A 66,827-nucleotide genomic window follows, 5' to 3' on the forward strand; every position below is an offset into this window, starting at 1 on the left:
TGGCTTGAGCCAGCTGCTCTGAAAAGTCACTACTGTACGGGCTGCCTCTGTATCTACTGTATACTAGGCGTGGGTTGGGTTAGGTTGGTACAGCATAAGGAAACCGACTGATTGCGGGTGTATTCAGCTGCCCTGCCGCGATCCAGCCTGCCACCTGTTCCACTGAGGACGTCCTTGCGCATCCCCGCGCATCCGTCGCATCTGTTGCAGCTTGCGCAGGGCAAGCTGTGGGCTTCGGCGTTCTCCGTTGAGAGTAAAATAAATTTCAGGCCATGACGGTCCCACCGCCGCTCCCGCCCCGGCGGTCCACAGGCTTTGCACCAAGAGCATCGTCTTCTGGAAGCCCTCCGCCGCCGCCCCCGCGGCCATCGCAGCCGGCGCAACAACAACACCAGCAAGAGCAGCAGCTGGAGCAATTAAAGTATCAGCAGCTGGAACAGCGATATCAGCTGCTAGAGCAGAAATATCAGCAACTGGAGCAGAAATATCAGCAGCTGCAGGCGCAACAGCAGCAGCAGCGACAACCGCAACAGCAACCACACGGCACGCCACCGACCCCTCCTCAGCAGGTCCAGCAGGAGTCTTTTCAGCAAGAGCAAACAGTTCTTGGGACGCAGAATGCGGGTGCCGCGAGCATCACGGCGGTGAAGAACCAACCACCTTTGACGAGTTCCACCGCCTGGACGGAGCCGCTTTTCTATACCGATGGTCGCGGAACACCGACGTTTGATGCGATGATGAAGGAGTTTTTCAGCAGATTGGACACGCAAGGCACGGGGTACATCACGCCCGAGCAGTATTCGAGCTTCCTGGACGCAAACGAGTTCTTGACCGAATGGAATGCCTGTAAGAATCTCTTCTGAAAGGCGAAAGGAGAAAAGCGACGCAGAGACTAAATTTTCGATTTTTCTGCAGGGAAGAAGTGCCTCAAGGCCGATTGGCTCTACACAGCCGAGGACATGGCTGACTACGAGCTGAAATCCGTCTTCGAAGGCTTCAACTTTGACCACAAAGTCGTCGTCCGCAACGCGGCCAACAAGCAGCTACCCGGGGGCGGAATGCCCTTGCTCAGCCTCGCTGGGTTCACCGACCACATGGCGCTTGAGTACGCCAGCTCGGCAGACGAGCATCTCCGAGGCCTCAACAGCGCGCTGCTCCACTACGGCGTCTGGCCGGAGAGGGGACCCATCCCTAGACACGTTCTCCCGCCGTCTTGTCCGCCCCAGCTGCAGAGCCGCATTGATGAAGCTACGCTCAGGTGCACCGCGAATGCAAAGTCGAAGCTAAACGCGTTGAAGGTGCAGGCTTCGCTGACGGCGATGGGGGAGCAGAACGCTGTGGAGCTCGCGGACAGCCGTCGCTGGGTCACTACTACGACGTACTACTAGCTTAGGCCGTACTACTAGGGCATGAAGCGTATCTCCTTGACCGTTGACAGTCTACATAGTCTACACTACCTACTGTACATGTATATACATACTGCATTACGATAGCTGAATCTTCTTTACCCATCCGTCCCGCGCCTCCTCGAACTGCCTTGTAGGCCTTACGGCTTACATGGATGAGAGTAACCCACGACGTCTCGGAGAGAGTACCCTCCGACGTCTCGGATGCAGACGAGTTTGTGTTCATTTACTGAAGACGCCTAGAGCGAATGGTATACAAAAAGAAAAGAAGGAACCGCAATTGCGAATGCAGTCCAGTCCCGGTCCAGGGGATGACGGAAAACGAAGCAAGGAGAAACAGAACAGAAGACACGCACAGCCATCGATAGCCCGAATCGGGACGAACAGGGTTGGGGAACACTACCTCAGCAGCTGCACAGTGGCTGCCACGGACGGCGCTCCATTCTGCCCGATTGCAAAAAGGTAATAGTAGCCGGACATGATGAAGGGGTGGTCCGTAACCCAAACCGCCATAACGTCTCCGGCGGGCGCCCTAGTCTTGACCTGTAGCGGGACTCGGAGTTGATCGTTGTTGGTCGAGTGGGTGACGGACGCGATCCTGATGAGCTCGTAGGTGCATTTTCCGGAACAGTCTGTCGCTTGCACCGTGAGGTCGGTGCCGAGTTTGTAGAGTTTGCCGTAAGGTGCGTCCACGCCCGACACGCCGCGGATGACGGGGCGGATCTGGCCCTGGGAGAGGTAGGGAGGGGTGAAGACCTCTCCGTTGAAGTGAACGTTGGGACTACAAGGTGCTTGACCGGGTACGGTACAGGCCTGTTGTAGGAGAAAGTTTGAGTGTTGAGAGACACATGAGATGGCACCCGTGAAGGCTGACTTACGTTAGGGAAAGCACCACCACCACCGACCCAGATGGTTCCATATTTCGTCAACAACGCGACGCTGTGGTAGTTCCTCGCCACCTTCATAGGCGCCAGAACCTGATAACTGTTGGTGGCCGGATTGTAAAGCTCGGGAGCAAGGACGCCATTTGTGTCCTCGAACAGATGCAGGTTGGTCTGTCCCCCGACGATAAAGATTTGTCCGCCAGGCAATGCGATACTATGAGCGAACGCTCTCGGGTTGACCATGTTGGCAAGTGGCCTCACGAACGGAAGTCCGCCGGTAGGCAACTTGTCAATCCTGATTTGATATGCCTCCCGCTTTGTAGGAAGTCCGACGCTGCTGGCAAGGTCGCCGTACGCGATAGCGCCTCCGCTCTTGAAAATTCGACTGGGGGAGTAGTGGACAGCGTTTCCGTTCATGCTGTACGTGTCCGTCCCGCGGGCTCCGATCGGCACCATCGTGTTTCTGTTGGTGTTGATGAGATGCATCTTTGTCACTGGACCCGCATGGAAGACCATGTCTTCACCGACGTTGTTTTTGTAACTGAAGAGCCAAGCGTGCTGGGAGGGAGAGGATTTGAGCTTGAGATAGCAATAGGATGACGCATCAAGATTCACTCACGTTGTCCGACCGGTAGATTCCTTGAGGATCCGGGTTCGGCGAACCATTCTCCATTCCGCCAATTATATCGCCTTTCACGGCGGGGAGAACAGTCCATTGGAAGTTGGCGTCCTTTAAGATAAAGAAAGACATGAGTTGGCCCGATATCGCGGGGAACCGACGGCGTGCGGCGAAGAAAGGTCGGAAACGCACCATAAGTTCACCATCCCTGTTACCTAACCAGTAGTCACCGTACAACCTTGGAAACGAACCCCCGACGGTAAACACTTTATCCCCGGTCGTGACCACATTAGCCTGGTAGCCTCTCGCAATCTTCATCATGGGAGTGTTCCTGAACGTCTTGGTCCGCGGGTCGAACACGATAGTGGCGAAAGGTCCCGAACCTCCGTTGACGAGAATTTCTCCATTGGGGAGGTTACTCGTCCCAGGGCAGAACATCTCTGTCGTGAAGGCAACTTGAAGAGCGATGGGTCTCCTCCCAAGGAAGTCATCCACGCTGAAGACGGAGTAGTATGTACGGTTTCCGTTTGGGTCCTTGAAATTGTGGATCCACCCGCCGGGGGCGTTGCCGCTCCACATGAGGAGTTCGCCTGTAGGACTAACGGCGCCTGAGATTGGAGAGAGGGGAAGGGGGATCACATCGGACCAGACTCCGTCAGCCTACGAAAACAGGAAGTGAGTAAAGAGCGGGATGCCTTCAGACAGACATTATGCGAGACTTACGGGAGCGGCGGACACGAGACCGGCGAAGGTCCATAGAGAGAGGAGTACGGACTTGATCTTCATGACGATGCGACGATGTTGATTGTTCGGCGAAGGGACAGTCCTGGATGTCGAGGACCTTGAAGCCTTCCCCTGCTTTATATACCCGTCACCGGTTGATGCGATGACCGGCCGCAATCCTGGGGCCCGGCGTGTCGGCGATTCGGCGCCACGCTACCTTCCGGCCTGCGCGCATGCCAACGAGATCTCTATGCTGAAAAAGTGTACGAAAGCTAGGCACCAGCGCAGGCAAGTCGCTGCGTTCCGGCACCACCGTTGGGAAGAGATACAAACGCGATTGGCGATCAAGAAAGGAGAAGCCATAAAACGAAAGCGAAAACGAAAACGAGGAAGATAGTCTCCTTTTTCGTCTCAAGCCTCCGTCATTTGTCTCTCGGGTTTGGGTCGGCACGGTGTACTAGGCCAGCGCACGTCCTCCGAAGGCGCATGATTACAAACGCTGGAGGTACTGTACGCTGCTCGTAGACGGAGGCCTCGAATCGGGAGCGATTGGACCGCATGGTCGAGAAAACTTGAATCCAGGCTTTTCAATTATACTAAGGCGGTGGTTTGGTGGAACGGACTTCCACGACGGCGCTTGGTGTAGATCGATGGGCAAGCGGCGAAACACTATTCCTACAGTACGTAACATCCTCCTTCCCAGTCCATCTCTCACGCTACGCACATCAGCGAGACGCGTTTGGAGCTCGTTTGCGACCATGCCGGCTATCGGGCCTTCTCTTGATAGATAGTAGTTTTAGTGATCACGGATTCACGGAAAACGTTTACGCAACGTTGAAATCACAAGTGAGGCTTGATCGTCGAAAATCTGAGCAAACTTTCCGAGAAGCAGCTGCAGATCATGCTGGTTATTCCATCTCCGAGTCCATGGTTGTTCCGAACTTGCGGATGTTTTTCGTGCCCGCCACTTAGGACCACTACTACTAGAAACTTTTAAGTAGGAGTGGCACAAATGAGAAATGCGTCAACAAAGCTGAAAGCCACGATGATGGTTGCAAGTTTGCGGTCGACGATCTGCGAAAGCCCCGGACGATATTGCACATGCTATTCGAACATGCGCATCACGTGACGGCCAAGCGAAACTGTATGTATAGAAATGGTAGATATGTTTATTGATCTAGCGGCGGCCGGGTGGCAGGAAGGGGAGCTGGGAATGAGCGAAGTACGATAGGAAAGCCGCACGGACGTAAAGGGGCTGAGGCTAAATCAGAAGTGAAACTCTCACAGGCTTCGCTATTCCTCCAAACAGTGTCAAGGCCCTAATTTCGTACAGCACGAACTATATCTCCCCAATCCGGACGATGCTCAAGATCATCATCAAAGGACGTGTGCTTGAAGTGAAGCTGAGCATCTCCGTAAACACTTGAGATAAATGCGGAGTCGGTCACAACGTCGCCAATGTGCTCACTCGTTGGAAGACTCTCAGGGTGGTACTCGGTGGCAGGGTTGTATGGCTGGAGAGGCTCAGGAATCGCCCAAATGTGATAGAGCACCGTTCCCTGCTGGATGACTTCAAATGAGAAGCGAAGTTGGCGGACGCGGTCTCGGGAGTCTGCAAGCGCAAAGGAAAACGCATAAGTCCTTCATCCTGCATCCTCTGTGATGAGAACAGAAGCCCACCACCCGATGGGCTTTTCCAAGGCGTACCATTTGCGGTGGATTTGCCTTGATCTCCGCGCTGGGGACAAGCCAGACTTGGAACGGGCCTTTCGGGTTGGACACAACTTGTCCGTTCGCCGTGAAAGTGGCCATACCGGAGGTGCCGGTCATTTCCTGCATTTGTAGATATGTCAGCTTCAGTCAAGATAGGCACCTCGTTTCCGGGTGACTTACCGAGTAGTGCCTCACGCGCTGATTCAACTGTCGATGTTCAAGGGTGGAAGTCAGCAAAAGTCTCAACAAATGTACAATGCCGTCTGACAGACCTTCTTGGCAACCTTGGTGCTCAAGTCTTTGGGTGGCCCCAGATGGTTGCTCAGCGGATTCATGAAGTAGTTCCAGCTTCCTTTCTGACCGTCCAAGGTGTAAATAAAGAACAGGTTTGCTGAGGGGGATCCATCTCTCAGGAGTTTCAAGCTGCCGCCGGGGGCGATCAAGACATCATCTGCTTTCAGGCTCTTGGGAGGTTCAGAGACGGTGGTGAGCCGTAGAATGCCCCGGCCGTCCACTTTCCAGAATCCCGTGTAATTGTGGATTGACGGGTAACTCTCAAAGCAGACGCGGCTGTGAGCGCCACGGCTTGTGACAAGAAGTTGTTACGTGGTGTCAGTTCGTTAATGGTCAAAGGGTCCAACATCTGATATCAATCACTTGGAGTCCCTTACTTGCGAATGAACTTCTTCCTTCCCGGGATCATCTCAATGTTCCGATGTCCAAATGGTGGCCGCGGCGGAAGCGTCACAAGCAGCGCTCCCATATCAATGTCTGAGTTCCAGGCCTGTGAGGAGTTGGCCGACGCTGAGAGCTTCTCCCACAGCAGTTCTTCTTTTCGCACAGCGCTGAAAGTTTCGTAATCGGCCGGCAATGGTGGGAACGCGGGCTTGGGATTCAGCGAAAGGCTTGAGGCGCTTCGGTTGTTGGCATTGCTACGGGGCGCTGCCGAGGCTGCGTTCCCCGATAATACGAGCCATAGAACGGGGATGATGCGCATACCAGCTTGTAGAGACTGCTCAAACTGAGACTTTACGAGAATGGAACAAATCTGACCTCCTGCTCTTCCTTTTTGCCCTCCCCCCTTTTATGGCGGACAGCGTTTGCCCCTCGAAAAGTGAGCCGTTGTCGGCCCCGGCATGGAGGCATTCTGGACTACAGGGAGTGTGTCTTACGACAGCATGAGGGCTTGAGACATGGGCGCCGGCTCGCGTAATTTGGCACAGTCCGCATGTACATATGTAGGAGGTTCAACCATTTTTCAGAAGCGCATGAAATATCCATAGTGGCACAAGGTCAAGGAACCTACTACCACGAAAAAATCGAGCCAAAGTGGTACATAGATCATAATAAAGTTGCTAACAACGGGTCACAAGCCCTTCCACATGCCTCGGAGCCTATTTTGAAAGTAATCCTTGGAGCGCTCATTATTGTCTCAATACGAAGAAGCCATTTAGGGCAGTCACAATCTTTGCTGATGGATACTACAAGACTCATTATCGTCTCAATAGAAGAAGTGGTTTAGGGCAGTCACAATCTTCGCTGGATGGATACCGTAATATATTCCAAGATCAAGCAATGATCTCCACGTGGGCTGGTAGACGTATGTTATTATGCGGGCCGAGTCGGGACAGACACAGCAGTGGAGCCTATGGGTGTTTTCTGATACCGACAAGGTCCACTCACGATCTTTTCTGGATGGATACCGTAAGATATTCCAAGATCAAGCGATGATCTCCACGTGGGCTGGCAGATGTATGTTATTATGCAGGCTGAGTCGGGACAGACACAGCAGTGGAGCCTATGGGCGTTTTCTGATATCCACAAGGTCCTTGAGGTACCTCGACGGGGCCGTATGAAGACGGTGAAAGTGAAAGCGCATCAATTGGGGGCGGACTCACGCGTAACCTGTCAAATTGTGCTGCGTTTTGACATTGCACTGACGGGCACGTGAGGATAAGGGCCTCGCACAGGAACAATCAACTCTGTGGAGATACTTCGGCGGTGGGCGTCGGCATGCCCATGTGCGGTTTGGAGATGTCCGCTTCACATGAATTTTAGGTTTAGAGATATCCGGCCACCCACATGACATGTAGCTCTAGCTCTGCGTACACGTACGACATGAAGCCGCATGATTTTCTGACATGTGGGTCTGGGAACAAGACTCTTTCTTCTGCCTGAGGCATGCAGGCGGCTCACTTTCTTCGATGAATCAAAGACCTTGCTAACCCAACTCAGCAGGACAAGCCAGCGGCAGGTTGCCCTGTAATACATCGTTCACCAAGCGCCGGCGTTATCCGATCTCCAACTCGATGGGATCGCAAGCCGCTGGATCCGACCCATGGCGTTACAGAGAAAACGCCCGACGAGGTGTGCACAATTTGTTGTGGAGAAAGCTAAAACGCTTCTCCAGGATGCCACCGCATTCCACCAATAGACGCATCGAAGAGAAGCGAGATGGATGGGTCAAAGCAGGGCAAATCCATGGACATCATGGGCTTCTCGCCCACATCTTTGCTTCTTGGGGATGTCAGGGGTATCATATGCCATGTGAGCTATTCTCATAGAGATCGGTTGGAGCTTCGGGTCCGGTAGAGCAGGTGGCCTCGTCGTTGAATCAGATCCAGCATATAAATGGCTCGAGGGGTGGCTGGCAAGTCGGCTCAATCCCATCAGCTGGCGGAAGTCGACAAGTGCGTCAAGAAGACATCGATACATCCCGAAACAAAGGCTGGAATTTTCAGTCCCATTCGCTCCGCCTGGCTCTTTTCTCGCTGGGATGCCTGTCATCGCATTCGCTCGCGCAGTGGCTGCGGCCCTCGGAAGGTAACATTTGATTGCCTGTCCATGGACGTCATATTTTCATTGTCGGCATTCTCACCACTTCCTCAACATCACTTCCTCCACATCACATCTCCAGCCGATGGTGGCAGAAGGGTATGCTAGCCGGACTCATCTACCTGTCTGCCACCCGTGACAGCATGGAGAAGAACAACCTTCACGACTCCTACACGGCCGTTGACTATCCACAAGCCAACTGCAGCAGTGCGGCGCGATTCGCCCGCTCACTGGATGGAACCTGTAATGATCTACAGAAACCAGCAATGGGATCTGTGGGTTATAGATTCGGGCGCAACGTTCGGCTCGAGAATGTCCCGCAAGGCAATGTGGGATTATTCGAACCCAACCCGAGGCAGATTGGACAGAAACTTTTGCTACGAGATACATTCAAGCCGGCTACTTCAATTAACCTGTTCGTCCTGGCATGGATCCAGTTTCAAGTCCATGACTGGATGGTACGGTCGTAGGGCATCAATTTGGCGTCCAGCATTGGAATCCATTGCTTATCATCTTTTCCACTAGGATCACGAACGAGCATGGGGTTCTCCGGTGAATGTACCCCTCCCTGAAGGTGACCCGCTCGAAGGCACCGGACAGAGGATTTATCTTCCTCGATCCGTAGCCGATCCTGACATGAAGACTCCGGGTCGACCGAAAGCTTTCAAGAACCAGGTGACTCACTGGTGGGATATGAGCCAGATCTATGGGACTACCGCGGAGATCAACCGCCGAATACGGGGAACCGACGGAAAACTGAAGGTTGACGCCGACGGTCTACTGCCATTGGATTCTGATGGGATGGAAGTAACCGGCTTCAAGGACAACTGGTGAGGAACATTAATCGCTTCGCAGTGTGCCCCCGATGATTGACTGACGTCTCATTGGATGTTTGCAGGTGGAGTGGGCTTGCTTTGTTGCACACGATCTGGACGCGGGAGCACAACAGTATTTGCGACATGTTCAAAGCCAAACATCCCGAGTGGACGGACCAGAAACTCTTCGATATGGCACGTTTGGTCACTACCGCGATCAATGCCAAGATACACACTGTGGAATGGACGCCCGGAATCCTTCAAAACGAGATCCTGAGGACTGCGATGCAAACCAACTGGGACGGCATCCTACCGGATCTGTTGGATAATTGGCCTGGCGGGCCTATTCTGACCGGTATCGTTGGCGGGAAGAAGGACCTGAAAGGAGTGGTATGCTAATCATCAGTACACCTGTGAGTGGCGCGCAAGCATGAGGCTCTAGCACTAATTGAACCTTTCTTCCCGTGCAGCCTTTCTCACTGACGGAAGAGTTCACCGCCGTGTACCGTCTACATTCTTTGCTACCGGATACCATTGAGATTTGGGATGCGCAATCCAAGAAGTTGTCTGGTCGTGTGTACGAGTTGCCGTCCATCACTTTCAAAGGAAGCCGCCGAATGATCGCCGAAAATAAGCTGGCCGATGTTGTTTACACGTTTGGGACAGCCAATCCCGGTGCTCTTACGCTCAATAACTACCCGGTGAGTGAACAAACGCAGATGAAAGTAGTAACTTTCGGATGTTGACAAAGCCATGGATTGTAAATTTCCTTCCCTCAGGCGTGGTTGATGAATCTTACCAAGCCAAATGAACCCCATGTCGTCGATATGGCGACCACCGAAATCTACCGCGATCGCGAGCGTGGAATACCCCGGTACTTGCAATGTAAGAAAATAGCTTGAAAGCCAATAGCTCTTTCCGGACGGGAACTAACGTCTCGAATTATCTCGATTTTTTGATGGTCCCAGTCCGTCGCGAGATCGGGCTCAAACCAGACTTCAAGACCTTCGCGGACATTAACCCGGACAAGAAGGTCCAAGCCCTCCTGCAGTCCGTTTACCGAGTTCCCGAAGACGTGGACCTTCTTGTCGGCACACTGGCAGAGGAACCGAGACCAGACGGTTACGGGTTCGGTGACACCGCATTTCACATCTTTATCCTCATGGCTTCCCGCCGATTGTTCACGGATCGTTTCTTGACTGACGACTACAAGCCCGAGATATACACCGCAGAGGGGATCAAGTACATCGAGACACAGGGCAACTTCAAGGGGCTGATCTCACGGCACTTCCCAGAGCTGGCCTCTGCTGTGAACTCCGTTGACAACCCTTTCAAGCCGTGGAAGCTTTAGCGTAGCACATTCTTGGACGGAGACTTCCGCAGAGTAGTATAGCAGATTTCTTGACCTTTTGACCGATTCGCGGGTCGCATAGGCATTGTGAAACTGATTACCTAGCACTTTGTCCATCAAATTGTCTTTCCCTTTCTGAGATGTCTTCCCACGTGCATAGTGGGAATATAATGGATCGTCTCAATAATGCATCAAAAGCACAAATCCTGATGGGAGTCGTCTCTTTTCTTTTGAGTCCCTCCCCGGTTGACGCGTCGAGGCCGTTGTGCTTCCAACATCGTACCGGGTCTCCCGAAATCCACAATCCAGAACCCGGCGGACCTATCTTCAGCTCTTCCGTGGTGTATCTCCTGAGTTTCTCCTGCCTCGCCGTTCTAACGCCTCCTTCTTCGTTTTGTGGAATATGAACGCCGGAATATTGAAGCCGTTGGCTCCGGCCGACAAACCGACTTGGCCCCCCGTTTGGCGCCACAGCGGTAGCCCGAGTTCAATCGAGCGTTGATATCTCGAGAGACGTTTGCGGTGGCAGCGCTTGAAACGAGATGGATTGGATGCGTTTGACTCCTATTATTCATTTCTGTTTCAGAAATTGTTGTAGTTCCCGTTCTTTTTGTGTTTTCATCGTTCGTGGGCCTGCTATAGACCCTTTGTGTGAAAGCAATTGAATTAACGGATGGCGTTGTATCTACCTACATATCTCCAGTTATGTTATCAAATAACACCTCGGCTAGTGAACAAGAGTAGTATCTACAGCAGATGCAATTTGAGCTTTGTTGTGATGATGAACAGCAAACACGCCCTACGCTACGAGCTACACTACAAGATAACACAATTCACCTTTACCCGCGGCGGTGAGGGGGGTATTGGATGTCTAACACTCTCAAACCTCTCAACCACAACCCCAACAACAGCCAACAGCCCCAAACACACCACCGCGACCAGCAACCCGCCCATGAAATCCACGATCCGCTGATCTCGCCATATCAACAGGTACATCTCCCCCACGGTGCGGCCGAGGATCCAGTACTGCACTGCAAAGTAAAGGAGGTAGACGCCCACAATGCTTGTGGTCAAGACGTCGAAGGCGCGGCGTATTCGCGGCCGAAGCCACAGCACCGCCACACGTGCCTCAACCTTGAGCCAGATAAGCGCGTTCCTGCATTGTCGGTAGTTGCGTTTCGAGTCGTGGTGCAGGAAGAGGGCTGAGGCGATCGCGGCACCTGTTGCGAGCAGTTTGCCGTAGTGGGTGCGTATGAAATCGTAGAGGGGTTCAAGGGGACTCGGGCATTGGGCGCGGCGGTGGCTGATGCGGCGGCGGAGGTTTTCGATGATGGCGCCTGACGTAGCATCTCTGACCTCCTTTGAAGTGGCTTCCCGGTTGTACTTCACATTGAGTATCAGAGACCGCGGATCGTCCGAGCGTGGTAGGATTCTGCGCGCGGTTTCCAGGGCTGGTGCGAGTGCACTTTCGACGAGCGTGTCCATTTCTTTCCTCAACGCTGACTTGGACATCATGCACAAGTCTTCGTCGCTGGCTAGGAGGGTGCGCAGGGAACGAATGATGACCGTGGTAGCAGGGCGTCCTAGGGTCGCTACGTGACTCCGTGCCCAGTCCACATATCTGACAAGACGCACAAAAAGTGTCAGCCATCGGAAGGAGAGTGCGTCCTCAACAGTTCTCGCGCGCAAAGTGCTTTTACCTTTCGATGTAAAGACTCTTCTTATCAGCGAGCTGTTTCCCCAACAGCACAACACCAGCGCTCTGCTCCGGTTCCTGCCCCACTCTCGCCGCCGAAATCCGCATCGCTTCCGATATCTTCTTCACCTTGCTATCCAAGTTATCGATAAAAGCGTCGTACGTGATGGTTCGCGGATCCGGTGGAAGGAGCTGCGAGACCTGGCGGTCGAATATTTCCAGCAGGTGTTTGCGCTCGTGGTCCAGTTTCAACTCGACGGCCGAGTCCCAGGATGTGCGCTCCGGGATCTGGATGGGGGCGTTCTCGAACCACCGTTTTATCAGATCGGCCAACACGGAGCCCGCGATAGGGGCTGAGTTGAGTCGTTTGGAGTCGTGGTTGCTCGCCACACTGGAGACCAGTGACAGAATATCGTTTCTGTATTCCTGGTGACAATGAATGAGTCGGGCATGCAGGGATTCATGGCTAAACCTGCCAACTCACCTTGTTCCAGTCGTTCCAGCTAACTGCTCCATTCATACCCGCCATCTTGGCATCGTCATCTAGTGGGCGCGATATCGGCATCATCTTCAACGACCCAAATTGCTGCTTTACAAATTTATAATCCACGTTCGCGTCCTTCAAAAGCGAGTCTTTCCTAATGATTTGATCCAAGAATTCTGCTGGCGTCCATCCTTGCAATTGCAGGGAGTATTTATTGAAGTTCTGGATCGTCCAATGCAGATTTGGAGGCGACAAATCATCTGGTATTGGGTCCGTTATGGTTTCTGTCGCCGCTGCTGCGTCCATCATGAATAGGCGCGAGAAGGCTACGAAGAGCTCTTGTAAGTGATACGGTTAAAGTGGCCCCAAAAGCTCTTCGTCGCCAAACCTGCAAGGCGTTTCAAAGTGCGTACATCCTCTGCATGCACAGGATACCACGTATTGTAGAGCCTACATAATGTATGATGTGAGCGTTGGGTAGGTTCGACTACCGGACGTTGACAACCTACACATTAGAGCTTATCATGCATGCAGCTATAAACAGCTCGACTTCATATGCAGAGGACTGATCAATCGAAAAAAGAAAGCAAGTTAGCGCACTCGTCCGCAGCGTGAACTTGCGGAAAAGCTGTGACCCACCTGCACGCTTTCCACGCCATGGAGCCCTTCGACATCGACCAGATAAGTATCCTTGCCATTCAACCGAATCGGCTCTGGCCATATCCACAACCCTTGCGTTGCACTGGTGACACCTTTGCTGACCACAAAGGGTTTGTTATCGTTCCCGAAAGACGGTCGGTCGTTTGAGTATGATGAGAGGGCGGTTTGGTGTGCACGGACAAAGTTATTCATCAAGAGGCTTTTCCCTGTTCTGGTCGGCCCCACGACAGAGATGATGGCAAAGTCGCTTGGGAGAGAGCGTAGGAAGGTCTCTCCTTTTGGGGTGAGACTGAGGTGGGGATCGTGTGACCCCTTTTGGGTGACATTTCGTCCGAACAAGAGGATTGGGTCTGTGGCGAGGGCGAAGGACGAGAAGCCGACGAGCAGGAGAGCCAGTAGCGGCTGAAGCCGAAGTGAGAAGTGGCGCATGATTGGGTGGGTATGCAGCAAAGAGGGGAAAGCAGTGGAGATGCCTCGTTTCTCGTCGCTTGGCTTTCCTTTCGCAGGGGGGAACGCGACGACGTAAGGCGCTCAGAGAGAAACTCCGCCCGGTCGCCCATCCCAGAGGGGGCACTACCGCAAAGGACCTCGAGATACCAGCGCCCACATTATTGCCCTGGATCCTCTTCCTCATTTTCAGCATAACCTCGGGCTCTTTAAGATCTTCGACAGAAGAGACCACAGACTCAGGAATGTAGTCGGGGACTCCCCAGATACATTAGGATGAGTAAACGGCGTTGGGAAGGACAAGGGCGTTCGTGCGGTGTGTCTCTAACTATTTGCCTACGCAATATGAGGGTGCAATTATGACGGGAAGAGCAGTGTCTTGGCAGCCGGGGCACATGCATGTACTCCATACTCCGAAAACCAGAAAGGACCGGATTCTCGAAGATGGGATACTCACCATTGGACCCCTCCAACCACCCCATTAGAAGATCAATCTCTCCCTCTCGCTGCTTGGCAAACATATCTTCATGCGGAGCGGCCTCTACCTGCGGAAGGAGTCTTCATGTCAGGATCGGCTACGGATTGAGGAAGATAGATCCTCTGTGCCGGAAGAGGTGGAAGGAGAGGTCTTGGGAATGATGGGACGGGCTACGGGTTCGGCTAACATTTTGTTGCTTGCGGGATGGTTGTGGGATGTGCTTTGCTTTCAAGTGCAGTTGTCGTTGAAAGATGTTCCGGAGGACGCTGGGATGGATGGTGGCATTTGTAGAGCCGTAGTCCCTATGCCGGACATTCCAAACCAAATTTATCGCTCTCGGTGTGATTGGAAATGAATTGATGGGCCTTGATACTGCACATCAAAGATCGATTGCCTCGCCGCTTCTCTACCGATACCGTTGCCAACGGAATGCCGCGGTTTGCTACACGAACGAAAGGCATGTCTGGCTCGCCCGACGCCCTACCTCAGGCTCCGTGGATGGCATTTGTCATCCAGCAGCACTTCCGCTGTACAGCAGGTGCGGCGAGCTTGGAGACTTTGGAATATACCGCCAAATGCTGTTCTCCTATGCCGACTACCGGACACATCGTTCACGCCCGGGCCCTTTAGGATATCGCGGAGGTAACTCTACTGGTAGGTGCCTCGCGGTTACGCGTCGTCCGAAGCATCTGTCCTTTCGTCACGGCGCAAGTGTACTGTACAGTACCAACCATCACAGCACAGCGGCTATCAATCGGTCATGAACGGCACTCAATGCCGGAGATTCGCCTCATTTCCATGTATTCCATGTATTGATGAGTTACGAGCCTCGAGTGTATCTTAAGAAAGCACATAGTCGCCGCTGGTAGACCTCAGACCGCCGCTAAGCATCAATGTTTAAGTAGTCGGACAATGGCTGCCCAGGTCAAACTACAGTAGTATAACTCGTGCTCGCGTGGAATTCTCATGACAGCCTGCCGCTTAACTACTTCCTACTGTACATTGGAGCGGCAGATGCCAGATCATGGCGAGGTCAAGACGTGAGTATTACTAACTGTTCCCTTCGCGATAAACAGCAAGTGCTTACGAGAGACACACGCGACGCGTTGCTCTGTTGCTGCCCCCTGCCAAGGCGCCTGCGAAAGAAAGGGTGTGCCAAGGCAAACATCCCACCCGCTCCCCGTGGGGACTCGGATCCCTCCCCTCCGTTCACACCGCTCCGCATAAAAGAAACGTATGCGTCCGGTGCACCCTCCATTTCAACCCCAACCTCCCCAAGTGCACTTCCTGTCCCTATAATCCTTGGACGTCACCCGCCCGCTCTTCCCGTCGCTGCTGCACCTGGTGCATCTCCATACCAAACTCACCTTCCAGTGTACAGGCGGGAAAAAAAATCCGGATTCGCCAAGCCTCCTGGCCAACGCCCATTTTCTTGTTGTCCGACCAGTGGCCGGATCCATGTCTATGGGAATGTCTCCTTATCTTGATCTGGAGGGTTGCTTCTCGCGCCGCAACACATCCTTTTCTTTCCTTGCCATCCTTGCGAGAGAAAGGTTCGAGATCAGTGACGCCAACCAGAATTCGGTTGGAGAAGGGTGTGTTGAGGCGCGAGAAGTCAGAGCGGAGCTTGAACTCTGCATCCCGATCTGCGAGCCCAGCCATGTAGTGGGTCTGACACCGCTTTCTCCCTTGGGTGACAGAACATTGCCAAGGCTAATGGCGACGTCTCCCACCTAGAAAAGAATATTCTGCGGCGGCAAATAATCTTGCTGACCGCTCGAACCTCCGGTCACGTCATCGATGCTCATCCGCGTCCTTCAAAGTTTGTGGGATGTCAGTTGGGCGAACGAAGAGCGCTAGAGGACGCCCGACTTTTTTTTGCGGGGGGTGTCTGTATCAGAGCGTATGGAATACACAGATATGCTCCTCATCCCCCCATTCTTTTCGCTTGCATTGGGCGACAGAAGATCGCCAAGGCTGCAGGCAAGCGGTGCCCGCTCGTCTCATTGTGTCTTCGGCTGTTGGAAGCAGAAGTCGCACGGGCGCCGTCCACTCCCATCGATGTCTGTTTTTTCTCATTTTTTCGATGTGGGGAACGACACGCAGAGGATACGCAAGGCATGCGCCTACAGCGTACTTTGCGGAAGTCGAATGGCTGCTTCGCGCACGCATATAAAACCTGATGGGCTCGGCTCTTCCTTTACTTTCAAACTCGTCCCCGCCTCATCTTCCAATAAACCGATCATCATCAGCTAGAGCCTTCAAGTGAGCCTGTCCTCGCCATCTCAAGTTCTCCGTTTGATTCTTCTCGTCTCAGAGCATCAAGCGATGACAGCCAAAGACAAGCACAACACCTTCGAGGCCTCCACCGGCATCATGTCCAACCCAAGCACCGACATCCCCGCCCCCTTCCTCTCCAACGACCTCCGCATCACCTACCGCACCCTCTCGGTACAAATCGATCACCCTAACCCCACAACCTCATCAGAAACCGCCGTCAAACTCCGCGACATTGATGTTCACACCTGGCCCGTTGCCGACGTCTTCTCCCGTTTCGCCACGCACCCTACAGGCGGTCTCGCGGCCGAGATTGTTGAACGTCGCAGTTTGACGGGCAAGAACAAGATCTCCCCCCCGCCGACGCGGTATGCGCGGCAAGCTGCTGGATATGTGTTTGGTGGATTCAATTTCTTAATGTGGATTGCGTTCGTGGTGATTTTGTTGTCGTGGCGGCCGTTGGGGAATGAGAGTGCTGCTGGGCCGCAGGTCTTCAACCTGGGCGTTGCTGTGTTGCTGGTATGTGCACAACATCTGAATCATCATCGGATGCAAGGGAAGCTAAATGTAGCTTTCTCCCGTGATTGCAGTTTGCAGTGATCGTCGTCTCTTCCATCTTCTACGCCTGGGTCGACTACAACGCCTCCCGCATCATGCGCTCCATTCGTTCCCTCATCGCGCAAGAAGCGTACGTGATCCGGTCCTCCCTCACGCAGCTCGTCTCCTCCGAATCTATTGTCGTCGGCGACCTCGTTACGCTGAGCGCCGGTCAACGTGTGCCAGCCGATATACGCATCGTGGAAGCGTCGTCGGATTTGAGCTTTGATCGGATGCTGTTGACGGGCGAGGGGGAGAGCGTGGAGGGGTGTGTAGACATGACGGATGCGAATGTGCTTGAGACGAGGAATTTGGCGTTCGCGAGCACTTTTGTGGTGCAGGGGAGTGCTAAGGGGGTGGTTTTCGCGATTGGTGAGTCGACCATGGGCCTTATTTCCTCGCAATGATACATTCTGACGTATTGAAATGTGCAGGCGACAAGACAGTAATGGGCCGCATCGTGCACCTCTCCGGGCAGCACAAACCCGGCATGACGACCATGCAGCGTGAGATCTGGTACTTCACGCGTATCATTTCTACACTGGCATTTTCCCTGTTTGCCTTGTCGATGATCTTTTGGGCCGCGTATACGCGCCAGGTCCATCCCGGGTTTGCCGGGCCTGCAGATGCGATTATCAACTCGATTGGCTGTTTGACTGCTTTTGTGCCGCAAGGTGTGTGCTCTTTTGTTGATGTTAGGAGGGGTGTTTTCGAGAATGCTTCACTGACCATCCATTATATTCTGCAGGTCTGCCAGTCTGTGTCGCCCTGTCGCTGACTATCATCGCCAAACGCATGGCCGCACACCACGTCCTCGTCAAAAACCTATCTACAATCGAGACCCTCGGGTGCATGTCCATCCTCTGCTCCGACAAAACCGGAACGCTAACACAGGGCCGAATGACCGTCGAAGCTTGTGCCGTTGCCGATGTCGTTGTAGATGCTGATGATGCACAGAAGTCGAAACACGCTGCTATGTCTTCGCTGTATGCTGTTGCTACCTTAGGAAACGGCGCCACGTTTGACCAGACCACCATGGAGTTGCCCATTGATGAGCGCACGGTCAAGGGCGACGCCACCGACGCAGCCATTCTCCGCTTTGCCACTGCCCATCCAGATGCCGGCAGTCTCGTCGCCTCACACCAAGAGCTCTTCGAAATCCCGTTCAACTCCAAGAACAAGTGGATGATGACCGTCCAGCGCCACCTGGACGACCCGACCACGAACCCGACGACGATGTACGTCAAAGGTGCCCCCGATGTGCTGTACCCGCTGTGCAGCACCATGCTCACCCCCGACGGTAAAGTCGTCCCTTTCGAAGGGGCCAACTATGATGCGGTGCTCGCCACGCAAGCCAAATGGAGCGCGCTCGGACAGCGTGTGCTTGCCCTCTGCCTGCGTCCCGTCACCAGCCCGGAGAAAATTGACTACACCGTTACCGCCAACGCGCAGAACAAACTCAAAGCGCAAATGATGAACGGTCTCACACTCGTAGGCCTGGTAGCAATCCGCGACCCGCCCCGCCCGGACGTCCCCGCCGCTATCACAGCCATGCGCCGCGCCCACGTCCGCGTCTTGATGGTCACTGGCGATTTCCAGGTCACCGCCACAGCTATCGGGAAGCAGATAGGGCTCATCACCAACGAGCATATCGACACACTCGCCGAGCTCCGTGCTAACGCTGAAGCGCGTGAACGATTTGCGCAGGCCGAGATGAGCGAGATCAAGCCTGCAGATAGCGACCCCGTGCGCTCGTTGGTGCTGACGGGGCAGGAAGTCGAGGGGTTGAATTCGGAGGAGTGGAATATGGCGTTTGGGTTTTACACCGAAATTGTCTTTGCACGCACCACGCCGGATCAGAAGCTGCAGATTGTCGAGGAGGCCAAGAAACGCGGCGATAATGTCGTCGGCGTCACTGGCGACGGCGTCAACGATGCCGCGGCGCTCAAAGCGGCCGACGTCGGCGTCGCGATGGGATCGGGATCGGACGTGGCGAAGGAGGCCGCGGCGATGGTGCTCCTCAACAACGAATTCTCGTCGATCCTCGTCGGCATCGAGAACGGCCGCTTGGTTTTTGACAACATCAAGAAGGTGATTCTGTACCTCATGCCCGCAGGTACCTACACGGAGTTCATCGCGGTGCTTTCCAACGTCTTCTTCGGGATGCAGTTACCGCTCTCGTCGTTCCTGCAGCTACTCTTCTGCATCGGCAACGACGTCGCCATGTCCGCATCGCTCATGTTTGAGAAACCCGAAGCGGATCTGATGAACCGCAAGCCTCGTAACGCACGCACCGATCGGCTCGCTAATCGGAACTTCTTTGTTCAGATTTATCTGTTCATCGGGCCTATGATGTGGCTGTCAGCAATGGGTATGTGGTTCCTGTGGATGTCGACGCGCGATATCTACTTCAATGACTTGGTGCTCGCCTTCGAACGCTGGGGGAAACTCAACGACGACGGGTCGATCGCACCGGACGCATTGCCTGCGCACCACGATGGCATTGATATCAGAGACGGCAGCGGGTTCCACGCCGCATTGGTCTACGATGTGAATGTCGGCAACTGCATCTACTACGTGACCATGCTATTCCTGCAATTCGGCGGGCTGATGGCCGCGCGCAACCGGCGGATGTCCACCTTCCACGCCAACCCCTTCTCGGGCCCGCGGCGTAACGGGGCGATTGGCGTCAGCATGCTCGTGTCGCTGTCCATCGCGCTGGTGGTGCTGTACGTTCCCGCCTTCAATAACGTGTTTGCGACGACCCCAATTCCAGTTATGTACTGGTTCATACCAATGGCGCTGGGAGTGGGCGTGCTGAGCATGGATGAGGCGAGAAAGGCAGTGGTGAGGGCGTACCCGCGCAGTGTTGTTGCCAGATTGGCTTGGTAGGCCGCGCCATCCCTCTCTTTAGAATTTACATAGCCCACATAGACATATGTGCCTTCAATGGCAGCTGCCCGTTCCACTTGTATGATGCACTCGTTTACATGAAATAATGAGAAAACTCCGTTGAGTGGATATTGTAACATTGAAAACACTATTCAACCTACGTGCGCTTCTCTACGGCCTACTCTTCTATGTTGATCTTCAGTGCGCATCCTAGGCTTTGATCGCAACGACAATGTTGGCCTCCTTCTCTCCCGCTCCGAGCTGGTCATATAGATGTTTTCGTCGGGCGTTTACCCACCAGATACGGCTTGTGTCGCAATTGTTGTGGCATATTCCTCCGCGGATTCGACGTTGAGATTAAAGCGTGAGATGATTCCGACTCCATCTTGCTTCAGAAGTGTATTAAAACGACTGAATCCGTGTACCGCTGTCGCCCGCGTTGTCCGTTTCCCCTCCTCTTCAGATTCGTTTCGTCGCTTAGTCTGTAAAACAAGAGCCATAAAAGCGTGAGGATGTGCGTGAGCATGTGCGAGTGGGAGTGTTCTGCAAGTGGGGGAGTCCTGGAGTCCCGGCACGACCTGCCAGCTACCTACCTCTCCTCTCCTCCACCATCACTCCTCTCCTCCCCTTTCCATCCAACCATCCCGTTACCGTGCAACCATCCTGTTTCCGTTCCATCTCCGGTTTGTCGCAAAGCCTCATCAGTGATCACCCACCATATCTCATCTCCGGTTTGAACACGAATACTGCACATGTACGTCTATCGGTATCTGCATAAGCGGAAGAGGAGAGTTGAGTGCCCTATGTTGCAGGACTCGGGCCATGATTCGTTTTATGGATGATGAGTATTTGTGGGAAATGAATGCTGGGGTAGTAGTGCCTACCTACGTACCAGCCCTACCAAATGGCAAACCACGGCGCTGAGAGCGTGAAGCTGTAAGGCCGAGCGTGAAGGCTGTAAGGCCAACCCTAACGGCGAAACCCGACCCTAACCCTGGCCCTAATCCTTCTTGCGGTATTGAACACCACCAGGTATTAATAGCACCAACGATCGTGGAATTTCTACACCCGCAAGCTGGAAGCCGTTGCAGAAGGATCACCCGATTGGACTACCTTTGTGTGTAAACAGAAAGACCACATAAAGCGTTATTTCAAAGACGATCTGAGCAAGCAAGAGCAATATTTGACACTCGTAAAGTCCCTGCGTTTCCTCCTGCCTACCGATACGTCCGCGGCACTGTACGTCAACGGGTTCCGATTCGTGCCGTTGGAGGTCTCGCACCTGGGCAAGTGGTCTACGCCCCAGTCCCCGTGGCTCGGGAGCTCATGGAGGCGCCTACTGTTATCCTGGATATGCAAGCGATTACCTATCTTCTCACGCTCGACCGGTGCGCTGACCCTCTCCTCGACGACGAGGAGGACGAGAACTCCGTAGATTTGCAGAACCTAGCCGACACGCAGCGTTGTCGTCAGGAAGTTCTGACAAACGCGCACTACGAGGAGGGGAGCTGCTTTGACGAGTGGCCATCGTGGGTCCAGAGATGGGGCAAGGATTGGAGGAAGGATCGCGGGCCATTTTTGTCTGTTTACCGGCGGAAGCGTAAGGTGTTTGAGGTGCAGGCACCATGGCCATGGGGGGGTCTTGGGCCGAAAGTTTTTCACAACTGCATACCCGGCAAGGGACGGGAGTATGAGGGAGCCTATTCAGCGTATTACGTAGACGGCTCCCTCCAGTTCTTCGTTTTGATCGCAATTCAACTTGTTGAAAGAGTGGGAAGAGCGAGCCATGAGCGTAAGTGGCGGGCACGTGACTAATTATAACTATGGCCGAGTCCGCCCCGGACGACCCCTTCCTACTCTTCCTTCCCTTCCTCTTTCCCTTTTCCCTTTTCTTCTTCCTTACCTTCCCTCATACCCTCTGAGCACGATTCTTTGAAACCCACCCACCCTCTCCTATGTATTTGTTTGTATAACCTTCGGAGAACGTGCAGCGTTCCCCTCTTCTTCGCAAATATTCCCCTCGTCTTCGCAAATACACCTTCTACTCTCCAAACATCACAACCTTCTACTCTCCAAACATCACGGGGTGGGATCAGCGGGCGAGCGTTCCCAAACGCTAACTGTTCGCAATCTAATTGGGATGGGCTTACCATATGCAAAATAGCCTGATTACCCTACTATAAATTCCTTCTGTCGATCGCTATTGTTTGTCCGATGCGGGTTCCTTGCGTTCACCATGTCCGAATGCGTAGACTTTGTCGTCAACGCGCTCACTGGACCAGCTCTCCAGTGGTGGAAAAGCCTTCCTGAAAACGAACGCTTCTCCATAATTTCATGGCACGATATTCAAGACGTCTATGGACTGCCCCCGCCACTCGGACTACGCTCCGCAATGTTGAGGTGCTTCATTCCCCGGACTCATCTGCCGCAAGTTCTTCACAGACTGCGCGCTCTGAAGCCCAAGTCAATTAACCATCAAGGTTTAACCGAATTCGTCGCCCAGTTCAACCTTTTGGCTGGACAACTCCCCGGGCTCCCGGAATACGTGCTCTGCGCCGACTTCCTTCAAGCCCTTCCTAAGAATGTTGGTACCCTGATCACTGCTCAGGCTCAGTACAATGATAGACTTAGTCCTTCTCAAGAAGCCGCGATTCGCATAGCCGCGCAGCTCAACAAGAAGACCCCGAGTACGCCTCAGTCGGGCGCATCCGCTGCCCACGTTACTTCCACTCTACCTCAGAAGAAGAAGAACAAATCCAAGACTGGCGGCTCTAGAAGCTCCTCCTCTACCCAATCCTCATCTTCTGACGCAACCAAGAAGCCTCCCCAGTGCAAATACTGCAATAGGGACGGCCACAAGTCGGATAACTGCTTTACTTACAAAGCTGTCAAGGATATCATGGACAAGAACGCGAAAACCAAGCAGGACGCACCCGCTGCAGCCTCCATGGCTTATGCCATGCACGTTCAAGTCCAACCAGCCAACCACGACGTCCACCTCTTCAAGGCGAACGTGGATTCCGGTTGTACGGATCATATGACCCCTTATATCAAGGATCTAGATCCATCTTCTCTTCAAGACTACCACCGCCTTATTGGACTCGCGGATTCGACTACCATTACCTCGCAAAAGAAGGGTACCGGACTTATCCAACCTACGTCCGGCGGCGAAGTTCTCGCTCTTCGCGATGTTCTATTGGTTCCCAGTCTTGCCCAGCCGCTTATATCTGTTGCTAAATGCACTGATAACGGCGTTACCGTCTCCTTTCACCCCACCGACGTCGTTACGTTCAACACCGACCGACATTTACTCGCAATGGGGATGCGCGAAGGCGACGCGTACTATTTAGAAGGACGGGTTACTACCTACAAGCCCAATGCCCAGGCACTGGTCGCTTCCATAACCCCCCAACTTCTGCATCAACGTCTTGGACACCCTGGAAACCACATTCTCCCGGTTATGCCTAAGATAGTAGAGGATTAGCCTTCAGTGGGGGCTACGCCGGACTCCGGCGCACGCTGCGATCCATGCGCTCTCGGCAAAGCTACCCGCCTTACCTTCCCTAAATGGACATCCCCGCCACATAAACCCGGCGAGCTGATTCACAGCGATTTACAAGGTCCATTTCGGATCCACGGCATCAACGGAGAGCGCTACAGTCTCGCGTTCCTCGACGACGGCTCCGATTTTGCCCGTACCTACTCCATCAAGGACAAGGAGGCATCCACTATTACTGTTATGATCTCGAGGACGGGGGCGGAAGCGAAGTAGAGAAGACAGGGCGAGTGTGATAGGCGACCAGAGATTGTATTGGCGAAACAAGAAACAAGGACTAGAACAGGAGATGAGAAGAACTGGTGTTGATCTGCTGGGGAGGAAGGGAATGGACGAAGAGAGGCCGGCTATTTATAGATAGGCAACCCAGCAGATCAGAGAACAACAACAACAAGAGGGGACTGGGGGGGGCGCCAGCTATGCTCCTAGAGCGTGCGTGGCGAGCGTAGAGAGCATTGCTACAGCTGCTGGCTATGGTAAAGTAGTGGGGGGTGTGGAGAAGCCGAGGGGGATTGGCGAAATGAGAGGAGAGAGGAGGAGTGGCAATATTGCAAGAGGATTGGCGAAATGAGAGGAGAGAGGGGGAGTGGCATTGACATTGTCATTGACACTGACATTGACACTGACATTGACATTGACATTGGCGTTTGACATTTGGCGGTTGACATTGGCGGCTGTCAGTAGGTAAGCTTATGGTATGGGCGCGTCGTCCATAACATCACCCCTCTCTTTAGCGGCGGCAGCGGCGGCGTCGAGTTTGGTGTGGCCGCAGAGGAGGTGCTACCGGGACAGAGGAAGGCTTGTTGGGGTACGCGTTGTGGAAGTCCTGGAGGAGTGCGTCGGTATGGGTGAGGTGTTCCACGGGCTCCCAGGTGTTCTCGGAGTCAGGCCAGCCCTGCCATTTGACCAAGTACTGAAGGCGACGATAATGGATGCGAGAGTCAAGGATGGCTTCGACAACCCACTCTTCTTGACCCTCAACGGTCTCTGGGGGCGCGGGTTTGGGTTCGTGTCGTTCGGGGATGGTGAAGCGGGGTTCGAGGAGCGAGACACGAAGACATCGTGGATTTTGTACGTAGGCGGGAGCTTGAGCCGGTAGGCTACGGAATTGATTTTTTCAACGATGGGGAATGGCCCAATCTTGCGATGGTCGAGTTTCTGAGAGGGCCGGGTTGTCTGGAGGTTTTTGCGGAGAAGCCAGACGTGGTCGCCAGGCTTGAAGTCCGGTCCAGGAATTCGTTTGGCGTCGGCGTAGCGCTTCATTTGATCTTGGGCTTCCTTGAGCTCGAGGGCCAGCTGTTCATGGACTTCCCTGATTTGTTTAGCGCGGGCTTCAGCGGCGGGGTTGACGGATTCGGAGGTAGCAGAGGCCGCAAAACTGAAGCGGGGGTGGAGACCTTTGTTGGCGTAGAAGGGGGTGGTCTGGGAGGCGGACTGGTGGGTGTTGTTGTAGGCGAACTCGGCGGACGACAGAAGCTGTTTCCAGTTGTCCTGTTGGTGGTTGCAAAAGCATCGGAGATACTGCTCCAGGATCTGGTTGGTGCGTTCCGTCTGGCCATCGCTCTGGGGGTGGAAGGCCGAGGAGAGATTGGCTTTTGCCCCAAGGAGTTCGAGAAGTCGACGCCAGAACCGGGACTTAAACTGGGGTCCTCGGTCAGAGATGACGTCGTCTGGGAGGCTGTGGAGACGGATGATGTTGTGGAAGACTAGGTCGGCGGTGGATTCGGCGGATTCTGACTCACTGCAGGCGATGAAGTGGGCCATCTTGGTGAGGCGACAGTTGACATTCAGGATGGAGTCGTACCCGTCCACGGGAGGCAGACCGGTGATAAAGCCCAGGGACCAGGATCCCCAAGGGCGTGTAAGGATAAGGTTGGGCTGGAGAAGATTGTACGGTGTGTGTCGACTGGATTTCGCTTGGCAACAGATATCGCAGGACTTGACGTAGGCTTTTGGCGAAGCGCCACTGACTGGGCCACCAGTAGTTGCAGGAGACGAGTTCAAGGGTCTTGGCCATGCCAAAGTGACCAGCAAAGGGGCGTGTTGTGCATGTCGTGGCAGATTTGGGCCCTGAGGTCGTTCATAGGGACGTAGCCTAGATTCTGGTGCAGGAGGATGCCATCTTCTTTGGTGAAGTGCTTGAGTCGCCTTGATTCTCTTTGGTCGTTCCGCTGGGTTGGCCTGGAGCTGGGATTGGATGGTCTTGGCAAATGGATCGTTTACTAAGGTAGCGCGGATGCGATCGAGGAGGGGGGAACCCATCGGAGTCAGGTACGCGGCGGAGAGGTGAAGGCAATTTGGGGTCAGAGTTGGTGTTTCTTGGGAGTCGAAGGCGAAGGCTCTTTTGGTTCAAATTCCGACCAACGAGAGAGGGCGTCGGCCTGGTGGTGCAGGGTTCCGGGTTGGTAGGTGATGACGAAGTTGAAGTCGGCGAAGAACAAGGCCCAGCGGGACTGGCGACAATTCAGCTTACGGGTGGTCGCCTGGGAGCGGAATGCTTCTTCCCTCTCCTTTAGTTGATGTTCGGAGCGGCGGGAGAGGGCATTGGCTTGGCGCTGCTGGGAGCCGGGACGATAGGTGATGACAAAGTTAAAATCCGAGAAGAATATGAACCAGGGGGCTTGGCGAGGCTTCAGGATGCGTGTGGTCATGAAGTATTGAAGGTTTTTGTGGTTGGAGTAAACGGTGATCGGGTGACGGGCGCCAATGAGATGGTGTCGCCACTGGGCAAAGGAGTCTTGAATGGCCAGAAGTTCCTTGTCGTAGATTGCGTAGTTGATTTTTTCGGCCGTGAATATGCGGGAGTGGAAGGCAACAGGGTGGAGCTGATTGTCCTTGTCGGGTTGGAGGAGAACTGCCCCAAGAGCAAAGTCGGAGGCATCCGTTTCAACGACAGAAGGTTTTGCTGGGTCGGGGTGGGCAAGAATGGGAGCAGAGGTGAACGCGGCTTTGAGTTGGTTGAAGGTTGCATTGGTGGCGGGCGTCCATTGGAACAGGATGTCATTGCGGGGCAGAGATGTCAGGGGGGTGACGATACGGGAGTAGTGGTAGGTAACGCGTCGGTAGAAGTTGGCAAATCCTAGGAAGCGCTGGATGCCTTGGACATTGGTCGGAGGTTCCCACTCAGTAATAGCAGAGATCTTCTTGGGGTCCATAGCGATGTTTTCTTCGAGGTCGATCGGGCAGGCGTAAGGTGGGTCTTCCGGGAGAGTATCTGCATGCTTCTTCTCAAAGACATCAGCGAAGTCCTGGTATCCTTCGGGCAGGAGTTCCTTCAGGGTAGGCTTGGGGGCATCAGGCTTCTGGGTACTAGGCCTGGGCGAGGCATGGTCAGGGGCTGGAATCTCGATGTTGTCTTGGGGGACCCCGATCAACGGGTTCCGTGCCTTGGGCTCAGGGCCAGGTGTCGTGGCAGGTAAGGGATCCCAGCGTGCGCAGCTGGCGGAGTCGCAATGGCAACAGAATCCCAGAGCGGGTCTTCCATTGCAGGTCCATATCATGTAACTCCAACCACGGCCGGCCCAGGATAATGGGAGCGTGCGGTGAGCGAGTGATGTGGAATGTGACTTCCTCGAAGTGGTCGTTAACCCACATTCCTAAGGGTTGGGTGTGATGAGTTATTTCACCAGCGCTGCTGGGACGGCCATCGACGAGTTCGAGCGTGAGCGGGATTTCCCGGGTGACCCGAGGGGTGCAATGTTCGCGAGCGTAGGCTTCCTCCATGAAACAGGATATCGCACAGAGGTCTGGGAGGGCGGAACGCTGGAGTGGGGCTTGGCGAGAGGAGATCTGGAGGGTGACTGGGTGTTCGAAGGGTGCTGAAGGTGCCAGGACTGGTAGTGCGAGCGGGTTGGTACTGGGTGACTCAAAGGTCTTGGTAGCTAGAAGTAGGGTGTTGCTGGTGGCTTGGAAACCGAGACAGGAGGCGGGCATTCCCTTTTGGGAACCCCGCGGAGACTGGGACAGGAGGCGAGCATTCCTTTGGGAACCTCGCGGACACTGGGACGGGAGGCGAGCGTTCTTTTGGGAACCTCGCGGAAAGAGACCATGGGAGGGTGGCCCCCGCCGTTGCAATTGCTGCGTGGTGAGGTGGCCCAAGAAAACAGGGTACTGCGGATCGTAGGGAGGCGGTGGCTGGCTTCGCCGTTGCAGATGGTGCAGGGTAAGAAGGCCAGGGAAGTTGGGGTCGGGAAATGTCGGACGTGCGGAAGACGGAACGGAGGTGGAGGCTGTATTCAGCTGCCACATGACAAGACGGGTGGCGTTGACAACGGTCCTTGAAGTGGTTGTTTGCCCACATGCCCTCGGGTAATGGGTGTGATGGGTTATTGAGATTCTTCAGGGTGTCGTCTTCGTGCCTGCGACTGGGATACGGGACTCGGATTGGGATGACCGGAAACAGGGGTGTCGAGCAGGAACGAGAGGGTTGGCTTCTTCCGTTGCAGTAGATGCTGAGGTGAGCAAGCCCAAGGAAAACACACGGGCAGAGCGGGTGGAGTGTTGAGGGTTCCAGGGTGTCGGAGGTGGGGTGTCGGGGTCCGGGGTTTAGTTACAGGGTGACCGGGTTACAGCAGGTGCCAAGCCGAGCTGGAGTTGGGTGCTAGGACGACTAGGGCTGGTTCAGGATGCTGAGGTTGCCTGGACTTGCGCCGATCTTTGGCTCCAGAGCTTCAGGCGCAGGGTAGGTGACTTGGGGACGGGTGTACGCATCGGCTTGAGCCTGGGCGGCAATGTTCTGAGCAGCTTGTGCGTTGGCTTGGGCTTGGGCTACGTTGGGGTTGACTTTGGCACATATCATTCCATTGCTTTGGCGGTGAAAGGTACAGATTCGGATTGGGACATGGCGAACAGGTTTGGCAGATGCAAGGCTTGACGGGTTCTGAACTTCGCAGTGTTGGAGCAGATCAAACTGTTATGATCTCGACGACTGAGGCGGAAGCGAAGTAGAGAAGACAAGGCGAGAGTGATAGGCGGCAAGAGATTGTATTGGCGAAACAAGAAACAAGGACTAGAACAGGAGATGAGAAGAACTGGTGTTGATCTGCTGGGGGATCAGGAAGTGGGGAGCTCAGGGGAGGCGGCTATTTATGTTTTTCTGGGAAGGCTGGGGAAGCGTGGGGAAGCAGAAGGGTACGGAATGAGAGGGAAGCCAAGAGAAGCGCCAAGGGTGGGGAAGCATAGAAACAGAAGACTGGGGATGGGGTGGCTACGCTGAGGCTGTGGGCGGGTACGTGGGGAAGTATGGAGAAGGGTTTGTAAGCGCCGAGTGTTGGGAGGTGTGGCTACGTGCGGCTGCGTGGAGAAATGAAGGCAGTGGCAGGTGTGGGGTAGCGCGGCTGCGTGCGGCTGCGAGGTTTGGCAGATGTCAGGTTTTGACAGGGAATTGACATTGACTGACTGTTTGGGATGCTGTCATGAGGTAAGCGCATGGTATGGACGCGTCGTCCATAACAGGTAGCAATCAGGGCCTGGTCATTCCAGGAGACATCGCATTGTAGCTGGCGGAACTCAGCGACGTACTCGGTTGCTGCACGGGTTTGGCGAAGGTTCTGGAGCTTGTTTTCAGAGGTGCGGACCCTGTCGCTGTCTCCGAAGACCGATTGCATCTGACTGATAAAACTATTGAAGTCCTGAAGGCTGTGATCTTGGCGTTCGACTAGGGGCGCCATCCAGGCTTGCGCAGTGCCGGTGAGGTAGGTGCCAATAGTTTGGATCTTGATGATGTCGCTGGGGTAGCGGTCGGGCTGGAGAGCAAACATCAACCGGATGTTGTTCCACCACCCACGGAATTTGCTGCGGGTACCATCAAACTTCTGGGGCGAGCTGATTCTTGGCTCCAGAGCAGGGTTGGCGACTTGGGGACGGGTGTACGTATCGGCTTGAACCTGGGCGGCGATGCTCTGGGCAGCTTGTGCGTCGGCTTGGGCTTGCACTAGGTTGGCCTGCAAGTTGGCGTTTTGGCTTTGCAAGGCGGCGATGGCTTGGCACATATCGTTCCATTGCTTGGCGGTGAAAGGTACGGATTCGGGTTGGGACATGGCGAAAAAGGTTTGTCGGATGCAGGGCTGGACAGGTTCTGAACTTTGCAGTGTTGGAGCAGATCAAACTGTTATGATCTCGACGACGGGGCGGAAGCGAAGTAGGGAAGGCAGGGCGAGTGTGATAGGCGACCAGAGATTGTATTGGCGAAACAAGAAACAAGGACTAGAACAGGAGATGAGAAGAACTGGTGTTGATCTGCTGGGGAGGAAGGGAATGGACGAAGAGAGGCCAGCTATTTATAGATAGGCAACCCAGCAGATCAGAGAACAACAACAACAAGAGGGGACTGGGGGGGCGCCAGCTATGCTCCTAGAGCGTGCGTGGCGAGCGTAGAGAGCATTGCTACAGCTGCTGGCTATGGGGAAGTAGTGGGGGGTGTGGAGAAGCCGAGGGGGGATTGGCGAAATGAGAGGAGAGAGGAGGAGTGGCGATATTGCAAGAGGATTGACGAAATGAGAGGAGAGAGGGGGAGTGGCATTGACATTGTCATTGACACTGACATTGACACTGACATTGACATTGACATTGGCGTTTGACATTTGGCGGTTGACATTGGCGGCTGTCAGTAGGTAAGCTTATGGTTTTGGGATGACCCCATCGTTTTGATGTCTTCAAGTACGTGTCCAGAGGTTGAATCTCATACTTGGCTGGTGCGGCGAGGAATTGGGCGCTTTTGGCAGATTCTGGGTCGAATATACGACACCATACACTTCCATCATCGCAATTCTTCTCTTCTAATCGAGTAATTTGGCGGTACGGTCTTCCCAAAATCAAATCGTGACTGAGGGACTCGGAACTGACAAAACAGGCGGTCGAGCAACTGATGGATCCAATAGAAATCTTGACATCGTAGACGACACTATTAATTCGACTGGGTCTTCCATCCATATTCTTCAACGTCGTGTTTGCGGGAATGGTTGTTTCGATCGGGATGTTCAGTGCTTCGAATAAACGTAGTGACATTAGATTCACTTCGGCTCCGGAATCTGATAGTGCAACGATCGAGTTCGAGTACTGGTTGATTTTAACGTTCGCGTGCGGACTGATTCCACTTAGAGTTGGGGTCTTATATTGTTCCATCGCAATTTGTCGAAACATCATCACCTCTCCCTCATCCATCTCTTCAGACTGAATGTTGTACACATTTTTGAGGTACTGCTGAGGGCGTGCTGCATGTTGGATGGCGTTCACGTTGAACGACATTTCGGCGATTCGTTCATCACAGGCTTTCTTCTGCTTTTCTCGATCACTTTGTTTCTTGATTCTTTCTTCATGCTGGTCGATTGGTACACGGTGTTGTCGTAGGTCGGATGCAACAGATTTTCGAAATTTGGGACTGAGCGTCATCAGTTCCGGGAAGGTAATGCCAATGTTGACGTTCTTGTAGAGTCTGCGTTTGATCGCGTCAACAGGATGATTGCCTTGGTCTGCAATGTCAGGATAAAACTTGAACTTTGGCTGTCTTCGTTTGGGTCGTTCTTCATTCGTCTTGGTCTCAGTATCAGTCTCCATCAGCGTAACAGGTTGATCGTCAATTGGTCGGTCTCCAATCGGACGGCGTTTCTTTTTCTCTCCTGGTTTCAGGATATCTCTTCCAGCGAATCTTTCTCGGACGGCTCGGGTAGGTAATTTTCTCTTTCGGCCGGTGTCATCTGCATCTTCCGTATCGGTTCCAGCTCTGGCGGGTGCTTGTCCACTTCGGGGTCGGTTTCTGTCATCTGGGTCAGCAACAGCAGGTCGTTTCGGATCGCGGGCTTGGGCAATAGTCGTATCGAAATGAATGGGATCATCCCAGTTCGTAATGTTCCGAATCGTATAGGTCAAATCTTTGGCATGTTCTTCAAGATAATCTCGGATTTCGGATGAGCATTCGGATGTTTCACGGGTCTTTTTCTTATCATCGTTTCGCAACATGAACGAATTGATTGAATGACTGTAGGATCTCTGATTGGCGGAAGTGTTGCGGTTGCGGAGTACGGCAGCTTTGGAATCTTCGAAAACTTTCTTGATCCCTCCTCGTCCAATATTCAAAGGGATTTCTTGTCCGGGTACTCCACTCGTCATATTGTCAGGGTACGCAATTCGTCCTTGTCCGTTAAGAACTAGCTCTCCTCGGTTCTGAACCTCGGAAAAGTCTCTGCAAAATCTGCGCTGGTGTCTTTCTTGATCGCAGTAAACGCATCGCAAGGGTCGCACATTCGCATTGCCGGTGTTTGTTGAGCTACTGCCTTGCAAATCGTTTGCAGGCGGAAGTCGGGTCGCAGGAGTCAAGCTCTGCAGGATTCGGTTCTGGTTAGTCTGCAACTGTGCCATTCGTTTGGTCATTTCGCGTACTGCTCGGTCAAGTTTGCTCTCGGTCTGTTATACTTGTCCTTGTACGAAGTTCAGCTGGCCGCTAACAGTCGGGTTGGTAATACCGGGGATCATAAGAATCGGTTTCTGGACGGTCATAGATCGCACGTCGGAATCGGGTTGCTTAATAACTGTCGTAAGTTGAGAAAGCGCGGCATCTTCATTGGTTGCTTCGGTGATGGCTTCCATAATTCGGCTAACGGAGGGTAACTGAGTCGGTTGCAAGTGGTTCCACGCTCAGCACCGAGTCTTCTGGCTCGTTGGAGAACTCGTTTGTCGAAGCCGGGTTCATCTTTCCACGGGGTCAGAAGCAGATTGATCTTTTCTTTGTCGGCGACCCCATCGATTCTTGCATATCGATAGGCCATTTCGTTGATCAATTCAGCAACGTTGGCAGTGTTCTGTTTGACATGGTCTCGTCGACTGAGAGCCCATTGTTCGAGGTCGTTGAAGGTATGGCGAGTTTGAAACGCATCAAAGTGGAATATCACTTCTTCAGTAAATGTTGCCCAGGTTGGTTCTTGTCTCCATCGAGTATTTTCGGTTATGTCGAGCGATTGGAAACTAGGCATACTACGAAGCAGCGGTCGAATGCTTGGTTTCGAATACTGGATGAATGGCTGCATACATCGTTTGTGTTTCAATTCCACGATTTGTCGTTCTCGGTGATTAGCAATAGCGGGATCTCGCGGGTTATACGGACTGCAAAGTGTGGTGTGCGGAGGGTTTAGGACAATGCTCGGGCACTCGGCGTCAGGTTCATATCCAGCGTCGTTAAGTGGAGCATAGAATAGGTCGATTTTCTCTTGTACATCTCTTCCATCGAAATCTATAGCTCCAGGTTGTCCTATCATAGGTAAACCTTTCGAACTAGCAACTCAAAGTAGTACCGCAAACTGGTCGGCAGTCACAGTAAAAAAAGGGTTATTTGCCCCATAATTGGGAGGTGGGTTAGGCGGATTGTTCGGGTCCGGGTTCGGATCGGGATTTGGGTTGTCAGGCAGTGGATTAGCGTCGGCCATTTTGGCGAGAAAGTTGCTATTACTCCAAAAATGCGAAGGTGTTTAAAATAGACGGTCGAAGGTCGTCTCTAAAAACGAGTCGGTTGTTGGAGTACAAAAGTGCTGACGTCAAAGAGTGGCGCAGCAGGATGCACGTGTGAAAACGCGCTTTGGCGTGTCGAAACAAGGGGTAGGCTGTCGAAAAGTCGGGCGGAGACGTGCTGTCGAGCTGTCGAAAAGCGGCTGTTTTTGGTAGATAGCGAGTCGAATAACCAGCGTATCGTTTTTCGTCGATTTTTATTGTACGGTAGGTACGAAGTCTATACAGATAAGCGGGTCGAAAGAAAGTCTGAGCGATAGAATCGCTTTTCGTCGAAGAAGAGGACTCCTGGTAAGGTCGCCAGTAAATGTGGTGGTGGCCGGCAGAAACGAGGGTCTGTCGAATACGGGGTTACGGTCGGGTCTCGGGAAAAATAAGCTGCCGGTCTCTCAATAGCACAAGAAGAGATCTCAAGTGAGAGCGTTGTCTTGCCACCTTAATATCCAGGTGCTTTGAAAGGAGTCCTTCTTCTAATATGGGGTCGGGATTTACGGGTACGGGTACGAAGTACAAAATCGGGAATATCTGTAGGTTTGACTACAAACCAAAACAACGGGGTTATCCAATCTCACTCTCAGCTCTTCTTACAAGATTCCTGAACTATCAAGTCCTCGGCAACGTCAGCAAAGTACAAGTCACGACACTCGGGGTCGTCTTGTCTAAGCTCTCCGGGTCTATGAGCGCGCCTTGAAAGTCTATCTGAAACTGAAAGAAGTCGTCGGTAGTAGAGAAGTAGAAAGCTCTGTTGTTGATCGTGATCTGTGTTCTGCGTATTGTACAAAGGTCTGGGGAAAACAGGCGGGTTTTTATATGGATTTTTCTAGGCTATGGAATTTTGTCGAAGTCCAAATTCTCTACTAGTCGTCTCTAGAGGATTTAGCTACGTCGGGGTCTTTTTCTCTTTTCCTGCGGCGGTCTATGTAGTTTTTCCTTTTTCCATTCGCAATTTTGGCGTTGATACAGTCTTATTGCTAAACTTTTCTCGGGGTTTTCTGCAACGTTCGGCATATACAGCCACCGGAAATTGGTTTTCTCGTTTCGCACGTGATTTCTTCAGCGTTTCGGGCGTCGTGGGAGCTTCCGGTTGGTTGAGAGTCGGGTCGGGGGGTGCTTTCATGTGTGAGATCCTCTCCTACGCCTACATTTTTTGCATGACAGTCATATCCGAGGACAAAACGTCGTTGTGAAGCAAGGTTTTGGTAAAGGTAGCTGTATTTGGTAATCGCCGGAGTGTCGGGAACGCGAGTGTGTCGATTTATTGTCGGAAGTTTTGACGGTATTTTGACGTTGTCGTATAAAGGTGATTTCATTCGCTCGTCGAAGATTCTAGGCGTATAATCGGCGTCGGAATATGATCGATTTTATGCGCAGTTCGAAGCGCAATACTATAACGGGACCGTGCGCCCAATCCCGCGCCCAAAACCAGCGCAACGTCCATTTTTCAACGGACATAAGCGAGTGCATGCGCTGAAATATCAGTCAGTTACCGCCCCCGACGGGTTGATCATTCATTTGAGCGGCCCATTTTTGGAGAAACGGCACGATGTGCGGATTCTGGCTGAGAGTGGCCTCGAGGAAGCAGTCCTGCAGCATCCCCCCTTCACCGAGCAGAAGTGCGTCATATATGGCGATCCAGCATATTCGCGGAAATCCTGGCTGATATCAGGGTTCAAAGGGGCCGCGCTAACTCCCGCGCAAAGGGACTTCAATGCTCGCATGAGCTCTGTGCGGGTTTCCGCCGAGTGGGTTTTGGCAAGATCGTTCAGTTCTGGGCGTTTATCGACTTCAAGAAGAACGACAAGATTCTGTTGCAGCCCGTGGCGAAATACTATCTGGTGGCCGCCCTTCTTACCAACATCCACTCCTGTTTGTACAGAAGTTGCGCTGAGAGCTCCTTTTTAGTTGACCCCCCATCCGTAGAAGAATATTTGAGAACTGCTCATGAATGATATTAAGTCAGTTTACTGATTAACAACTGTAATATCTGGTCCATTTGGTCACAGCGCCGGTGATCCACCGCAATCCGCTGCTGTTCCATTGCAAAGCGTCGATCATAGGCCTCCTTTCGTGACGCCGCATCCTCCTTCAACCATGCCTCAATGTCCCATTCACCTGTATCCCGTCGTGCACGCTGACGGGGGGCATCCGAGCCATCCACCGAGACACTGGCAGATCGAGAGCCCTGACGGTGTGCACTCAAGCCCTCCAGCGCTTCCAAACGCAGCTGCTCCCCCTGAGCCTCCTCCCTCGCCCGCCTCTCAGCATCTGCAGCCCGAGTGAGGTCCCCAGTATCAATCATCTCTGTTAAATCAGTGAGAAGCTGCTCGCGCTCACTGTATTCCTCGTTGGTACCAGACGCCCTCAGCGAGAGAAGGTCATCTGCGCGGTGGGCCTCAACCAGTGTTTTGCACCGCTCCCGTGCCCGCCGCTCATCAAAAATATCTGCCCCAACTGCGGTGTTGGCGTTGCAAGCCATCTGCATCCACGCCTCCGCTTTTGCTGCCCGTGGTTTGCCGTAAGGGAAGATTGCGATGGCCTCCTTCAAAAGAGCGATGTCGTGAACAGGACGAATGCTTGGGCGCTGGCGTCGCTTTGCTGAAGCAGCTGGTGTGAGTGGCAGGCTTTCTGCGTTGCTGTCTGTGTCGTTACCGCCAAGCATTTCGAGATTGAGGTTGGGATTGGGAATCAGGATGGGAATGGGAATGAGATTGCGAGATGGGCTGCGACGATGCTGTAGACGATGCTTCTGTCTGCTCTGCTCATTGCAAGCTGCAGCGGGTTGTATAAACGGTACGACGAGGAGGAGTACCAAAGTCCCGGGCTACTTGTTCTAAGGGCGAACTCGTTGTCGTTGCGGGTTGTATAAACTGTCTATTTTTGGTTCCATCCCTTCCGCTGCTGCATCCCCACAGTTCTGCGGTAATAAGATTTCTGTTTCACAGCCCTTCCCCCGCACGAAATGACCCGCCCCGAAGGCGGGGGGCGCCAGCCCTCGTACAATAGAAAGGAAGTACGAAAGGATACAATACAAAGGAAGTTCGAAAATAGGAGGTTTCCCCGACATCACTCACACGCTTTCCCATCACCCACTCAAGCAACTCCGCAATGTCAACAGAGAAAGACTTAGCGAAAACCGGTAGTTCCGAGCATGAGAACGTGAAGAAGCACAAAGAGAAAGCCAAGGGGCAGGCTGTTTTCCCGATTGACCACTGGCGCCCGATTTTGAACTATTTACCATTCAAAACGCTCATCACATTCCGAGCGGTATCACGTGCTTGCTCGGCAGAGGCTAACATGGTTCTGGAGAAGCAGTTCGGATGGCAGGCTGGATACCGCCTAAGTCCTATAGCGATATTTCTTGCCGAGGAAGGAATTCTGAAGCTACATCCTGGGAAGATGAGGAGTTTGATGAATCTCTATAAGGTATGTATTGTGCAACGTCTTTTCCTTGGGTGCTACCTTTAACATTATGGCAGACCCCTGTAGTAGTGCGAAAAAAGAAAAGCCCTTTGTTGAAAGAGTTTCACTGGAACCAAAACTGTCCCAAGATGTATTCGACATCGGCCCGCGGGCAGCGACTGCCATCTGTGGAGATGAGTCTGTATAAAGCCAGAGAGCGGGGCTTCACATCTTGTGAGGACCCATGTCGCGGTAGCGAGTTTTATGAGGCTGGACTCCAAAGTTTGGAATATGACTGCCGGCGTTGCTCTGAAGGCATGGTTGCTTTAACCACGTCGCCAGGTGAGCAGTCGAGTTCGCAAACGCCATTGCGTGGACAGCCCTCATTGCGGAATGAACCATTGCAGCCTCCTATTACAAGTGCTTATGTTGGGAGTGCACCCGAAGCCTGACCAGTGGAGTTTTAAAATGCGACAGGCCCGATTGTGACGGGCCAATAAAAGAATCAATACTCCCTGTGCTTCTTACAGGTAAGGCAAAGGGGCTCATTTTTCCCAGATGTGTTTCCTTCAAGTAACTCCGTCACTCACTATCACATATAGGATATCAATGGGAATGCAGCAAGTGCCGAAAATGTTTCCCGACAAACACGGACACCACTTGCAAATATGGATTACCCACCAATTTGTGCGACATGTGGTGTACAAACATACGTCGGGACGCGAGCGACGAGCAGCGGAGGTGCAACCACCGCTAACCCGACGTCCGAGCATCATTTTTACAAACGGCACCATGTGCAATACCACGTTTGGTGCGGGTTACCCCGTGACATTCACGTTCCGTATGGTGCCATTCCTATCTGAGATCTCACTCTATTTCACTCCACGCTTCTCAGCAAGTCACGAGTTGGAGGGGGTTGTTTGGTCCGGTTCTCTTGGTTTACGCAGTGAGGTTTCGAAAGTTCAAAGAAGGCAAGATGTTATAACGGGCATATGTGCTTCGATTAGTGGTTGTAGTTGTATCTTTCCTAGCATTAGTTCTATATTGCTTTCCGCAACCCCTACGATGGCCTGTAAATATGCACAAATGTTCGCATCTGGCTGCGATCTGTGCAGCAGCTCGCCTCCATTTGCGATTGCCATCAGTCATAGCCATCAGTCACAAACCGTCGTATTGTTGAGTCGCGACGGGTTAGGGTCAAGGTGGTCGCGACGTAGTAACTTCTGTGGGTCGAGAGTTTATCGATAAACGTGTTGCTATAAGAACCACTGCTGCGGCTGTACCGCCGTAAGAGGCAGATCAGTAACAGCGACAGTGGAGTAACCGTAAGATAGCCCTACTGACGTTTCTGGAAGGTGCAACGCGGCTGGCCCGGCACCGAACACACGCACACGGCGTTCAGCCTCGGTTTGAAGGGGAAGGTGACGAAAACGCTGAACATTGCAGACACGGGCAAGCTACAGAATGAGTTGCTTGATCACGTTCAAACAAGCGTGGACCTCTCCGTGGGTCCCAACGCGTTGACTGAGAAGATTCGGCCGATCTTCAAGCTCTTCATTGACGTCGACTTCCAATATGAAAGAGTCGAACATTTCATGCAAAATCAAAGCGGAGATGACTGGCGGGAAAGGTTACACGAGCAGCTGCAGTTGATCCCGATAGCAGCGACGACGATCCTTTCAAGGGCGCTGAGCAGGGCGCCACGGCTGATTCTAGCGACTCGCATGCCGTACAAGATGCACCTCCACTTTCCGGACGTAGTTGTGGACGAAAGGGGGGCTAAAAAGTTCTGTGCGGATATGAAAGTAGCACTTGCAACGCATCCTCTGATGGACAAGGCGTCGATAGATACGTCGGTCTATCGGACTGGTCTGCGACTGCTCTGGTGCCACAAAGGGGGGATGACGAAGAATCCGGATGCAACCCGAGTGGAGAAACAGCGGTACGAGCAGCTGTTTGGTGCGGGGACGTGGTCAGCGGTCTACGAGATCACCGACCCATTGACATGGGAAAAGAAAACGGAAAGAACGCTAGAGGATCTTCAAGCGACGTCGATCATGGCGGAGGAAGGAGCGGAGCTGACGCCCTTCGCCCTGAGTGCGGAAGAAATAGAGGAGATGGAATCAAGCGGAGAGCCATCGTCGTCGTTGTCACCAATAAGGAAGAGAAAGCGAAGCGCCAAAGGCAAAGGAAAAGAAGCCGTCAAAGATACCCAGTCAAGTGATGACTCCTCGCTTGTAAAGACGAGACTACGAGAAATCCCGAGCAATTTGCGGACGTATGTACTCATTTTGACAGCAAGGTTGGGCAACCCTAACCCGCAGGCGGCGAGCTGCTGAGAGACGCGACGAGTTGCGGCCTCCCCCCCCCCCTCCCAAAGTGGCTTTCGGCGCCGGTCCCACTGCACACGCAGGCATATTCAGCACTTACTTGGGCTCATCGTTGCACTCTCTCCGATATGAACGAACTCGGTAAGCGTCTGTTCCGCTCCCTTTCCCGTGGCTCCAGGCGCAATGTTTGCGGGAAGCGCCATCGCGGAGCAATCTTATAGCTCACCGGCGGAGCCTGGACACGGGGGTTTTCACTGTACACTTGGGTTTTCACGGGGTTGAGGTTGGTGTATGGTGTCGCTGACGGTTTCCCTCTCTTGATTCCCTATCACAGACCGACTGCTCAAGGAGCTAGACAAGGCTGGCTCCTCTAGAGGGAGCGTAGTGCCAAAGTCTGTGTCGGGGCTAGGACCAGCGCAACCGCCACCTCCACCTTCCCAGCAGCCAGGACAACACCAACAGTTCCAGCAACCCTCCCAGCACAACCCCGCCACCGCTGGTTCGGCGCTCGGTTCTAGCGGCCGGGGGGGCTCTTCCACCAACCTAGCCGCCCCCACCCAATCCAACAGCGAGCTCAACGGCCTCCTCAAAGACCTCACGGACCTGAAAGGCCTAGTGGTTAGTGGCCAAAATGCCTCTTCCGACGAAGATGACACCCGCCACCACCCACCACCGCGTGCATCAGTCGGTGCCCCCGGCAGCGGCAGATCCAGCGTAGGCGGCTCCGGCGGTCCTGGCGGAATTCGCAACGCTAACCTCGATTTCGGCGCCTTGGGCAGTTCGGGTGGTGGTCCAGGGAGCAGCGGCGGGTCCGCGCGTTCATCCAACACCGTGCGTCCAGCCGTTACGCCTAAGCCCTGCGCCACGTGCGCAAAACCCGTTATTGGACCCACTGTTAATGCGATGGGACGCACGTATCACCCGGAACATTTTACGTGCAGAGGGTGTGACCGGCAGCTGGGCCAAGGGAGGTTTTATGAGAAGGATGGGTTTGCTTTTTGTGAAGGGTGTTGGCAGAAGGATTTGCCGAGTTGTGCGTACTGTAGTGGTGTCGTTATGGAGGTGGGCATCATCAATTATTTTATGCCGCAGAGATCTCTGCATCTCCCTACCCTTTGCACTAACGTCTACCAACAACAGCGCTGTGTCGAAGCTCTAGGCAGATCATGGCACCCACACCACTTCTTCTGCGCACAGTGCGGCAAGCTGTTTCCGCCCGGTGCGGCATTCCTCGAAAAGGACGGCATGGCCTACTGCGAAGACGATTATTTCGCCCTCTTTGCGACGCGATGCGGTGGATGCGAGAAGGTTATCTTTGGCGAATTCGTGTCGGCTTGTGGGAAGGAGTGGCATATGGATTGCTTCGTTTGTGGGGTGAGTTCTGGGAGTGGATATGGATGGTGAATGTGAAGGGAGTGGACGCAGCGGTTTCTGATGATTGTGGAAATCAGGACTGCAAACAACCATTCCCGACCGGCACATTCTACGAGCACCAAGGCCGGCCTTACTGCGCGACACACCATTCCATCCGCCGAACCCAAAACATGACGTCTTTCGACGGCAGCGGTTCCCAACAAAGAGTCCAGGGCCGACTCGACACCCACAGCCCTCAGAAAGGAGCCCAGCAACAAAACCAACCAAATTCCGGGTCCGCCCTCGGCTCCGGCTCCGATTCCGACCCCTCCCCATCCGCGACCGCCAACCTCGACCTTCCGTCCCTCCCAGGCCCCTCAATCTCGCACGCCCTCCCACCGTCAACGCCTTTCTGCTCCGGCTGCCAAAAGCACGTCGCGTCCCGCGGCGGGGGCACAGCTGAAGTCGTATCGATTGCGGGCAAAGTGTGGCATATGGAGTGTTTTACGTGCAGTTATTGTGGGAAGAAGCTGAACCCGAAGGCTGCGGGTGGTGGAGCTGCGGGGGACGGGAAGGCGGGAGTGAGTGGGGGTGGGGGCGAGGGAGCGCCGTGGAGGGAGCGGGAGGGACGGTGTTATTGTTATGGGTGTTTTAATTATGTTGGGTGAGGTGGTGGGGTGGAGACGTTTTCACATTCTTTCGGTTGTTGTTGCCTCTACTTTGTAACTCGAATAGCGCCCCAGTGGTCTCGAATAGCGCCCCAGTGGACCTCCATCAAGTACGGCTTGGCCCCATTGTAAATCTGCCGAAGAAGTGGTGTTGTGCAGGTGCATATTGACCGCTTGATTGGAAGCCTTCTGACTTGTTTGCACATCGTTACCCAGTTCAACTGGTCCAACCACCATCCCCTGGTCGGCGTTTGATGGTGCTCGCGGCCTCCCTCACCCGCACGCACCCGGTGTCTATGAGGATACGGCAGAAGATGCCGCCGACACGCCCATGGACCATGAACGTGTGCTTGTCGATGACGGTATTCCGGAATGGTGTCCTGCAGTCGGGGTCCGGTAGGCCCATCGGGTTGTCTGGACGCTGAGGCGCTGCAGGCGGTCAGGCCCTGGGGAGAAAATCCTGACTGTCGACGGAGTGCGGGGCTCGGGGGCTCCTCCGCGGCCGAATGGAACTCCTCGTCGCCGTCATCGAAAGCTTCGGCGGGCGCCGCCGAGATCTTGGGGCGGTCCGGGTTCTTAGGGCACGCTCGGGCATAGTAGTCCTTGCTGTCGCGGGGGGCTACTGACAGGTGCGGTCAGTGTGGTGACGCCTGCAGCACCTCATCACACCCCCCTTAGAGCCAAGCGTCACTCCTATGTCGACCGCACCTGTCAGTAGCCCCCCGCGTTGCTTGATGTGGAGAGCTAACACGAGCGTCGACCGTGGAGAGAGGGCGCATGGCTCTACCGGAGCGGTTGGCGTCACTCTGTGGAGCGTCACCATGATGGCACTCAGATCCACATCGATATAGTGTGGAGATAGGTCGGCCTGGTTGCGGCTGACGATAATGAATGGCACCGACGTGCACCGGTCCTTGTCCCTGCGGATATAAAAGGAAGGCAGTAGTCCCCTCAGCACCTTCCCGCCAGTCCTCGGACCTCACATCTTTTGCTCTTAACCTTGCAACCTCTCCTCGTCTTCCTCTCCGCCATGGCCAGTACAGCTGCTCCCGCCACGTCCTCCACTGCCGGCCCAGCCCCGGCCAAGAAACGAGCTGGTCAGGGTCCCACCCGAGGGGACGACCTCAAAAAGGCTCTCAAGAAACAACGAGTGGTGAGTTCACGGATGGTACCCAGTTGATCGGACTTACATGGTTCTGACCGACCCCATCTCAGGACACCCCGGAGGTGCACTCCGCCAGCACCCCGGAGCCTCCTGCCCCGCCGGCCCTGCAACCGGTACCGGCCTGGCCAGATGCTTCTCTCCGCATGCCAGCATATTATATGCCGGCCCTGCATTATTCCCCTCTGTGACGACACCGTAAGGACCCACATGTTATGGGTAATCCCCGCGAGTTGACGAGGTGACTGACGGTTCCCGTCCCTTTCCGACAGACTGACCGTCGGCGAGTTCCCGTGCGGCTTCGCGCCTGCTTCCTCGGCACGGACGTGATGTGCGGACGCCTCGACGCGAAGCCGTCACCGATATGTACCACAACTATCCAGCGGGGCAGAACATGACCAAGGCGTGTCAGACAGCGGGACGGATGTCTGACGCATGCGAACGCCAAACTCAAGGTGTGGCGATTATTGATGAATAAGGATGTCTATCAGGACAGCCTGTTCATGCAGAGCCTGACTGACAATGTTATCAGTCCTATCCCCAACGACGACGACGACACCCAAGCAGAACATGTGTGAAGCAACGGGCCGGGTGTGCGGGGTCGTCACCCATGCGTACGCCAAACTCAAGGTGTCGCGGCGAGCTCTACGGTCGACGAGCTACGGCCGATGAGCGTGGGCAGGGATTCTTGAACGTAATCAAGTAACTAGTCTTCTTCACTTCTCAATACATCGTATCTCCAGCCCATTATCGATCAAGCTTCCTTTGACGTTTGTACATAGTAGATACAGTACAGTGTACTGAGTAGTAGGTGTGATGGAAACCTCCCTGTATTCAACGTAGTTCTAGAAAACGTAACTATCGAGGACCAAGTCCGACGGCAAAGAGTAGGGTTATGCAACGAATATATGGGCACGTGAGGGCACGGTTAGGGTTAGGATTCGGGTTCGGGTTAGGGTTCGGGCTAGGGCTAGGGTTATATAGGACACGGTTCCGTAACAAGGTGCCAGGTGGGGCTCGCCTCCGTCCACACTCGGACTTACATCCTTCACCCTCTGACTTACATCGCGCTACCTTACCTGACGCACGGCCTTACACACGACTTCCTACCGCGCTATTCGCAACCGTCTTGGGAGATCTATCTCCTTTACCTTGGCATTGAACACCGCCCACCTGACACCTACTTTCAGGGCCCTCCTCCGCTCTCTCTCTCCACTCAGTCATGGAGGGCGCTCTCCTCCACTCCCCTCCTCCTACCGCACCAACACTGACACCAAACACACCAAATACTGAGGAACGACCACCTAACCTGGAACAGATACTCGCACCGGGAGCTGATATAGACGCGGATACAACAGATATCTCGTTTGAGACGTTGGACACTGGGTCAACGAGTGGTCCGCCGCAAGGTAGGGAGGCATGAGGATGGTTGGGCGAGGGATGGGGATGAGGAACGGTTGCGGATGAGGGGTGGGATGAGGGTTGAGGTTGTGTAAGTGATGGCAGCCGCAAGATGGTGGTTCTCTGCAACGAGCAAAGCCATGCGAGTTGCGAGCGGAGCGAGTTCCTTGCGCAAAGGGCGCAATACCTATGACCATTGATAGCTTCGTGAGCGGACGCTTGACATTTGAAGATTCTAACTCTCCTCCTTGAACTCCGTAGCAGGTATCTGGAGCAAAGTCCACTCCGGCCTCACCCACTTCTTCTACACCACCTCCTCCGCCTTCCGATCCCCCTCCTCCGATCCCACCACCCTCCTGTCCCGGCTCACCTCCCCCATGCACCCAACAGGCCCCATAACCTTCCTCGCCGCCCACACCTACCCCTCCTTCACCGACCCAGCCTTTCTAGACGACTTCAGAAGCAGGCCATGGATGACGTACCGGAGCGGGTTTGAAGGGATCGAGGGCACGGCGTTTACGAGTGATGTTGGCTGGGGGTGTATGTTGAGGAGTGGGCAGATGTTGTTAAGTGGGGTGCTGTTGAGGCATTTACTCGGAAAAGGTGCGTGTATCTCTTCTTCAGAGTCGGTTGAACCGATTTCCTAACGCTCTATCTGTGTTACCTAGACTGGAGACTCTCTCAAACCACCACGGACTCTACGACATCCCACACCCACGCCCGCATCATATCAATGTTCGCAGATACACCACTCGCCCCCTTCTCGCTACACAACATCGCCCTGCTTGGCGCACGGAAGTTTGGAAAGAGTGTTGGGGAGTGGTTTGGGCCTAGTACCATTTCGCAGTGTCTCAAGTATGCTTTCGCCCTCATATTCACATCGTATCCCTGTTTCTGCTTTATTCCGGCCCTTTTCTGACCAAGTTCTGTTTGGATCAGGGAACTAGTGGAACAGACACCAAACCTTAACCTCACAGTCCACATTGCGACGGACAACACGTTATATACCTCCAGCGTCATCAGACAGTGCACGAGTGCGGGCGACGACACGACAGGGGACTGGACGCCGGTACTCATATTAGTGCCCTTGATGTTGGGCGTGAGGGAGACAAATCCGGTTTATTTTGCGGGGCTGAAGGTGGGTTGAGTCTCGAGGAAAGGGAGGGTAAAATCGGGGTGGGGGGGGGGGGGGGGAAGAGAGCTGATGAAGGTTCGGTTCTAGGCGTGTTTTGGAATCGAGGCCTGTGTCGGTGTTGCCGGGTACGTCAAACACAAAACCTCATACCGGTGCTGCTCACGTGGAAAGGTTACTCACCTCACCACTCATGTAGGGGCCGACCCAACTCCTCGCTGTTCTTCGTCGGGACGGCAGGTAACGACTTTCCCTCCATGGGTCTCACGCGATGACGAATGTTCGCTTACCCCCTTTCTGTCGTATAGGGGACAACGTTCTTTATCTGGACCCACACACCGTCCGTCCCGCTGTCTCCCTCCCTGATCCAACAGACGAGGTGGGTGTTTACGTTCAACGCCTTATCACCCCACATGCACATGTGAATCACATTGACACCTTGATACCGTAGGACCTAGCGACTTACACACCCCCGCAAATCCGCACAATCTCCCTCACCTCCCTCGATCCCTCCCTCGTGCTCGGATTCTACTGCCCCACGCCTCAATCCTTCACCGCCTTCACTTCTGCATGTCTCGGTTCACAGGTAAGGGCATCATCAAAGATCTGTTTTATGTTGGAGGGGGATGGAGTGTTGATTAACTTTGGGTGGTTTAGGTGTCGAGTGGAGGAACGCCGTTGTTTGCGATCATGGAGAAAGAGCCGGAGTTCAGGGATCGGGGGGCGGATGTGGATGTTTTAGGGGATGATGATGATTTTTGAACCGCCCCTTCCCCTTGTCACTCACAGAGAATTCGGGAAGGGGCCGATTGTTTTGGGACGGTAAAGGGGAGGTTATCCGTCTCTGTGCACGGCTTCTTCAAGGAGGGCTCAGGTCGAACAAGACTGGCTGTAGATATGTTTTTGGAGGGGAGATTGATGGATTTGTACATACAGAAACGGGTTTTTTGTTCATCGGGAATTCTAATTGACGGTTCTGTTTTTTGCAGCCCATACCGGGCTTTGATGTCTGGGGTTCTTACGATCGTCCCCAATCGTTCTGAAACGTCGCCCATTGCGAACTGACCCGTCCCCAGTCGTTCTGAAACGTCGAGAGGACTTAAAGCAAGGTCAGAGCAACTGAAGGTGGGTGAACCTATACGCTCTCAATTGTTGGCCGGAAAGCGCGGCGGGCATCCGGGCATGCTCAGTGGGCGGTGGCGTGAATGCCAGACGAACGCTGACGAATGACGATTTTCCGGGCCGGTGCGAGCATGGATGAGGCGAGGAAGGTTCGGGCCGGTGCGAGCATGGATGAGGCGAGGAAGGCAGTGGTGAGGGCGTACCCGCGCAGTGTTGTTGCCAGATTGGCTTGGTAGGCCGCGCCATCCCTCTCTTTAGAATTTACATAGCCCACATAGACATATGTGCCTTCAATGGCAGCTGCCCGTTCCACTTGTATGATGCACTCGTTTACGTGAAATAATGAGAAAACTCCTTTGAGTGGATTGTGTAACATGGAAACCACTATTCAACCTACGTGCGCTTCTCTACGGCCTACTCTTCTATGTTGATCTTCAGTGCGCATCCTAGGCTTTGATCGCAACGACAATGTTGGCCTTCCAAGTCAGTTTCCAGTTTCCCTCCCGCCGCACAACCTCCCTGACATGGTCAGAATACTCCTGCTTAAACTCAGCCGACATCGGCAACAAGAAAAACAGATTCTCAAGGTATTCATCTGCGTCCTTCTCCTCGGTGTCGAACTGGAACGCTACAATCTGCACGGAGTGGAACCCAATGTTCTCAAGTTTGGTGTGGATCTCGGTGGGGTCGGTCCAGGCGTGCAGCGGCGGCGGTTTTTGGAAATCGGGTTTGATGGATTCGATGCTTGTTTGCCAGCCGGGCTTGGTCCAGACGCTGAATGCGAGGGTGCCGCCGGATTGGAGGGTGCGGTGGATCTCTGTGAGAACCTCACCCCATCAATGGTCTGCTTTCGGCAACTGACGCCGCGCGGGACTATGTTGATCACCCACCTGTAAACGCTTTGATACTATCGCCTTTGATCGTCTGCGGGCCAAAGTTCCACACAGCATGCGTGAACTCCCCATCTGAGTACGGGAGGGTCTGCAACCGCCAAATTCCATGTCAGTGGCGACGGGCGGGGAGATTGCTGACCGGCAATGCCACCATACCTGAATGTCGCCCTTCTTAATCTCCACATTGCCAGCCTGCAGCTCCGGCTTCGCAAGCGCTGTCTCAGTCATCTTATCATCATAATCCAAACACTTTGCATGCCAATCGCAGTTCTCCAACCCGTGAGCCCCGTTCAGCGAAATGAACTTGCTGGTTACCACACCGCCGCCGCTTGCAACATCTAGGAAGCGGACGGTTGGGGGAAGCGTGGAGTTGATGAGATGAGCTTGCTCGAGAACGCCGACGGCGACCCGGCCGGTGGTGAACTCCATAGCCGCAATCGCGGTGCCTATAGGATCCGGTATTCATCGTTAGGGACCTAACCTTTTATCAAACCCGCTCAAAACCACACAATCACTTACTGCTTTTCGATGGCATCTTGTCGACAGGTATGTATCTCGTTGGCTTGGACGAGGTGCGGTGGGAGCCAAGGATGATATAGGTCCGTTGTGGATTGCCGGCGATGAGTGGTTGGAGGACTCACAAGTCTGGGGGGACCTTTATGACATACACTTTCTATTCTTTTTGAGCTGGCGGTGCTGCTGGCTCTACACACATGGACGGGATGCTATGAAAGGCATTGCTCAGCAGCCTTCAGCCTCATCGGGTAGTTGTTCAACGTGTAGGGAACCCAAAAAGCGCATTGATTTGTGTTCCAAATCCACGATGTGCGAAATGCAGCGAAACGCGTCCGCAAGTCCGACGCCTATTATTTCACGCGTCGGAGAACGCACAAGCCGTTTTACGAGGTCCGTCGAAGAAATACGATTTGCACAAGGCTGCACAGATTGAATCACGGAATTTCATTTCCCACCTTCAAATGTGCAAGATCCCACGTTGATCCGGAGTCCGGACCCAGATCATGTGAAATTCATGGAAGGATCGTCGATGCAGCCGGAACTCGGAGCCGTCTTGAGTCTTGCCGCGTACGACCAGATAGATCTGACAGGATCGACTGATACGGACGGAAACCGTGAAAAGCAGATGACTTTGCGATAGCTGAGCTTTGAAGGTGCGGTACGGCTTTTTTGGAGTTTGTCAGACCATCCACGACATGCCAGTGCATTTGCCACGTTCGCCGAATTCGCGAAACGGGCTACAGTGTAAGATGAGACATACAGTATATCCCCAAGATTTGTCAAGGACCCAGGCAATGGGTCGACGGTGGTTCAGCCTGCCGCAATGTGGTCTTCTCCTTGCTATAAAAGAGCCACTGCACGAGCGCATCCTGCTGTCCTTTATTCAGCCATTCAACCATCACTGACAACAAACGCAACTTCCGACACACCCGACTTTCCCATCCCAAGACAGTTGCCTGAAACTTTAGTCATGACACAAACATCAACCATGGATGCATTCCTCGTCACAACTCCCAACAAGTGGGCTGTCCAGCAGGCTGAGGTCCCGACCGCCAAAGATGGCGAGGTCGTCATTCGAGTTAAGGCCTCGGCCGTAAAGTAAATTTCATTTTCATTCAGACTGGCTCGCCCAGCTTCTTTCGGCATATTTTCCTTACTCATCAACCCTCCCTCCCCATCCAGCCCACTCGACGCGAAAATGGCCAAAGAAGGCTTCATGATCCGCGCCTTCCCCTCCCCTCTCGGCGTCGAGATCAGCGGCATCGTCTCCGCCACCGGTCCCAGCGTTACCACCTTCAAAGTCGGCGACGCCGTCATCGCTCGCGCTCAACTGAACGGTTTTGCCGAATACGCCACCGCTACCGTCCGCCACACATGGCACAAGCCCGCTAACCTCTCCTACACCGAGGCCGCTACCATACCCGTTGGCACCCTCACCGCCGTCATTGGCCTGTTTTCCGAGAAGGGACTCAAGATCTCCCGGCCACGGGACGCGAAGCCGCAGACACCAAAGGAATACCTACTTGTGTGGGGAGGCAGCTCCACCGTCGGATCGTACGCTGTGCAGCTCGCGACCGCGGCAGGCTACAAAGTGATCGCCACGGCGAGCCCCAAGCAGCACAAGACGGTCCTCGCCCTCGGCGCCGCGCACGTCGTCGATTACAACGCCCCTGACGCCGTCGAGCAGATTCGTAAGCTCACAGGTGGAGAGGCCAAGCTAGCGTTCGATGCCGTCGGTGGTCCCGCGACCGCCCAAGCTGCCGCGGCCCTGCGTGCCGATGTAGCCCACCCGTCAACAATCGTGACAACAGCCGTCGGCGCCCCCGAGATCCCTGCGGGCGTGACGCTGTTGCCTACGATCATGGGGTTCGACCCGACGCTAGCTGGTTTCGTGCATGAGGTGATTGGAGATGAGCTGTTGGGGTATTTTGCCGAGGGAAAGCTTAAGCCCAGCAGGGTGAGGGTTGTGGATGGAGGGTTGGAGGGGCTTGGCGAGGCGCTGGAGTTGTTGGCTGCCAAGAAGGTTAGCGGAGAGAAGTTAGTGCTTACTCATCCCGAGTAGATTCCCGTACATCTATATTATTTCTTATGTGGAATAGACATTTTGTGATGATCGTCCTGTGAACTCTGGCGACAATGTTGAATGGAGGCTCGGATGGAGCTAGTCTGCATGTGCACTTGTCCGTCCGATTTCCCTGGCACAGCGGCGACCGATCGATCGGCGGCACACGGAGGAAGACCGTGAGAAGACTGCCTTCCGGACGCGCTTCGGCCACTTCCAGTACAACGTATTACCCTTCGGGCTGACGAACGCGCCCGCGACATTCCAACGCCTCACGAACAAACTCCTGGGCGACAAGTACGATTCATACCTCATCTCTTACCTCGATGACATCCTTATTTTCAGCCCCGACATGGACTCACACATCGGGCATGTCACCGAAGTGCTCAAGACCCTCTCGGCTCATTGCCTCCACGTGAAACCGTCCAAATGTCAGTGGGCAGTGGACCAGGTCGAGTTCTGCGGGCACATGGTTGGTAAGGACGGCCTTTCCATCGCCCCGTCCAAGGTCAAGGCTGTCCGCGCTCGACCCAAACCCACCAGCGCCCTCGAGCTCCTCTCCTTCATGGGGCTAGTCAACTATGTCAAGGAATACATTCCGCATTATGCTGACCCAGCCCTCCCACTGACCAACCTTCAATCCCCCACCCACCCGTGGCAGTAGGGCGCCGAGGAACAAGCAGCATTTGACACCATCAAGGCGCGCGTCGCCGACGCCCCTTGCCTGGCGTTCTTTGACCCTGATAAGTTCCCCTACATCTTCTCTGACGCGTCGGGCTTCGCCGTAGGGGGCTGGATCGGTCAGGGCACAGACGGCAACTTTCCCATGCCGAATCAACTGCCCACCACGAAAAAAGGACCTCAATAACCTTCCGCGCCTCTGCGTCATCTCATATTACTCACGCAAGATGGCTCCGGCCGAAACCCGATACCCCGTGCACAAACAGGAGCTCCTCGCATTGGTCCTAACCGCCACTACCGCATTGGTCGCCAATTCCGTGCATTCGTCGACCACGAATCCCTCATATACCTCCAGAATCAGCCTCATCTCTCCCGGCGCCAGGCCGGATGGGTGGAGTTCCTTCAGGACTACGACTTCACTATCAAATACCTCCCCGGTGAGTTCAATCCCATCGCCGACATACTCAGCCGCACCCCGCTGTACGCCCCAAAGTGCGTCAGCTGTCAGATGAAGGTCGAAGTGTTCTCCATTGTCACCGGGACACCTCTACCGGACATCACCGGCCGCCTCCCTACCGACGCCGAGTGGCTCACTGCGCTCAACGATGACAAGTTCTGCAAGGACACCTTCGCCCACCTGCAGACCACCGCGACGAACCCCGACGACCCCTCTACCCTCTCGGGTTTTGCCCGGCGCCTCACGCGCGACAACCGCAGCTTCCTTTTGTGACCATGGCCCCCGCTACGTCCCCGAGGGCCTTCGGGGCCCCCTCCTCAGGTTCTATCACGACTCCCTGGCCAACGGCGGCCACTCAGGTGTCCAGCGCACCGTTGCCAAACTCCTCGCGCTCTACTACTGGCTCCACCTCAAGCGCGAGGTCCACCAGTTCGTCCGGACTTGTCCCGACTGCCAACGCAACAAGCAGGCTTCCAACTTCGGGCTCCTACGCAGCATTCCGGTCCCCGACGAGCGCTGGTGTTGCGTCGGCTTGGACATCTACTTCCCCACGACAAACTCTAAGGTGGGGGAAGCGGGAGACGAGTCCGTCATGGACAAGGGAGCCGTCCTCATCCCGGTGGAATACTTATCCAGCCGCATAATCCTCCTCGAGACCCACGCCAAGGCAACGGCAAAAGAACTCGCCCAGTTGTTCTTTGACCAGGCCTTCCGCATCACAGGCATGCCCCACACGATCATCAGCGATCGGGACACCAAATGGACCGGCGCCTTTGGGAAGCACCTCCTGAAGTGCGCCGGCGTATAGCAGGAACTCTCGTCGGCACGCCACCAACAGACCGACGGCAAGACGGAGAACGTCATCAAGACAATCAAGAAGATGATGGTCCCCTACCTGAACTACACCGGCTCGAACTGGCGCGAGATGCTTCCCCTCCTCGAGTACAACTACAACAGGATGCCCCAGACCTCCACGGGCATGTCCCCGTATGAGATCAACATCAGGTACATCCCGAAGGTACCAGACCAATGGGGTACCAGCGACCCAACAGAGCAACTGAAACAGGCTGATCGAGAGTCCATTGAGGAACGCATGCAGCAACTGACCCAGGTGAGCCGCATCGTTCAGCACAGACTCCGAGAGGCCCAGGACAGGCAGGCAAGATACTACGACAGGAACAAGAATACGGACGCGTTCGTAGTAGGCGACCAGGTCCTGCTGAACCGCGAAGGCGACGTGTCCCAGAACACCTGGGAGCCACTCCGACACGTCCGTGACACCTTGGCACACAAGCGATATGTCCGAAAGCAAGCCGCCAAGCGCCAGGAGACTCGGGAGACCAAGGCGAAGGAGAGAGCGGCAGTCTCTCGTCGCCGTAAACGTATCTGAACCTTGTACATACATCAAAACAGAGTTTCTACTGTCCAAAATGATCGATACCATTACAGACTCATGCGGGCGGGTACTAGTACCAAGGCCTATGATGCGGGCGGGTACATAGTACCAGGGCCTATGATGCGGGCGGGTACGTAGTACCAGGGCCTACAATGCGGGCGGGTACGAGGTACCAGGGCCTATGCGAGCGGGCAAGCGAGGTGTCAGGGCTCATGCGGGCGGGTATGCAATACCAAGGCCTAGGATGCGGGCGGGTACAGGGTACCAGGGCCTATGCGAGCGGGCAAGCAAGGTGTCAGGGCTCATGCGGGCGGGTATGCAATACCAAGGCTCAGGATGCGAGCGGGTGCGAGGCACCAGGGCTCAGGACAATCGGTGAAGTACCAAAGGGAAACGCTCCGAAGAGATAAAATTCAACAAAATATATACAAGAATGAAGAACGACGACGCCAGGCTAAATACCAACCTGTTTGGCGAAAGACCATTGGCAACGTGAGCCGTGGCAGGCGGTCCCCATGCCACAACGCAGCGGGACGAACTGCTGGATGTTCATCTGGCTAGAGGGAGCGCGTCACATCAGTGGCGGGACCTGTCGAAAATTCACGACTGTTGTACTTACGCGCGGACATGCCCCATACACTGGATGTGGTCGCAGGGGAAGACCCGCACGTCCTTGGCCAGACAATCGCAGTCGGGCCACACACAGGTGCAGGGTAGCTCCTGGCAGATGAGCGGCACTTCACACTCCTCCCCGAAACCGTCCACGTAGCCGCACGTGAACTCTCGACGGGCATGTCGGTCTGTCGGGAAGAGACGTGAGCTGTCAGTCACCCCACGGCAACCACCCATGACATGCGGTTCCTTACGGTGTCATCACAGAGCGGGAGGATGCAAGGCCGGCATATAACGTGCTGGCACGTCGAGAGGAACATTTTGCGGGGGCGGTACGTGTTGCAGTTCCAACACGTAGGTCGGGCCGGTGGAGCCGGGGGCTCCGGGGTACTGTCCGAGTGCACCTCGGGGGTGTCCTGAGATAGAATTGGTCAAACCACGTAAGCTCAGTCAATTGGGCAACCTCCGTGGACTCACCACTCGCTGTCGCTTGATAGCCTTCTTCAGGCTTTCCCCTGTGGCGGGGCCCTTGCCTACATTCTTCTTGCCCGATGACGGGCCGGCGGCAGTGGGCTTGGCAGGAGGTGCTACGCTGGCCATAGTGAAGAGGGGAACGGCGACGGTGAGAGGTTACGAGATTGGGAGCAAGAAATGTAAGTCCAGGGACTGGCGGGAAGGTGCCGAGGGGATTACTGCCTTCTTTTTATATGCCACAGACAAGGACCATAGCGCCCCACGACCAGCTGCGGCCGAATCATCTCTACCTCATATCGGCGTGGATCTGATTGCCATCGTGGTGACCACCGGTGACGCCAGCCGCTCCAGTAGAGCCATGCGCACTCCTCATGGCCGACACCTGTGTCAGCTCCACATCAAGTAACAGCGGGGAGCGACTGACAGGTGCGGTCGGTGTCGGAGTGAACTTGGCTCTAAGGGGGGTGTAATGAGGTGCTGCAGGTGTCACTTTAGTGCGGGGAAGCGCGTAGGGCATGAGATCACGTGTAGCATAGATTATTCTGGAGTTCTACGCTCTGGGGTGACTTCCGAAGGGAAGAAAAGCCTTCGGGCGGCGCCCCGGGAGGTAGAAGCTCTAGAATTCTTTGAATACATCGAGCGGAGACAGAGCTAGCCTCTGGCAACGGACCTAGCATTATTACAATCCGCTGCCACGTTACTTCCACTCTACCTCAGAAGAAGAAGAACAAATCCAAGACTGGCGGCTCCAGAGGCTCCTCCCCTACCCAATCCTCGTCTTCTGACGCAATCAAGAAACCTCCCCAGTGCAGATACTGCCAAAGGGAAGGCCACAAGTAGGAAAACTGCTTTACTTACAAAGCTGTCAAGGATATCATGGACAAGAACGCGAAAACCAAGCAGGACGCACCCGCTGCAGCCTCCATGGCTTATGCCATGCACGTTCAAGTCCAACCAACCAACCACGACGTCCGCCTCTTCAAGGCGGATGTGGATTCCGGTTGTACGGATCATATGACCCCATATATCGAGGATCTAGATCCATCTTCTCTTCAAGACTACCAACGCCTTATTGGACTCACGGATTCGACTACCATTACCTCTCACAAGAAGGGTACCGTACTTATCCAACCTACGTCCGGCGGCAACGTTCTCGCTCTTTGCGACGTGTTATTGGTTCCTAGTCTTGCCCAGCCGCTTATATCTGTTGCTAAATGCACTGATAACGGCGTTACCGTCTCCTTTCACCCCACCGACGTTGTTATGTTCATTACTGACCGACATTTACTCGCGATGGGAATGCGCGAAGGCGACGCGTCCTATTTGGAAGGACGGGTTACCACCTACAAGCCCAATGCACATGCACTGGTCGCTTCCATAACCCCCCAACTTCTGCATCAACGTCTTGGACACCCCGGAAACCACATTCTCCCGGTTATGCCTAAGATAGTAGAGGATTGGCCTTGAGTGGGGGCTACGCCGGACTCCGGCGCACGCTGCGATCCATGCGCTCTCGGCAAAGCTACCCGCCTTACCTTCCCTAAATCCACATCCCCGCCACACAAACCCGGCGAGCTGATTCACAGCGATTTACAAGGTCCATTTCGGATCCACGGCATCGACAGAGAGCGCTACAGTCTCGCGTTCCTTGACGACGGCTACGATTTCGCCCGTACCTACTCCATCAAGGACAAGGAGGCATCCACTATTACCGCAAGGTTTATGATCTTTCATAAGTGGCTCAAGAATCAAACTGGCGTCTCCCTCAAGATCCTACGTACGGATAGGGGCGGAGAATACACTGGCAAGCTCACGTCGTACCTACACGAAAATGGGATTACCCACGAGTCTACTGTCGCGTATTCTAGTCAACAAAACGGAAAAGCAGAGCGCCTCGATCGGACGTTACTGGACCCCGTACGCGCCATCTTCGCGGACACTCACCTTCCCCGCAAGCTCTGGCCGTACATCCTGGAGGCTGTCTCTTACCTGCACAACCTCTACCCGCGTTCAGTTGCAACCCCGGACGCCAAATCGCGCTCCGAATTCCTTACCGGTCGCCGCCCGAGCATCGCGCATCTGCGCAAGCTCGGATGTCTCACGTACACTGTCGTTCCACCCAAGGGCCAGGACAAGATGGCAAATCATGCTACCAAGACGTACCTAGTGGGCTATGCTCACCAACGAGGCACCAAAGGTTACTATGTCTGGGATCCAGTTCGCGACACTGTTGCCGTCTCACGTGACGTTGGTTTCAACCAATCTACTGGACTCCCTGAGCACCTTCGTCAAGATCCTGCTCTCCTAGATCTTCTAGAAGACGTTCCCACCTCGCAAGAGGAGTTCGCTATCAAACACATCCTTTCTGAACGTCAACGCCGCGGCAAGAACATCCAAAAGGAATACCTCATCAAGTGGGTTGGTTTTACTACCCCTACCCAGCAACCACGCTCTGATCTCATTGAGACTGAAGCGTTGGATATCTGGGAGTCTTGTTCAAACGCTTTCAACACCCAAACGATTGAAGCCCTCTCGAACGCCTTCAACGCGCGTACCAAAGACACACCTCAATCCGTCACTATGACCTGGCGACAAGCAATGGCCTCCCCTCAATCAGCTGACTTCAAGCTCACAGCTGATAAAGAGTTCCAGGCCCTAGTTGATAACGGGACTTGGGAACTCGTACCCCGTCCTCGACATCAGCGCGTACTCGGTAGTACTTGGGTACTGCGTCAAATCTTCAATCCGGACGGTACTTTCAAGAAATTCAAGGGCCGCGGTGTAGTTCAAGGTTTTCATCAATCCAAGGGTATTGATCATAACGACACCTACGCTCCAACCCTACCCATGTCAGTTCTTCGCCTTTTCCTCTCCATTGCCGTCTCTCTCGGTATGGAAATCCATCAACTTGACGTCCCCAACGCGTTCTTACGCAGCGATATCGACGGACCCGTCTATGTTGAACAATTTCAAGGCTACGAAGATCCGCACAAGCCGCGCGCAGACTGGGTATACCTCTTACGCAAGGCTCTATACGGTCTGAAGCAGTCTCCGCTTCTCTGGTACCGTACTCTTTGCGAAACCCTCAGTTCTCTCGGCTTTACCCCCTTAAAGAACTGCCCTTGCGTCTTCTATCGCTACGCGACAACGACGCGCACTCTGGACGCTCTCCAGATGCTCCTTATCTATGTGGACGATTTCATCGCCTGCTGCTTTCCCGTACACGTCAAACAAGTGAAAGGTGAACTATGTTCTCATTTCAACTGTACGGATCTCGGTCCCATCAAAAACTGCCTGGGTCAAGTCTTCGATTACCAGCTCTTGCCGTCAGGGAACCAACTAAAAATCTGCAATGTTACCTATATCAACGGTCTACTCGAACGATTTGGACAACAAAACGCTACCCCGGTCTCTACAACGTGCGCTGTCTCTGCGTGTACCCGACCACCCTCCGCAAGCCCCCCTTTTCATAGCAAGCTTCTCTACCAGGAAGCAGTGGGGGCCCTCACGTGGGCATCCATTACCTGGCGCTGGGATATTTCAATTGCTGTCGGCTTCGTTGCACCTCAAGTCTCAGCTCCTACTCAAGCCGACTGGAATGATGTACTTCGCATCATGCGCTACCTGAAGGGTACCTGCACCTTCGAGCTAACCTACCAGTGCGGTCATTCAGATCAAGCTGGACTTCGCGTCTATACAGACGCATCCTACGCAGACGATGTCAACAACCGCAAATCTACCGCGGGCATCGCCAGCTTCTTCAACGGCCAGCTTATCTACTGGAAAAGCACCAAGCAGAAGTGCGTAGCTCTTAGCTCCACGGAAGCTGAGTATATTGCTGCATCCCTCGGTCACAACGAGGTCATCTGGCTCCGCTCGATCATCGCGGAGGTCTTCGGCAACGAATACGGCAACATCAAGGACCTCACGCCCCTCCGCATCGACAATCAGAGCGCACGCGAGATTGCCAACTCCATATCTATTACTCAACGCTCCAAACAGATCGACGTACGCTACCACAAGCTACGCGACGGCGTGGCGAAGAAAGACGTCGTACTCCTCGACACCGCGACGCAGGAGCAACTGGCTGATTACTGTACAAAGCCCTTTCCTCCCGAGACACATACAAAATTTATTCAAGCAATTCAAGAAGGACGTGTCGCTAGCAATAGACAGCCGGCGACGACTACGTCCGAGTGAGACATACGGAACACCCATACTGGGACGGCTTCTGGGCACTATATATGACTTCGGCACCTTAACCCGCCACCGTGATAGCCGCCGCTGCCCCAGCACCGGGGGTTCCACCGGCTCCGGCTCCGCCTCCACCAGGCGGACCCCCTGGACCACCTCCCCCGCCGTTTCCGTCATCGTCTCCATCATCACTCGAAGACGAATCATCCATGTGCTTTTGCAAGTACTGGAGTTGCTTCATCATCTGGTCTCGCTCCCGTCTCTCGGCCGCATCACTGCGGCGCTTCGCCTCTTTCATCTTTTCTTTCGATATGCCGCCTTTTCCTTATATTGCGACTCGGAGACTGCCTTACACCCAAGGTAGTCTGCCTCCTCCATCAATGCCTCGAACGACCCCTTCTTTCGCTTCGGATCGATCCAGTTTCGCTTTCGTAAACGCCAGGTGCTTCGCAAGGTTCTCATGGTTATCCTTGCGGTACCTCAACGTCGATACCTCCGTCGCCAATCGAAGAGCTTCTCTAACTCGGGCTTTCGACATCGAAGAGTCGCTTGCGGACGCTGCGGACGATGCACGCGTAGAGCGCGTTTCGGTCGTGAGGGTCCTGCCGGAGGTGCAGCTGGGGGGGCTGCTGGTCTCACCGTGTTATGGGCCGTTTGCTTCTTCTTGCCATCGCCGCTCTTCTTGCCATTCCCGCCGTTCTTGCCTCCGTTCGCCATTGTTTCGCGTATTGTGTGGTAGTCTGGGATACGGTAGTTGAGTATGGGAACGTTGGTCTTACCTCTCTGGGGCGACTGACAGCTGTTTCTTGTTTTATACTCGCGGCGTTTCCCTCTTCTTTCATTTTACTCTTTCATTTCTTTCATTTTTAGTCATAGCTATTCACCCGACGACCGCCCGCTTTTCGCGTACGCCCGCACCATTGTACTCATTGTTTAGATTTATCTTTCACCCAGATAGACTCGTGAGTTTGAGAGGGGGTGTTGGAGGTATCATCCTCCCGAGTCCCTGGTTAGGGTTCCCGTAGTTTTTTTCCTCACTTGACTCCCCTCCCGCTTACGCCACGCTTCCACGTACGGGACTTCACTCTTTTCTTCCCCTTTCGGACCTCGCATCCTCTTTCCTACAACAAGACAATACATACTTCACAGTACTACATCTCACACATACATAGAGTTTGCTCAGTCATCTGCTTCCTCTGCCGACTACTGCTAAGTAGGCCTTCATCCACCCAGGCACCACCGTGTACAGCGACCTGTGGAAAGGGTATGACACTGCCCGCTTTGCCAAAATGGACTGTACCCACGGGACTGTCAACCATTCGGAGAACTTCAAAGATCCGGTGACCGGTATCCAGACAAACAACATCGAGGCTCTCTGGTTCCGTGTAAAGAAACATGTGATGCCCCGGAGTGGCACTCGAAAGGTACATATGGAAAAGTACTTTTACGAAGGCATGTGGCGCCAGCGTTTTTTGCCCGACGGGCAGAACCGTTATGCATTTGGTGTTCTGCTGGGCCACATTCGAAAGCACCATGGTGGAGTCTGCGTGTGGAGGATGACAGCAGACGGGAGGGGGTATAGTGGGCGCACAGGCTTGGTGATGGTTGACAGCCCGTCGGAGGATGATGTTGAAATAACAGCGGACCCGTTGGACGACTGATGGAATAGAGAAGGCAGGGGGTTCAGGGGGGCGGCAGCCCCCTTGATTGAGTGGGGTTTTTTCTATGGGTTTATATACGTAATATGTATAATAATACACCTTGTCAAATGAGCAGCATGCAGAGGGGGGTCCAGGTGGGAAAGCCCTGGTGGGGGTGCAGGGGGAACCCCGCCGTCTCTGTTTGAGTATAGTTTGGTGGGTTTTTCTTTGAGTGTAGTTTGGTGGGTTTTTTTGAGTGTAGTTTGGTGGGTTCTGGATCGGGTGGGCTACGCGCGGGAAACCCGCTAAACTGCACCCTTACCGCAAAGTCCTCTGAACTTCTGATACAAGGGAGGTGAAGGGTTGTTAGGCGCCGATCAGTCAGTTAGGGGTAGGGTTAGGATAACACCTTCCATGGGGAGTGAAGACTAGAAAGGACTCCGCATTCTTACGGCAGCGCACGGCCCGGTGTCAGCCGGGTGGACGGGCAGAAATATATAGTACAAGACAACGGATGGGTGGGTGGGTTACTTTCACTACGGGTCGCTGCGGGAGGAAGGTGGATGGATGGAAAGGATGCTGGAGTCAAACTCCAGCAAGGGGCTCAAGATAGCTCCAACAAGGGGCAGCGGTCACGTGTTGTCACTGTGTTACAACTCGTCAATTTCTCACATCAAAGTCTATCAAAGCACACGATGTATTCGCTAAGAGCCAAGTCGACTCCGCGCACAAGTCTTGATTAGTTGGTGCAATGTAATCCATCCGATGAAGATGCCGGATACGATGAATATCAGACATCAATTTGTTCTTTCATGCAAAATGGCGATTAGCCAAACTGCTCGGAGCTATCTCTCCCCGGTTGACATAAGATTCGTGCACAACAGGAACTTTTCTCCACCAATGACCAAGTTTCCGCGGTGGTAAACCTCCCTGGGAAGCACGATACGCGATGTGTTGTTGATAAGAAACGGTGCTACAAGCCAATCTTTTATAATCTTTTTGATTGAGATATAGCTATGACTATAACTTTATCTATAACTACATCTAGCCGGAGTTTCCAACAATGAATGCAGCCGTGAACCTGCTTTACGCAGGCAATATAGCGCGTTTTGTTGAGCAGCTGTGCTCGGATCCGGGCACGTTTACGAAAGATGCACTCATAAAAATTGCAAAGGCAAAGGGTATCGATTTAGGTGGCACATCCAGCATGAGCAAAGTGCAACTATGCATGCACAATCCTGTTAGAGGGGCACCTACCCGTACAGTACATGACCGGGTAAGCGTTTTGTTTGGCAAACTGGCATAATAACAGGTTATGAGCCCTGATAGCGCAGGTTCGAATCTTAGCTTGGCACACTGTTTTTCGAAACCACTTCTGCCTATGATTGCCTAGCTAAACAATAAAAAATCCGGTCAAAAATGTACTATACTGCCTAGCTGCAGAGGGGGTGTTAGAGGGGCACCTACCCGTATAGTACATGACCGGGTAAGCGTTTTGTTTGGCAAACTGGCATAATAACAAATCCTTTGTTATGTGGTTGAGTGCGCCACTCAGGTGACGTAAGTATGGTTGAAAAAGCCCACGTGCCCCGGGTTTAGTGGCCGGCTCAAACCAAAATACACAAAGCTCAGCTGACAGCCTTCTCGTTTCTCTGACCTGCTTCCCGCTCCCCCTCAACCGTAGCTCGTTGAGGTGGTGGAGGTGGTGGGTTAGTTTGGACTGTTGACATGATGCCTGGCTGGGCTTGTTGGGCGTGTGGGAAAGTGTGGGATTGGGTTGTCCTTTTCCGCAATGGCCTTCAGAATGCCCTTTGCAATCTCGTCGCATTGTGCAGAGGACAGGAGGACAAGCAGGACATTGCTCGAAGGACATTTGCACAGCATCCGCGAATCTATCCGCGGATAGCCGAGCTGGGTGTACTCTGACGCGGATGCTCGGCAAGCCTGCGAATGCTCCAACCCAGGAATGCACTTTCCCAGGGAAACCCGGGAATACACCCTCCATTTGCTGCCGTTATTGAAGACCAGCCGGCCACAGATTCGAAGCATCCGTTGTAGTAGTGCGCTTCGAACTGTGCATGAAATCGATAATATTCCGACGCCAATTATATCCCTAGAATCTTCAACGAGCGAATGAAATCACCTTTATATGACAATGTCAAAATACCTTCAAAACTTCCAACAATAAATGGACACACTCGCGTTCCTGACACTCCGACGATTACCAAATACAACTACCTTTACCGAAACCTTGCTTCACAACGACGTTCTGTCCTCGGATACGACTGACATGCGAAAAATGTAGGCGTAGGAGAGGATCCCACACATGAAAGCGCCCCCGACCCGACTTTCAACCAACCAGAAGCTCCCACGACGCCCGAAACGCTAAAGAAATCAACTGCGAAACGAGAAAACCAATTTCCGGTGGCCGTAAACGCCAAACATCGCAGAAAACCCCGAGAAAAGTTTAGCGATAAGACTGTATCAATGCCAAAATTGCGAATGGAAAAAGGAAAAACTACGTAGACCGCCGCAGGAAAAGAGAAAAAGACCCCGACGTAGCTAAATCCTCTAGAGACGACTAGTAAAGAGTTTGGACTTCGACAAAATCCCGTAGCCTAGAAAAATCCATATAAAAACCCGCCTGTTTTCCCCAGACCTTTGTACGATACGCAGAACACAGATCCCGATCAACAACAGAGCTTTCTACTTCTCTACTCCCAACGACTTCTTTCAGTTTCAGATAGACTTTCAAGGCGCGCTCATAGACCCGGAGAGCTTAGACAAGACGACCCCGAGTGTCGTGACTTGTACTTTGCTGACGTCGCCGAGGACTTGATCGTTCAGGAATCTTGTAAGAAGAGCTGAAAGTTAGATTGGATAACCCCGTTGTTTTGTTTTGTAGTCAAACCTACAGATATTCCCGATTTCGTGCTTTGTGCCCGTACCCGTAATTCCCGACCCCATATTAGAAGAAGGACTCCTTTCAAAGCACCTGGAAATTAAGGTGGCAAGACGATGCTCTCACTTGAGATCTCTTCCTGTGCTATTGAGAGACCGGCAGCTTATTTTTCCCGACACCCGACCGTAACCCCGTATTTGACAGACCCTTGTTTCTGCCGGCCACCACCACATTTACTGGCGATCTTACCAGGAGTCCTTTTCTTCGACGAAAAGAGATTCTATCGCTCAGACTTTCTTTTGACCCGCTTATCCGTATAGACTTCGTACCTACCGTACAATAAAAATCGACGAAAAACGATACGCTAGTTATTCGACTCGCTATCTACCAAAAACAGCCACTTTTCGACAGCTCGACAGCACGTCTCCGCCCGACTTTTCGACAGCCTACCCCTTGTTTCGACACGCCAAAGCGCGTTTTCACACGTGCATTCTGGTGCGCCACTCTTTGACGTCAGCACTTTCGTACTCCGACAACCGACTCGTTTTTAGAGACGATCTTCAACCGTCTATTTTTAGACACCTTTGCATTTTTCGAGTAATAGCAACTTTCTCGACAAAATGGCAGACGCTAATGCACCGCCGAATAACCCGAATCCAGACCCGAATCCCGATCCGAACCCGGAACCGAACAATCCGCCTAACCCGCCTCCCAACTATGAGGCGAACAACCCGATGTTTACTGTGACTGCCGACTAGTTTGCGATACTACTTTGAGTTGCTAGTTCGAAAGGTCTACCTATGATAGGACACCCTGGAGCTATAGAGTTCGATGGACGAGATGTACAGGAGAAAATCAATCTATTCTATGCTCAACTTAACGATGCTGAATACGAACCTGACGCCGAGTACCCGAGCATCGTCCTGAACCCTCCGCACACTACACTTCGCAGTCCGTACAACACGCAAGATCCTGCTATTGCTAATCAGCGGGAACAATCAATCGTGGAATTGAAACACAAACGATGTATGCAGACATTCATCCAGTATTCGAAACCGAGTATTTGACCGCTGCTTCGTAGTATGCCTAGTTTCCAATCGCTTGACATAACCAAATATACTCGATGGATAGAAGAACCAACCTGGGCAACGTTTACTGAAGAAGTGATATTGCACTTTGATGCGTTTAAAACTCGACATACTTTCAACGACCTCGAACAATGGGCTCTCAGTCAACGAGACCATGTCAAACGGAACACTGCCAACGTTGCTGAATTTATCAACGAAATGGCCTATCGATATGCAAGAATCGATGGGGTCGCCAACAAAGAAAAGATCAATCTGCTTCTGACCCCGTGGAAAGCCGAACCCGGCTTCGACAAACGAGTTCTCCAACGAGCCAGAAGACTTGCTGCTGAACGTGGAACCCACTTGCGACCGACTCAGTTACCCTCCGTTAGCCGAGTTACGGAAGCCATCACCGAAGCAACCAATGAAGATGCCGCGCTTTCTCAACTTACGACATTTATTAAGCAACCCGATTCCAACGTGCGATCTATGACTGTTAAGAAACCGATTCTTACGATCCCCGGTATTACCAACCCGACTGTTAGCGACCAGCTGAACTTCGTACAAGGACAAGTATTGCCGACCGAGAGCAAACTTGGCCAAGCAGTACGCGAAATGACCAAACGAATGGCCCAGTTGCAGACTAGCCAGGACCGAATCCTGCAGAGCTTGACTCCTGTGACCCAACTTCCACCTGCAAACGATTCGCAAGGCAGTGGCTCAACGAATACCGGCAATGCGAATGTTCGACCCTTGCGATGCGTATATTGCGATCCAGAAGGACACCAGCGCAGATTTTGCAGAGACTTTTCCGAGGTTCAGAACCGAGGAGAACTAGTTCTTAACGGACAAGGACGAATTGCGTACCCTGACAATACGACCATTGGAGCACCCGGACAAGAAATCCCTTTGAACATCGGACGCGGAGGAATCAAGAAGGTTTACGAAGATGCCAAAGCTGCCGTACTCCGCAACCATAACACTTCCACCAATCAGAGACCCTACAGTCATTTGATCAATTCGTTTATGCTGTGAAACCACGACAAGAAAAAGACCCGTGAAACCTCCGAACGCTCATCCAAAATCCGAGATTATCTTGAAGAACATGCCGTAGATTTGACCTTTACAATTTGGAACATTACGAACTGGGACGATCCCATTCATTTCGATACGACCATTGCCCAAGCCCGCGATCCGAAACGACCTGCTGTTGCTGATCCAGCTGACAGAAACCGACCCCGAAGTGGACAAGCACCCGCCAGAGCTGGAACCGATACGGAAGATGCAGAAGACACCATCCGAAAGAGAAAATTACCGACCCGAGCCGACCGAGAAAGATTCGCTGGAAGAGATATCCTGAAACCAGGAGAGAAAAAGAAACGCCGTCCGATTGGAGACCGACTAATTGACGATTGACCTGTTACGCCGATGGAGACTGATCCTGAGACCGATACAGATGAAGAACAACCCAAGCAAAGACAGCCGAAGTTCAAGTTTTATCCCGACATTGCAGACCAAGGCAATCATCCCGTTGACGCGATCAAACGCAGACTCTACAAGAACGTCAATATTGGCATTACTTTCCCGGAACTGATGACTCTCAGTCCCGAATTTCGAAAATCTGTTGCATCTGACCTACGACAACACCGTGTACCAATCGACCAGTATGAAGAAAGAATCAAGAAACAAAGTGATCGAGAAAAACAGAAGAAAGCCTGTGACAAACGAGTTGCCGAAATGTCGTTCAACGTGAATGCCATTCAACAATCAGCACACCCTCAGCAGTACCTCAAGAACGTGTATAACATTCAGTCTGAAGAGATGGATGAAGGAGAAGTGATGATGTTTCGACAAATCGCGACGGAACATTATAAGACCCCGACTCTAAGTGGAATCAGTCCACACACAAACGTTAAAATCAACCAGTACTCGAATTCGATTGTTGCACTACTAGATTCCGGAGCCGAAGTGAATCTGATGTCACTACGTTTATTCGAAGCACTGAACATTCCGATCGAAACAACCATTCCTGCGAACACGACATTGAAGAATATGGATGGGAGACCCAGTCGAATTAATGGTGTCGTCTACGACAGAAAGATTTCTATTGGATCTATCAGTTGCTCGACCGCCTGCTTTGTCAGTTCCGAGTCCCTCAGTCACGATTTGATTTTGGGAAGACCTTACCGCCGCATTACCCGATTAGAAGAGAAGAATTGCGATGATGGAAGTGTATGGTGTCGAATATTCGACCCAGACTCTGCCAAAAGTGCCCGATTCCTCGCTGCACCAGCCAAGTATGGGATTCAACCTCTGGACACGTACTTGAAGACATCAAAACTATGGGTTCCTCCCGAATACCTCGAAGATATCGACATGCTTTACAGACACAAACTCCGACGACCCCTACGAATGCGACCGTACATGATCCAATACTATGAGACAGAAACGGACAGCGAAGAATATGATTCGACAAAAGGAAACGTCACCGAAGAACCGACCGATGCAGTTACAACAGAAAACGAACAAGATTCAGAACACGACGTTGAAGAAGCTTACCAACAATCAATCGAGTACCATGTACAAGCGTTTACCTACCGACAGCAGTCAATCATGGACGATATGCCAATGCTATCCGAAGAATCCGACACAGAAGAAAGTCTTGTTTCAGATTCCGACAGTGATTACAGCGTCGATTATGAGGAACTGTTTCAGCCCAGTCGACGACGAACCTATTCCAAATACGACTCCTACTCCGATTCTGAAGAAGAACTATACTGCGTGCAAGTACGAACGAAATTCAAGCCCGTTGCAAAGAAGATCAAGCCCGTAACACAACCCTTGCCCGGAGGCATTCGACCTGAAGCATTACCCAGACCTACGATTACCGAGACACCAGCCAGAAGTACCGTACGCCAAAACCGATTCAATGGACAAGAACACTTGCTTACGTTTGGAGACAATTTGACTACCGAAGAACGAGCTGCGATCTTATGACTATTGCGCAAATACGACATGGCTTTTGCTTCCGACGACAGCGAAAGAGGAACATTGAAGCCACACATTGAAGAACCTGTCAAGATTCATACGATTCCGCATACGCCCTGGATGGTTAAACCACACCGATTACCCCCACAGATGACAAAGATCGCAACAGACCAACTCCGAACGAAATGAGATGCAGGACTGTTGGAACCTTCATTTGGACCCTACCGCAACCCCTGGTTCTTAGTTCCCAAGAAGAACGGGACTTATCAATTTGTACAAGACATACAGATGCTCAATAGCGTGACAATACAAGATGCCGGATGTGCGCCGATCGCAGAAGTTTTCGCTGAAGAATTTGCTGGACGTTCGATTTTGTCTATGGCAGACATGTATTCCGGATATGATCAAGTACCCCTACACCCCGAATCAAGAGACCTTACAGCCATGCTTACGCCGTTTGGATTATACCGACTTACCCGACTCCCTCAAGGAGGAACTAATTCAGTAGCTCAATTTCAACGAGTAGTCGACAAAGTTTTCGAATTCCTCAAGCCCGACATCGTCAGCGTATATGTCGATGATACCGGCATTAAAGGGCCGAAATACCGAGACGAAACACACGTGAAACCCAAAATTCGCGAATTCGTACAAGACCACATGGACGACTGCGAGAAAGTATTTATTCTTATGATCGATTCAGGACTCACGTCTTTCAGCGAGAAATCAAGCTGGGGAATGTCGAAAGCAAGTTTCGCAGGCATAGTCTGCAGTTACGACGGAAGAGCACCCAAACAATCAAAGATCCGAAAAATCACCAGCTGGCCCCCTTGCCAGAACCTGACCGAAGTACGAGCATTCCTCGGACTTATTCTATTCTACCGCGCCTGGATCAAAGATTTCGCTAAGAAAGCCGACGCCCTGTATAAGTTGTACAGGAAAAACGCTCGATTCGAATGGACGACCAAGCAACAGACCTGTATGGATACGTTAAAACAAGAATTTGTTGCTGCCAAGATATTAGCTGCGCCGAACTACGAAGAAGACGCACCCCCGTTCATTATTACGACCGGTGCTACACACATTTCGTGGGGAGCGATCCCGAAGGAAGAGAAAGACCGATACAATTCGAAAGTGGATTGTTTACCGAACAGCAACGAAATACCTACCCAATAGTCAAACTCGAATTACTTGGAGCCTACAAAGGAGTTCGCAAACTACGAACTTACGTTTGGGGCAGACGTTTCAAGCTCCAAATTGACGCCAAACCCTTGATTCAACTACTACGAAAACCCGAATTCCCCGACAGCACCATCATGCGATGGGTAGCACAGTTAATGCTATTTGACTTTGAAATCGAACATATCAAAGGAGAGAAGAACCCTGCGGACGGACTTTCGCGAAAACCTCGAGCAGACGATGACACCGACACTGAAAATGAAGCCTCCGACGA

General features: G+C 53.4%; 13 protein-coding genes across 13 annotated transcripts in view; 7 read left to right on the forward strand and 6 right to left on the reverse strand.

Moving 5' to 3' along the window:
- Positions 1-44, reverse strand: part of EV422DRAFT_260386 (uncharacterized protein) — a 1,219-nt gene extending 1,175 nt beyond the window's left edge. The window contains exon 1 of the mRNA XM_053065789.1: positions 1-44. This exon is cut by the window's left edge and continues 1,175 nt beyond it. The gene's annotated coding sequence lies outside the window, so the exon portion shown is untranslated.
- Positions 1-1,597, forward strand: part of EV422DRAFT_260381 (uncharacterized protein) — a 1,702-nt gene extending 105 nt beyond the window's left edge. Inside the window, exons 1-2 of the mRNA XM_053065788.1 lie at positions 1-846; positions 916-1,597. The exon at positions 1-846 is cut by the window's left edge and continues 105 nt beyond it. Coding sequence (XP_052921977.1) covers positions 273-846; positions 916-1,388 — 1,047 coding nt within the window. The 5' untranslated portion in view covers positions 1-272 and the 3' untranslated portion in view covers positions 1,389-1,597. The remainder of the gene's footprint in view (positions 847-915) is intronic.
- A 121-nt stretch (positions 1,598-1,718) lies between these two features.
- On the reverse strand, positions 1,719-3,908 carry EV422DRAFT_260367 (uncharacterized protein). The gene is made up of 5 exons (XM_053065787.1): positions 3,633-3,908; positions 3,102-3,569; positions 2,910-3,020; positions 2,285-2,848; positions 1,719-2,219 (listed from the first exon to the last, which is right to left on the reverse strand). Exons 1-5 carry the CDS (start codon positions 3,693-3,695, stop codon positions 1,806-1,808), a joined length of 1,620 nt encoding a protein of 539 aa, XP_052921978.1. The 5' UTR covers positions 3,696-3,908; the 3' UTR covers positions 1,719-1,805.
- A 1,168-nt stretch (positions 3,909-5,076) lies between these two features.
- Positions 5,077-6,342, reverse strand: EV422DRAFT_571090 (uncharacterized protein; the record flags this gene model as incomplete). The annotated part of the gene is made up of 5 exons (XM_053072952.1): positions 5,077-5,244; positions 5,340-5,465; positions 5,526-5,552; positions 5,618-5,930; positions 6,017-6,342. The coding sequence occupies 5 exons, from the start codon at positions 6,340-6,342 to the stop codon at positions 5,077-5,079; spliced, it is 960 nt and encodes a 319-aa protein (XP_052921979.1).
- Positions 6,343-7,806: 1,464 nt separating this feature from the next.
- Positions 7,807-10,576, forward strand: EV422DRAFT_260476 (heme peroxidase). The gene is made up of 7 exons (XM_053065790.1): positions 7,807-8,168; positions 8,263-8,638; positions 8,706-9,010; positions 9,079-9,385; positions 9,466-9,696; positions 9,775-9,880; positions 9,964-10,576. Exons 1-7 carry the CDS (start codon positions 8,122-8,124, stop codon positions 10,344-10,346), a joined length of 1,755 nt encoding a protein of 584 aa, XP_052921980.1. The 5' UTR covers positions 7,807-8,121; the 3' UTR covers positions 10,347-10,576.
- Positions 10,577-10,995: 419 nt separating this feature from the next.
- EV422DRAFT_542993 (guanylate-binding protein) lies at positions 10,996-13,701 on the reverse strand. The gene is made up of 6 exons (XM_053071311.1): positions 13,166-13,701; positions 13,036-13,091; positions 12,915-12,976; positions 12,527-12,852; positions 12,047-12,468; positions 10,996-11,967 (listed from the first exon to the last, which is right to left on the reverse strand). Exons 1-6 carry the CDS (start codon positions 13,613-13,615, stop codon positions 11,163-11,165), a joined length of 2,121 nt encoding a protein of 706 aa, XP_052921981.1. The 5' UTR covers positions 13,616-13,701; the 3' UTR covers positions 10,996-11,162.
- Positions 13,702-16,439: 2,738 nt separating this feature from the next.
- Positions 16,440-19,877, forward strand: EV422DRAFT_500541 (calcium ATPase transmembrane domain M-containing protein; the record flags this gene model as incomplete). The annotated part of the gene is made up of 5 exons (XM_053068142.1): positions 16,440-16,907; positions 16,979-17,357; positions 17,420-17,659; positions 17,734-19,447; positions 19,508-19,877. 5 exons carry the CDS (start codon positions 16,440-16,442, stop codon positions 19,875-19,877), a joined length of 3,171 nt encoding a protein of 1,056 aa, XP_052921982.1.
- A 14,727-nt stretch (positions 19,878-34,604) lies between these two features.
- On the reverse strand, positions 34,605-35,587 carry EV422DRAFT_622898 (uncharacterized protein; the record flags this gene model as incomplete). Its single annotated transcript, XM_053074192.1, has 3 exons — positions 34,605-34,711; positions 34,781-34,863; positions 34,930-35,587. The coding sequence occupies 3 exons, from the start codon at positions 35,585-35,587 to the stop codon at positions 34,691-34,693; spliced, it is 762 nt and encodes a 253-aa protein (XP_052921983.1). The 3' UTR covers positions 34,605-34,690.
- Positions 35,588-35,810: 223 nt separating this feature from the next.
- EV422DRAFT_260830 (uncharacterized protein) lies at positions 35,811-37,175 on the forward strand. The gene is made up of 4 exons (XM_053065791.1): positions 35,811-36,351; positions 36,405-36,669; positions 36,735-36,857; positions 36,930-37,175. The coding sequence occupies exons 1-4, from the start codon at positions 36,034-36,036 to the stop codon at positions 37,082-37,084; spliced, it is 861 nt and encodes a 286-aa protein (XP_052921984.1). The 5' UTR covers positions 35,811-36,033; the 3' UTR covers positions 37,085-37,175.
- A 1,516-nt stretch (positions 37,176-38,691) lies between these two features.
- On the forward strand, positions 38,692-40,864 carry EV422DRAFT_260873 (uncharacterized protein). Its single transcript, XM_053065792.1, has 4 exons — positions 38,692-38,798; positions 38,992-39,719; positions 39,798-40,031; positions 40,109-40,864. Exons 1-4 carry the CDS (start codon positions 38,786-38,788, stop codon positions 40,676-40,678), a joined length of 1,545 nt encoding a protein of 514 aa, XP_052921985.1. The 5' UTR covers positions 38,692-38,785; the 3' UTR covers positions 40,679-40,864.
- A 2,198-nt stretch (positions 40,865-43,062) lies between these two features.
- EV422DRAFT_571102 (uncharacterized protein) lies at positions 43,063-45,135 on the forward strand (the record flags this gene model as incomplete). The annotated part of the gene is made up of 9 exons (XM_053072953.1): positions 43,063-43,249; positions 43,503-43,844; positions 43,910-44,096; positions 44,181-44,379; positions 44,464-44,501; positions 44,573-44,613; positions 44,682-44,752; positions 44,825-44,959; positions 45,031-45,135. 9 exons carry the CDS (start codon positions 43,063-43,065, stop codon positions 45,133-45,135), a joined length of 1,305 nt encoding a protein of 434 aa, XP_052921986.1.
- A 522-nt stretch (positions 45,136-45,657) lies between these two features.
- Positions 45,658-47,218, reverse strand: EV422DRAFT_543034 (S-adenosyl-L-methionine-dependent methyltransferase). The gene is made up of 4 exons (XM_053071312.1): positions 46,908-47,218; positions 46,545-46,834; positions 46,386-46,476; positions 45,658-46,312 (listed from the first exon to the last, which is right to left on the reverse strand). Exons 1-4 carry the CDS (start codon positions 46,921-46,923, stop codon positions 45,942-45,944), a joined length of 768 nt encoding a protein of 255 aa, XP_052921987.1. The 5' UTR covers positions 46,924-47,218; the 3' UTR covers positions 45,658-45,941.
- A 54-nt stretch (positions 47,219-47,272) lies between these two features.
- Positions 47,273-49,171, forward strand: EV422DRAFT_543036 (chaperonin 10-like protein). The gene is made up of 2 exons (XM_053071313.1): positions 47,273-48,002; positions 48,087-49,171. Exons 1-2 carry the CDS (start codon positions 47,728-47,730, stop codon positions 48,964-48,966), a joined length of 1,155 nt encoding a protein of 384 aa, XP_052921988.1. The 5' UTR covers positions 47,273-47,727; the 3' UTR covers positions 48,967-49,171.
- The last annotated feature ends 17,656 nt before the right edge of the window (positions 49,172-66,827 follow it).

Source organism: Fimicolochytrium jonesii, assembly GCF_025526975.1.
Source record: "Fimicolochytrium jonesii strain JEL569 chromosome Unknown EV422scaffold_31, whole genome shotgun sequence".
Classification (NCBI taxonomy): domain Eukaryota; kingdom Fungi; phylum Chytridiomycota; class Chytridiomycetes; order Spizellomycetales; family Powellomycetaceae; genus Fimicolochytrium; species Fimicolochytrium jonesii.

Coding starts and splice junctions, on each gene's coding strand:
- EV422DRAFT_260367 (XM_053065787.1), bottom strand. CDS start 3,695: ATGAAGATCAAGTCCGTACTCCTCTCTCTATGGACCTTCGCCGGTCTC. Junction 2,849..2,909: donor GAATCTACCGGTCGGACAAC/GTGAGTGAATCT, acceptor TCTCCCTCCCAG/CACGCTTGGCTCTTCAGTTA. Junction 2,220..2,284: donor GTGGTGGTGCTTTCCCTAAC/GTAAGTCAGCCT, acceptor CTCCTACAACAG/GCCTGTACCGTACCCGGTCA.
- EV422DRAFT_543034 (XM_053071312.1), bottom strand. Junction 46,477..46,544: donor TTAAGAAGGGCGACATTCAG/GTATGGTGGCAT, acceptor TGGCGGTTGCAG/ACCCTCCCGTACTCAGATGG. Junction 46,313..46,385: donor TAGTATCAAAGCGTTTACAG/GTGGGTGATCAA, acceptor AGGTTCTCACAG/AGATCCACCGCACCCTCCAA.
- EV422DRAFT_543036 (XM_053071313.1), top strand. CDS start 47,728: ATGTGGTCTTCTCCTTGCTATAAAAGAGCCACTGCACGAGCGCATCCT. Junction 48,003..48,086: donor GTTAAGGCCTCGGCCGTAAA/GTAAATTTCATT, acceptor CTCCCCATCCAG/CCCACTCGACGCGAAAATGG.
- EV422DRAFT_260476 (XM_053065790.1), top strand. CDS start 8,122: ATGCCTGTCATCGCATTCGCTCGCGCAGTGGCTGCGGCCCTCGGAAG. Junction 9,386..9,465: donor AGAAGGACCTGAAAGGAGTG/GTATGCTAATCA, acceptor CTTCCCGTGCAG/CCTTTCTCACTGACGGAAGA. Junction 9,881..9,963: donor AATACCCCGGTACTTGCAAT/GTAAGAAAATAG, acceptor TGATGGTCCCAG/TCCGTCGCGAGATCGGGCTC.
- EV422DRAFT_542993 (XM_053071311.1), bottom strand. CDS start 13,615: ATGCGCCACTTCTCACTTCGGCTTCAGCCGCTACTGGCTCTCCTGCTC. Junction 12,977..13,035: donor TGCATGATAAGCTCTAATGT/GTAGGTTGTCAA, acceptor TACATTATGTAG/GCTCTACAATACGTGGTATC. Junction 12,469..12,526: donor GCTGGAACGACTGGAACAAG/GTGAGTTGGCAG, acceptor CATTGTCACCAG/GAATACAGAAACGATATTCT.
- EV422DRAFT_260873 (XM_053065792.1), top strand. Junction 39,720..39,797: donor GTAGTGGTGTCGTTATGGAG/GTGGGCATCATC, acceptor TACCAACAACAG/CGCTGTGTCGAAGCTCTAGG. Junction 40,032..40,108: donor TGGATTGCTTCGTTTGTGGG/GTGAGTTCTGGG, acceptor TGTGGAAATCAG/GACTGCAAACAACCATTCCC.
- EV422DRAFT_260830 (XM_053065791.1), top strand. CDS start 36,034: ATGTCAACAGAGAAAGACTTAGCGAAAACCGGTAGTTCCGAGCATGAG. Junction 36,670..36,734: donor TGCTTTAACCACGTCGCCAG/GTGAGCAGTCGA, acceptor GAACCATTGCAG/CCTCCTATTACAAGTGCTTA. Junction 36,858..36,929: donor ACTCCCTGTGCTTCTTACAG/GTAAGGCAAAGG, acceptor TATCACATATAG/GATATCAATGGGAATGCAGC.